At 35.0% G+C, this 72,089-nt stretch overlaps 4 protein-coding genes across 5 annotated transcripts; 3 read left to right on the forward strand and 1 right to left on the reverse strand.

Moving 5' to 3' along the window:
- The first annotated feature begins 24,127 nt into the window (after positions 1–24,127).
- On the forward strand, positions 24,128–29,694 carry LOC120073343 (beta-1,4-xylosyltransferase IRX14). The gene is made up of 3 exons (XM_039026128.2): positions 24,128–25,417; positions 25,712–26,251; positions 29,053–29,694. The coding sequence occupies exons 1-3, from the start codon at positions 24,675–24,677 to the stop codon at positions 29,288–29,290; spliced, it is 1,521 nt and encodes a 506-aa protein (XP_038882056.1). The 5' UTR covers positions 24,128–24,674; the 3' UTR covers positions 29,291–29,694.
- Positions 29,695–33,411: 3,717 nt separating this feature from the next.
- LOC120072598 (cysteine proteinase mucunain-like) lies at positions 33,412–37,257 on the forward strand. Its single transcript, XM_039024994.2, has 4 exons — positions 33,412–33,998; positions 36,176–36,411; positions 36,494–36,634; positions 36,724–37,257. The coding sequence occupies exons 1-4, from the start codon at positions 33,563–33,565 to the stop codon at positions 37,009–37,011; spliced, it is 1,101 nt and encodes a 366-aa protein (XP_038880922.1). The 5' UTR covers positions 33,412–33,562; the 3' UTR covers positions 37,012–37,257.
- An 80-nt stretch (positions 37,258–37,337) lies between these two features.
- On the forward strand, positions 37,338–39,520 carry LOC120072596 (UPF0481 protein At3g47200-like). Its single transcript, XM_039024993.2, has one exon. It carries the CDS (start codon positions 37,750–37,752, stop codon positions 39,343–39,345), a length of 1,596 nt encoding a protein of 531 aa, XP_038880921.2. The 5' UTR covers positions 37,338–37,749; the 3' UTR covers positions 39,346–39,520.
- Positions 39,521–40,474: 954 nt separating this feature from the next.
- Positions 40,475–43,150, reverse strand: LOC120072599 (protein RER1A-like). 2 transcript variants are annotated; one of them, XM_039024996.2, is made up of 4 exons: positions 42,553–43,081; positions 40,961–41,141; positions 40,796–40,861; positions 40,475–40,715 (listed from the first exon to the last, which is right to left on the reverse strand). In XM_039024996.2, exons 1-3 carry the CDS (start codon positions 42,924–42,926, stop codon positions 40,805–40,807), a joined length of 612 nt encoding a protein of 203 aa, XP_038880924.1. In that variant the 5' UTR covers positions 42,927–43,081; the 3' UTR covers positions 40,475–40,715; positions 40,796–40,804. The 2 variants fall into 2 exon arrangements, with proteins under 2 accessions (XP_038880924.1, XP_038880923.1); XM_039024995.2 differs by having other exon boundaries at positions 40,475–40,861; positions 42,553–43,150.
- Positions 43,151–72,089: the final 28,939 nt, after the last annotated feature.

The following is a 72,089-nucleotide window of genomic DNA, read 5'->3' on the forward strand; positions in this document are numbered from 1 at the left end:
TATCTCACTCCACCCTCGATGATTACCGTTACTTCGTACATCTGAATTTTTTGGAGTTGCCAGATTGGGATTCATTCCACTAGATTAGCATCACATCACAACACTGATCGACAGATGGAGACCTGAGACGCATACATTTCATGTGCCCACTGGATAGTGCACTATCACTCTATAGGACATAGAAATGTTGTTCGGGTTAGCTGTTGACGGTGAGCTGATCTCTAGAGTGATGCATGATGACTGGTTGCATATTTGTCAACTGTTCCTTGGTGTGACCCCACCTGCCGATGAAATTAAAGGATCGAGATTAAGTTTGACATGGTTAGGGACACAATTTTGTGAGCTTGTTGATAATGCGGACGAGGAAACCATCATGAGATATACATGAGCATATATATTACAGATGATATGTGGAAGTCTGTTTTCTGACAAATCAAGTCATTTTGTTCACTTGATGTTCTTGCCATTGTTAGCTAATCTCTATGATGCAGAACGGTATTCTTTGGGTGGAGCATGTTTGGCATGGTCGTATAAATAGCTATGCAAAGTAACAAAATCTGAAGTTCGTGAGATCGTTGGACCTTTAATACTTTTGCAATTATGGGCTTGGGAACGATTTCTAACAATGGCTCCACAGCTCCCACATGTAAATGACCCTCAATTAGTTGGACGAGCCTACGATTGTTATTTTAATTCAATTTAATTTAACAAATATTTTTATATGATCGCTCTAGTTAATTTTAAATCTAAATTATTAATTTAAAAATATAGGTGGAGAGATAAATTTTGTGTGACTAGGATAGCTACACATGGAGTTAGTCGGTACATATACATGTTTGATCTGCTTCAACCTGATCAAATACATTAATACTGAACCAAATTGAATTTTTATACAAATTTTTAATGTATTTGTCTCTAATATTTTTTTAAAATACAATATTTTATGTTTCAGATTATTTGGGAGTTTTACAAAGAAGTTATTGATACTTTGCCCAATTTTTGTACAAACGATCAAAACATATGTTGGAAGATAGTCCTCTCATATGTTTTCATATTGGTGAATTGTTAGGGTTGACGCCCTAAATCTCGTAGAGTCCTATAGTTTATAATTGTATTGTACAAACATCTTATTTATCTAATAAAATATGTGATGTTTTATTTGACATTTGGTTGCATTAAACCCACAAACCAATAAACTAACATCCGAGGTTATCTTGTAACATAAACAGGTATGTGAAGGAACTCTAATTACAGAGGACTTATGAGCGGAAGCGAATCGTCCAAACTCCATTGTGAAAGAACTCATACATTCGTAGTCATACTAAACAAATTATGCATTAAATCATAAATTACAGCATGCTTTGAATTAAATACAAAGGATAAAGAGACAATACCTTTGAAGAACTATTCTTTAAGATAACACCTCGATCAAACACGAACGCAACGGGCAAGAACTCGATCTCCCTCGAACACTAGCAAGTAGAAACTCGATCCTCAAACAGATCTGGACACTACCACTAGATTACCTTAGTATTCTCGGTGTGAGAATCCAAGAGTGGTAAGCCCTGGCTTATTTTGGTTTGAGGGAAGATTTAGAGTGGAGGAGGAGACGGTCGAGTAAGCGATAAAACTGTCGTGTAAAAGATAAAGTCTATCACATAGACTTGATACTTGATCGTGTAGATAAGAAAGCTATCGTATAGTCTCTGAATGCTATCGTGTAATAACTTGATTGCTAGTAAAATGAGACCTTTTAGATTTTGAAATCAAATTTCATTTTATCCCAAAATTTCCATAAAACCGTGCAACTACCCACTAAAGGTGGTTATTGAGAAAAAGAAATTTAATTATTAAAAAAATTAATAAATTATAATAAATATGATAACTAACTTATCATATTATATTTACAACCTATAGTTTTAATATTGCATCATTTACAATATATAAACCATAGTTCTTTTTCTTTTCTTTATGGCATTTAATATAAATCATATTTATATTAAATTTAATAACTATGAATTTAATTCATAGAAATTATATTTGAATCCTATTCAAATATTAGTTCCTCCAATCAAACAATAATGTATCAAATACATTATATATATTATATCATATATAATTTAATTAATTGAATTATATGATATATAATCAAATTCCCTCTTATTAATTTGAACATTTCAAATTAACTCAAAAACTGATTCTCAACTTGAATCCATTGTGCTACCAATAGGATCTTATGAACCTATAGCTTGAAACTCCAACAGTATGTGAATAACTGATTAAACTCTTTAATTACATTATCCACTATTTGTTAACTGTCGGGCACTCCACTAAAGACTGACAACTACACTCTTCGCACTATAGATATATTTCTATGTCCATTGGATATAACTAATCAACAATACAATGACCCTTCATAAATTGCTCGTGAGTATAGCTAGGCCAAATTACCATTTGCCCTTGTAGTTACATCTAACTCCTTAAGTACCACTGATTCCTTTAATGAACAATAGATCATAGTCTCACTATGACTATGACCCCTCTCGGGCTAAGAGAGGGTGTAGCGCCACATTATTCAAGACCCGAAATCAGCCCTTAAGGGTGCAATTTATCTACTTACCCCTATTTTGGGGAAGGAGTGAATTTCATCTTATGTAGCTGAGTTCCCAACTCCCCAATCATACGAATCCCCAAAATGGTAGGCTTGTTGAGTCAGCAATCTGGCCACTCTTATTGGGGTTGATACCCTAAACTCTCGCAGGGTCCTGTAATTTGTAAACACCTGTATGAACAAACGCTTGTGATATAATAATATGAGATATTTTCTTCAACGTTGTCTATGAAATATGAGATATTTTATTTGCATTTACCACAAACCAATAAACTAAGATCTCTGGTTGTCATTGTAACTTAAACATGTATGTGGAGACATACAAGTGGACCATGCCTTAAGTGATAAACTAAATGGTCTGTAGTATATGGATATAGGAAGGAAACCTTATCCTAGTGACATTACGGATACGACCCGATTTGTAGATAGTTATAAGTGTTGTGACGTGCTACAGATGGTCTGATCTTGATCATTCATGTGGAGATATGCGAGCAGGGGTGTCCTATACAAACGAGTTTGTATAAGACTGGACCACGAAGTGTTTAGTCTCATTATATAACGTCGTTCATGACAGAGACTTTCATTTCACCAGGATGACCATAGGTAACATGCCTTGATCCTGAGTGAGTTGAGAACTCCTGCCTATAAGGGCGATCCTTTGATTTACATGGCTACGAGTAGCCAGGTTTTCGACTCAAATCTACTAATTTAGGGATTCGTCTGATTAGGGAGCTGGGAACTTAGCAACACAAGATGGAATTCACTCATTTCCAGAAGCAGGTGAAGTAGATAAATTGTTCCCTTAAGGGCTGATTTCGGGGCTTGAACAATGTGGTGCCACATACCTTCTCATGGCCTGAGAGGTGTCCACTCATAGTAGGACTATGATGTATTGTTCATTAGAGGGATCAGTGGTACTCAAGGAGTTAGATGTAACTACAGAGACAAAATGGTAATTTTGCCCAACTGTACTTACGAGCGATCTGTGAAGGGTTATCTACTGTTGATTGGTTATATCCAATGGACGCAGAAATTTATCTGTAGTGAGAAGAGTGCAGCTGTCGGTCTTTAGTAGAGTGCCCGACAGTTAACGGATGGTGGATCTCGTGATTAAAGAGTTTAGTCAGCTATTCACGTATTGTTGGAGCTTCAAGCTACATGTTCATAAAGTCCTCTTGGTAACTCAATGGATTCAAGTTGAGAATCAGTTTTTGGGTCAGTTTGAAGTGTTCAAATTGACAAGAGGGAGTTTGATTATATATGATATGATTAAACTGGTTCAATTATATGTGATGTAGTTGACATGATGTATAAGATACATTAATTGGAGGAATTTAATATAAATATGATTTATAATGAATAAAGGACAAAATGACTATGGTTTAAATATTACATATGATGTGATATTGAAACTATAGGTTATAAATATAATATGATAAGTTAGTTATTAAATTTATTTATAATTAAAAACAATTATGCGATAATTGTGGGTGATTGATAACGGGCAGAAATGCACGTTATTACAGCACAAAATTATAAAAAAAATGCAGGATTGCGATGATAAAAATATACAATATTGAGTCCAAAAGCATTAAGTTCACAACATTGCGATCGTATGTGTCCATCGCATTAAAACAACTAACTTATGTATTTTTGTGAAGGAAATACATTGACGCAAGACGGAAATGCGATCCAAAAAAATTAACGTCCAAGCGCATTAAGAGATTGCGTTGACGCAAGGCTATGCAATCATTTGCGCTCGTGAATATCTGCTCAAGAAGGTTGCCGCATAGAGCCGGTGCATCTGGGTGAAAAGCTAGGAAACACAGATACTTCTAATTGTGCAGAGAATCGGTATCAGATACGGATACGTCCAGATAAGTGGCAGATATGTGTCTGATACGTGATTTGAAGTATCTGATTTTATTTTATTTTTTTTAATTTTCAGATACGCGTATCTGCTTCCAGATACGTGAAGAGGATACGTGGGTCAATTTTTTGTTTCAAATTTAAGCCCAACCATTTAAAAAGCCCAACCTACAACCCATTTTATTTTAGTGCATGTTTAGAAGTGATTTTAAAATAATCAAACATCACTTCTTTTTTTTCATTTTTAAAATCACTCGAAAACACAATTTTAATTACTCAAAATTAATTTTCAACTTTACACTTTTAAATGCAATTTTCATATCATCAAAATTAATTTTGAAGAATTAAACATGTTTCACGGTGATTTTGAAAATGACAAAAGTGATTTCAACCATTTTAAAATTACTTCCGAACATAAAAGTCCACTTAAATTGAGCAATCCAAAACAAAATAAATTAAAAATGATAAAACATAAAAAAAAATTAAAAAATCCGAAACGTAATTAAATCATCATTCTTGCATTCTCTCTCACTATTTAAATCATGATTCACACCTCATTCTTCTTCAACTTCATTATTCAATCTTCATCTTCTACTTCTTTCCTACCGTCTACTTAGTCACTCAACAATCACTCGACGTTACTGGATTTTTTTCAAGTTTTCACTCTCTTCTTGAATCTATTACAATCTAACTTAAAATATGTATTGTAGCAATTAATTAGACATTATATATATAATATGTATCTTTAACGTATCCGTATCTTAGTTTTTTAGAAATTAATGTATCGTCGTATCGTATCGAATTTGTATCATGTATCCGTATCTGTGTCTGTGCTTCTTAGGTGAAAAGCGTAATAAATCACGATGGGACAGAAAGCTGATTACAGTCGATTCTGAATTAAGGTGGCAAGCTGTTAATGACCTACTATAGCAAGTACACTCAACTTTTCGGTACAAATATTCGGCGCATCAGACAGAGAATTAATGTCATCCCATTAGTGCAATCATAAGAGAGAAGAAGCCTTTCACCCTGAAGATCTATAAATACCAAAAGTCACCTTCAGTGAAGAAGTTCGTTCAGTTAGGTAATTTTCCCTTTAGATAGAAGTAGCCTTGCTCATAGTTTTCTTTTACTTAGAAGGCAGAAGCGAACGAAGGGAGATTATACCGAGAGATCGTTCCGGTGAACTTGGAAGAGTGCCAGAAGCGTTGAAACCAGAGAGAAGGCCGACTCTTACGGAAGCAAAAATATCTTTTGGGCGGAATAGAGATAACACAGTGTAAAAGCCTTGGGAAGCAAGGAATTGCTACCAGGCTTTCTACCTTTATTTCCATTGTCATTTTGTGCACTGAACTTATTTATAGAAATGGAAATTGCATCTTTATATCTGTTCATTCTCTGTACATTAAGCATGAGTAGATAAATCTGTCGAATGAGTTGAGAAGCACTTAGTTAGCATAACCTAGGATCTTCATTCTATGTGATTATCTTGTATTATGTATGCATCATTCGTCCATTAGAGATACTCGGGAGGGTAGTCTAAGGATAGAATCTAGGTTTGGAAAAGTCAGGTTAGAGTCTAGGCTCGGGAGAGTCAGATTAGAACACATAATCAAGAGATATAAGCTTAGGAATAAGTTCAGTTTGCTATTAACGCATCACATGCACCCTAGAGATAGGTTATGATTGTATGCAGTCACCTTGTCCTTGTGTGCATCTTACATCATCGCATGGGCAAGAAGTAGAGACTTAGGAATAAGCTTTATAGACATTATCGCATTCATCGCATGCGTCCTAAAATTAGGAGTCATCGCATTTGCATTGGAAAATGAGTTGCGGTCACATGAGTGTAGCATGATCGCATTCTCGGAAAACGCTAGTTAAAGAGCTTCTCAACCCGTTCCTCCACATACTCAGTGTAGCTGTCACATAATTACTCTTTTCTCAAATTCGCCGCATACTTTTATACTGTAAACAACAAACCAACCAACTCCTTGATTTATTGGTTATCGCAAAGTGATCTAAAAATTACCACCGCATATTGTTTTCCTTAGTCCCTGAGTTCGACCCTGGGCTTACCAGGAAACTCAGTAGGGTTTATACTTGGGTCCTGCTGAGAAAACTTATTTGCACAATGCATTTTCCATCAACGCAATCCCTACCATTATTTCATCACATAAAAAAATGCATCAGTGGTTTCTCCTTTAACTGTGCGTGAAAGTGGGAGGTTATTTTTCAGTTTTCATAACTGAAGGATAAAATGAAAAATGTTTTTATTTTGTAAAGCATCGCATCATTAAGTGCATGACCAATAGTTTAGCTAACGAGAGACTGTACGACAACTATCTAAGCGAGACCCTAAACGATCGTGTATTAGCGCCTTTAACTAAACGATCGTGTAGCATTTTACAAAACGATCGCATGGCAAGCGAGATTCACTAAATGATCGTGTAAATGATCAAGCCTGTTTTTTCTAAACGATCGTGTACCTGCTGAGTTTTACTAAATGATTAAGTACACAAAGTCTATATGATAGACAGTTCATTCTCCCACTTTCTTGGTCGTATAGTTCGATCGTTGTTTCCTTCAACTTTCTACTAAATCCAACTGAGCCCACACCTCCTGGATTCTCACTTCGAGAAAAACAAGGTTGTCGAGTGGTAATGTCTAAGAGGTTATTTATTTGTGGAGAAGACTGTTCGTGATCTAAGCGACAGCGAGAGATTGACCAGACGAGTGGATAGACAATCGTAGCTGTAGCGAGAGGTTGTTGGTCCAAGTCTTCACGAGAGCGGTAGGTCTTTAGAAGAAAATTTCTTGAGAGGTATGTCTCTCGTTCCTTTTGTATTTATTTACTAAAGCATGTCGTAATTTGTTAGAAGATGCATAACAGATTTGTATGTTTGAGAATGCTTGTAATTCTGTCACAATTAATATGGATCGAGTGCTTCCGCTCAGGGTTCTCTTTGATAAGAGTTCCTTCAACTCTCACCCATGCAAATCAAAGGACCGCCCTCATAAGCAAGAATTTACAACTAGAGATGTCCAATTTTCCCACGGAGACGGGGACCTACGGAGATTCCCCGATAGACTGGGAATGGGGGAAAAATTCCCTATAAGCTAAACGGGGACAGGGATGGGGAATGCATTCCCCGTCCCCACCCGCACACCATTCCCGGTCCTTGCCCCGATTAGTTTCTGCTTATTTATTTAATATAGTTATCTAATGTTATGTTATTATTATTATTATATAAATATTACATTTAAATTTCAAAATTAATTATTTATTGAGAAAGATAATGAATATGTTTAAATTGAATATTTACGTTTAGATTATATATGTGAATAATTTGATTTATATTTATTCCTTTCTACTAAAAGAAATTAATTAGCTTTTTTAGGCCAAAATTTGAGTAATTTATCTTTAAATTCAAAATGTCATATAAAACTAACATAATAAATAATTTAGTGATAAAGTTAATTATTTAATTAAAATTTGTTTATATTAGTGATTTAAATTAATTGGTTTTTTATAAAATAAAAAATGGTAACGAGGAAAAATTCCCTGTGGGGAACCCGATCCCCGTGAATTTCTCATGGGGAATCCTTGCTCTGATCCCCATGGAGAATTTCACGGGGATGGGAATGAAATGGGGAGTGGAGACGGGGATGGAGAATGGCATGCCCGGCCCCGTCCCGCCCTGTGGACATCTCTATTCACAACTCACTCAGGATTAAGGTCATGACATCGTCCTAAGAACTAGAGACTGGTCTGAAAAAGTTGCACATTTGGTAGTACAATGCACTATCGTGCAAGGTATATTGCAATAAGAATTTCTATTGGGCAATTTGATAGGGATGCAACTCAAAATTACATCAATTGGTATAATAACATTACAAGGTGGTACATCTCGTTTGGGAGCAGTTGTAGGTCATTTGGTACATAACACTAGAAGAATTTCGGACTTTAATATTGGTTTTAAACCGACATTAAAAATAGTATTATTAAAGGCCTTTAATGTTGGTTGTCTTTAGTGTCGATTTTAAATTGACATTAAAGGGCTTTAATAACACTATTTTTAATGTTAGTTGCAACCGACATTAAAGCCCTTTAATGTCGGTTGCAACTAAAGCCAAAGAATCAAATGAAGCCCTTTAAATCGACATTGAAGCCCAATTTGTCTGTTTTATCAATTATTGTCCCTTTTTTTAATTCCGTTGTCGAATCTATTTTTTCGGTCAAAAAGTACAACATGACACATCATCATTGAACACTCTGGCTATGACATATTATTTATGTATGGATTACAAATCTATTATATTTAATCCGCAAATTCTACTATAAAATTATAATTTAAAAGGTCGTACAATAATTCAGCCCTTGAAAACACAAATTACAAGTAATACAAACATTATGAGTTTACTGTCCCTCTCCACTTGGTAAGTATGGATCCTTTCATAATTCTTCTTGAACAGACCCCTCCCCTCCCCTCCCCTCCCCCCCCCCCCCAGCTTCAGCAGTATTTGGTTGTAGGTATCTTTGTCTGACCACTGTTGTTCAAAGGATAACAAACAAAAACGATATAAGACAAAGGATTGAAAGTGAAAATGTGATCAAAATTCATATTCAACTAATCGTGTTTATTAGGAATATGTATAAATAGTACATTCAAGGAAAAATTCTTGTAACGAATGTGTTAGTTCCTCAAGAAAAAGTATAAAGAGGTTGCGATACCAAATCTTTACTCCTTTGTTACTCATGCAAAACAAGAAAACTCAATAGTTGAATAAATGAGAGAATCTTCTTTTTCAAGATCTTGAAGAAGAGAAGCTTGGTTACTTAGATATGAGATACGAAGACGGTGAAAAATTTTCGGTAGCATAACGATGAAGTTGGACTCATCAACTAAAACTTATTAAAACTGTGAGTCAAACATTCTTTTAGAGTATTTAATTAGTATAATGCACATGTTCTTAAGCCAATCAAAATACTTTTTACTCTAGGAGAATCTATAACTACCATAATATAGCAGAGACTCTAGTAAATATTTATCTGTGGAGTACAACTTCCAAAACAACTCAAAGATGCCATACCTGTAGCTATCTCCTAAAGCAACAAAAGACTATGAATATAAAATAGAATCTTTACCAAATTCACATTTAAAGGGAATGCATCCAAATCCATAGTCTTCAAAGGTTGCTTTAACAGTCAACGGTAGCCTCAAAACTGATTCATCGTTTAGTTCCTACATTTATCGCTTAGCTTCAGCAGCCCATCGTGTAGCTCAATCATTTAGTAAATGATCTTGCTCTTAACGATCTCGCGCATAGCCTATCGTTTAGCTACCGCACCCATTGTTTACCTCCATCGTTTAACGCTGACGTCTTATCGTCTAATACATCCGCTTATCACTTAACATCATCGCCTATCGTTTAGCATTCCGCCAATCGTGTAGCGCGTCTGCTCATCGTCTAGCGCTCACGCCCATTACGTAGCACCATCATGTAGTCTATCACCTAGTGCCCACGCATTGCTTTAATGCTCAACGCTATTGTCTAGTGCTATCGTATAGCACTATCGTCCAACTTCTACACTTATCGTCTAGCGCTTACATTGATCGTGCAGTACTTTGCCTATCGTATAGCCCGATCGTCTAGTGCGTCATTGATAACGGGCATAAATGCACGTTATTACAGTATTAAGTTATTAAACAATGCAGGTTTGCGTTGATAAAATATATGGGATTGCGTCCAAAAAGCATTAAGATTATAACATTGCGGTTGCATGTGTCATCGCATAAAAACAGTTAACTTGTGTATTTTTTTGCAGAATATGCGTTGACGCAAAGCGAAAAGTGCGATCACAAGAAAGCAACGATCGAGCGAAACGTTACCGCAAGGCTTTGCGGTGATTTGTGCTCACAAACATCTGCTCAAGAAAGATTGCCGCATAGAGCCGACGCAACTTGGTGGGCGCATCTGGATGAAAAGCATAATTAATCACGATGGGACAGAAATCTGATGACGGTCGAGTCCGAATTAAGTTGATAAGCCGCTAACGATAACAAGTACACTCAACTTTCGGTGACAAATATTCGTCGCATCAGTCAGAGAATTAAAGCCATCCCATCTGTGCAATCATAAGAGAGAAGCCGCCTTTCACCTTGAAGCTCTATAAGTACCGAAGGCAACCTTCAGCAAAGGAGTTCGGATAGTTCGAACACTTAGTGAATTTTCCTTTAGATAGAGTAGCCTTGTTCATAGTTTTCCTTTTTATTTAAAAGGCAGAGTGAGAGAAGGGAAGAGACGCCGGAAGATCGCTCAGGGAAACTCGAGAGAGAACCCAAAGGCGTGGAAAAGCAGAGAACGGGCCGACTCTCGCGAGAGCGAGACTATCTTTTGAACAAAGTAGAAAAGACAGTGTAAAAGCCTTGGGAAGCAAGAGATTGCTACCAGGCTCTCTATTCTCAACTTGCATTGTTATTTTATATTTCAACTCTATATCTATACAATGGAATTTCTTTATCTACATCTGTTCACTCTCTTGAAAGCACGTATGAGTAACTAAATTTACCGAATGGGTTGAGAAGAACTAAGCTAACATGACCTAGGATCTTCATCGCATGCGATTATCTTGTTTTATGCTGTGCCCAACACCCCTTTAGAGCTACTCGAGAGAGAATCTAAAGAAAAAACCTAACTCTCGAAAGAATTAGGTTAGAATCTAGACTCGAGAGAGTAAGATTAGATCTGCATAAGCAAGAGATAGGGACTTAGAGATAAGCTCTGTTTTCCAACCCGGATCACATGCACCCTAGAGATAGGTTTTGATATTATGTGGTCACCTTACTTGTGTGTGTATGTCATTTTGTCATCGCATAAATAAGAACAGAGGCTTATGTGTAGGTCTTATAGACTCATCGCATATAGCGCATGCGTTCTAGTACTAGAAGCCATAGCATCTACGTCGAGAGATGATTTGCTATTGTATGTGTGTTGCATGATCACATAACATGATGCATCCTAGGAAGGGTTAGCTAAACCTCTTCTCAACCCGATCACCGCATACTCATTGCATCTTCCGTATCATCAACTCTTTTCATGACCCCGCCGTATTTGTTTATTTATTACCGTAAACAACAACCCAAAATAACTATTTGATTTCTTGGTTACCGTAAAGTCTTCTTGAAAATTACCACCGCATACCGTTTTCCCTAGTCCTTGAGTTCGACCCTGGACTTACCAGGAAACTCAGTGGAATTTATACTTGGATTATGCTGAGAAAACTTGTTGCTCAACGCATTTCCATCACTGCATTTCATTCCATAATTTCACCTCATAAAATAACGTACAAAGTTTTTGGCGCCGTTGTCGGGGACTTCAGCAAATCAGTGTGCTAACGGTAATTTTTCTGATTTCTTTGTAACTCTCAATCTTTGGCGAATTACGACCCGCAGATTGAGAGGACGTTCTGACGACGATTAAAAGACAACCGCCAACAACAAGACAGAACCCCAAAAATGGCGGAACAACCGGAAGAAAGGGTCGCAAACGTAAACAATATAATGGCCAACCCCATCCTTCTGGTGAATGACCACAATAGACCCATTCGGGACTATGCGTCACCCAACCGCTACGATTTCTCTCTAGGAATCATGAGGCCAGTGTTAGACGGATCGAGGTTTGAAATAAAACCGATGATGCTGCAGATGATCCAGATTGCAAGACAATTCAGAGGAAGGCGTGGCGAGGACCTGCACGCTCACCTCCAGAGCTTCATAAAAATTTGCAACACTTTTGTGTTCCTGAACATCTCTACCGAAGAAGTTCGACTAACTTTGTTTCCATTTTCTCTGTGTGATCAGGCACAAAAATGGGCGTATTCTCTCGAGCCAGGAGAGATCACTTCATGGGAACAGGTCGTAGAGAAGTTTATGAAGAAATATTTCCCACCTACTGAGAATACTAGAAGAAGGAAACTAATAACCAATTTTGAACAAGACATGGACAAATCGCTCAACGATGCCTGGGTGAGGTTTAAGAGGCTAGTCAAGGACTGTTCACACAACGGATTACCAGACTGCTTATAAATGGAAATCTTTTATCATGGTTTAAATCCCGCTTCGCAGATCGTTCCCAATGCGGCAGCAGTTGGTGATCTGCTTGATAAAACATATGAGGAGGCTAAGAATATCCTCAATCGCATCTCTAAAAATCACGAAGACTGGAGAGAGAGCGATCAGAGATTGAGAATAAAAGACAATGATGCAAACAATGGGGCCATTGCATCCCTTCAGAACTAGATGACTGCGATGATGAGTTTGATATAGGGCATCACAATTAATAGCACGGGAGCGAAGAAAGGGCAGGTCAACGCAATTGCTCAAACGACCGCAATGTTATAAACTTAATGTTTTTTGGACGTAATCTCATATATTTATCAACGCAAACCTGCATTGTTTAATAACTTAGTACTGTAATAATGTGCATTTCTGCCCGTTATTAGTCACTCCTCATTGTTTAACGTCGCGCGCATATCTACACGATCGTCTAGCGCATCGCTTAGCTCCATGCATCTGCTATACGATCGTCTACCTCATCGTTTAGCTTCCCGCATTGCTACACGATCGTCCAGCACCCGCCTACACGATCGCCTACCTCGTCATGTAGCGCCACTCACTTACTAAACGAGCGTCAACCTCATCGTGTAGCGCTACTCATTTGCTACATGATCGTCTACCCAATGCCTTGCGCTCAACATTTCACTTTCACTGCTCTTGCTCACGCATACAAAACCATTAATCAAATCGTATTTCAAAGGCCATAGACATATAAAAAGGTCCAAATCTAGGAGCAGGGAGACATATTGGAGTGAAACCGCAACTGGCTTTCCTTGAAATATTTACACAAACAGTTGAGAGGCATAAACATAAGACCAAAAATTGCTGTGAGTTTAAGAGAGGAAAGAGAAGAAAAGCATACTGATTTGGACGACAGCGCGGTGGACAAAGACGAACGACGGAAAATCTGGAGACACGCAGCGAGAGAAATCGAATGACGAACGACGGCGGAACGACAGTGAGGGAAAATCGAACGGCGAATGGTGGCACACGCCACGTAGGAATATGAACTTCAGATCTGGAGACACATGATTAGCGTATCAAGTTTGGCTGCTTATTTATCAAACCAAGAGTATAAGACACAGAAAAATAACTAAAGAGGGAGCAGCAGATCCGGGTTGTGGCGCTTCGACAGAACAAGCTTCACCCACGATCAGATCCGGTTTGGCTGTGGCACTTCGACAAAATGAGTAGCAGATTCGGGTGACTAGGTGCGGCGGCGTGGGTTGCACGACGAACAGACCTGCACGAAAGCTAGATCTACACCACGACAGATTCTTCACCCACGATTGACGGATGAAGAGAGAAGTGTGAGAATGAGAAGAAAAAGAAAATAGGGGGAGAGTAAAGAGGGAAAAATGAAAAAAAAAAAAATGGGGGGAAAATAGAAAGTGAGAGGATAAATTAAACGGATCTTTAATGTTAGTTTAAAGCCGACATTTAAGGTACCCCTACAATGTCGATTTAAAACCGACATTAAAGATCCGCTTTTTAAAAAAAAAAAACAAAACCAATATTATACATCCCATTTCACTTTTTTCAACAGACATTAAAGCCCAAAATTCTTGTAGTGTAAATAAATATTATCTAATTATTTTTAATTTAAATTTATTTTAAATATTGTCTAATCATTTTATAATTCACAGAGATCGAACAATAGTAGCCTATGTGATGTAGCAAATGATCCAAACCAAGTTCTTGCTATATGCAGTAACAATGAAAGCTATATGGAGGAGATACATTATATGTATGATATACCTATTGTTTCTCCACCAGTTCCTAGACGTAGGGGACCAGTTCGAGAAGAAGAAGATGAGTTTGATGAGGTTGCCCACAATGTAGAAGAATTGCCTCCTATGATGCAAAAGTAGAGCCAAACTAATTATTTTAGCCCGAAGATGATGATGCGATCATTTGGTTCAGGATATTATGATTCATAGGCCGATTCATCGTTTTCATACCTTCCTTGACATGGGCGTGACCGTAGAGAGCATAATGAATATTTATATTATGAAGCATCTGCAGAGGTATCAGAACAACATCAAGAGGAACCAGAGCAACCTCAAAGTTCAAAGTCGACGACGACAACCAGCTTGAAATCGACGACGTCCGCCTTGTGGGACACATTGATTTTTTTTTTTAATTATTTTTAAATGAATGAGATATATTAAATAGTTGTATTAATATGAACAATTTAATTTACATTTTATTATTTTTAAATTATGAAAGAAAACGTGAATGAGAATTTATTATTTTCTATAATGTCTCTCAGAGTTAAGAGTTAAGATGTTGATTTTATTTATTATTAAGAAATACAACATCCAAACTTAAAAAAACAAGGATTTCACCCTCATTTTCTCCCTTTTTTATCCAATGCTGAATTGATGACCTACATTATGTATAAGGTAAGAAAAATTCTTTGAATTTCAAAAAAAAAAAAAAAAGAAACAACTTTCTTGACAATTGTTTGTTTGATCAGAAGAGTCTTCCAAATATTCGGGTCTTGAATTAATGATCAATGTATATATATTTTTTATTTTTCTTTGTGGAGTATGAAAAGAAAATGGTGGTCGAAAATAATGAAAATGGAAGTCTTTTTCGAGTGTTCATGCATCTCTTTTATTTATCGAGTGTTGAAGTCTCGACATACAAAAATTAAAAAAAGAATAATAACTATCATATTTCTCTAAAATATTTTTAAACTACAATATTTTTCTAATTAGTTTTAAAAACTATAATATTAATCCAAATTGGAACAACATTGAAAATAAAACAAAAATAAATACTTAGAAAAATAATGTCCGAAAAACATAATTGTCAGCTTCATCTTAATTCTTAACTTAATTAGTGAGTGTCATTGGTAAAAAACTTTAACTTATATTCTTCACCCTATATTTTGCGTGTTTTTTTCTTATGTGAATAATAAGTAGACGTAACATATAAGTTGGTTGATATATTGGAAATTTTTACGGATAAAAAAAATGTCAAATTATTTATAGAATTAATAAAAAAGCATTAGTAAGCATTGATAAACTTCTATCAGTGATATATTTGTATTAGTTTCTATCATTATAATATCAATGATAGACTTTTATCAGTTTTTATCACTGAAAGACATTGATAAACTTCTCTAAGTCTCTATCAATGATAGATTTCTATCAAATTCTATCACTGATAGACATTAATAAATTTCTATCGGCATTTATCAATGCTAGACCTATATCAGTTTCTATCACTGATAGATACCGATAAATTTCTATCGGCATTTATCAATGCTAGACCTATATCAGTTTCTATCACTGATAGATACCGATAAATTTCTATCAGCGTCTATTTGTAATACACATTGATAATAATGTCTATCACAGCTATCTAAAACAACAAAACTCAAATCTAGCATCCAACTTCATGGGTAAATCAATTTTAACACCAAAATTTAATGAGTGTTTAAGAATCAAACAAAATTTACCAAAAATGTCCAAAATCTTACCCTTGACGACAAAATTCTGGTGAACTCTAGCACTGGCGGTAATAAAACAGCGGCACAAGAGTTGGGCTACACAGATCTAAGAGTTAGAAGAAGGGAAAGAGAGATCGAATTGGGTAAAAAGAGGATAATCAGCTTACCAGGGGCGACGTATAACCAGATCTGCGATGTAGACCCAAATGGTGGTGAATTGATAGTTGGGTATAAGTGCGGAGACTGTTGGACATTAGAGTGTGTGGGTTAGAGAGAGAGACCGAGATCATAACGAAGAAGGAGAAGATGAAAAAGACAAAGAAGAAGGAAGATGATTAAATCTTGCTATTTATATAAATAGTTTCCCTTATTTTTCATAAAATCTCGATCATAACAGAATTTTGTTGGATTATACATGCTATGCATCAAGATAGATACATCCAAAGAAACATCCAAATTTTTCTTTAAAAATATGAGAGGCATGTCTTTACCAAAATTTATTAATTAAAAATCTATCAATAATCACGTAACTTTGTCTATTTATCTCCACATGGTTTTAATTTTCTTCTTATTTTTCTTAATCTTATTCCTTTTTCTTTTCTTCATAAAAACAAAGTTAGTTTTTAAACTCATCAACAAAATATAATCCATAGCATAAAACTAAAAAAATCAAATAATTTGTTGGGATGAAAGGTAAACGTGGTAGAAATGCAACGAAAATTATACGTTAGTTAGATAAGAGGTGGATGCATCTTATATAAATGATGATAACCCTCTCCAAATGGTATGAAATTTGTAGGAGTTAAATTAAAATGTAAAGTCATGATAAATTATATCTAAAGGAGATAATATCATATTCATATGAAGACATTTAGAAAGTAGTTTTTCTCACGAAATAGACTAAGAAAAATTGTACGTACATTATAAATAAATAAATAATTGTTTAACACATGTTCGCATATAAATTAATAAATATATTATACGTAGGGTATCAAATTAACTCGAGTCAAATTTGGAACAAGAAACTACACTACTTAGGTGGACCATCTGATAGTGTTTGTAACATAAAAAGCGGTAAAAAGTCGACAAAATATTAAATTCACTTCTAAGAATTGGCTATTTTATTTAAAATAATTTATGTATCATTTTGTTTTCTCTCTGTACAAATAATTAGCGAAGGGCCTAAAAATAGCACACCGATATTATATTAAATTATCATTGACAAATTGTAATTTTTAACTTTTGACATTGACGTAAAAAGAAATAGATACTTCTATTATTTCGTTAAAAAATTGTGAAACATTAACAACGAGTAACAAACATCATTAAAGTGAGTATTATGTAAATAATAAACCTTTTAAGGTGTTTAAAAAATTATTCACTAGTTTTAACTTTTTAAATATTTTTCTCATGAATGTTCATGACATTTTGAAAGGTAGTTTTTATAATAATTTGATATATAATAATAAGTTTACTTTTTATATGCAAAATATGTGTGGAGTTGTTACAAATTTGTTACTGTTGCAAGAATTTTCACTGATTTGTTGTGGAATTTTATTTGACTCAAGGAAAGAATTTATTTGGTGGAAGGTTTTAGTGTGGTAGATATGTCTAATTATGAACTTTGTACCTCCTTACCAAATACCCAACCATGCAACTTCAATTGAGACTTTTCTAGTTCAAATTTCTACCTTTGGGTAAATTTCTAACTCCAAGGACAACTTTGTTTTGATTTATTTTTTATTTTGAATTCAACACTAGTAGTAAGTTTAGAGAATTTTTTGAAAAAATAATTGATTTCTGGATACTCATTCTCCTTTTAATAGTTTAAATCTAAAATTCTGTTTTATTCTTCTAAAATTATTGATAAGAATTTCTTTTTCATTATCTCTTCTTTTTTTTTTTCCCTCTCTTTCTTTTCTATGACTATCAAGCATTCTGTTATTTTTTTCGTTTTCGTTACAAGTTGTGTCGTATGATGTAATTTTCATACTAGCATCCATGCCATAAAATTTTAATTACTTTGAGACGGTAAAAACACCATTGCTATTAAATAGTTGTTTCAAGAACTTTTCAATTGTAATTCTAAAAACAGTTTCTAGTGATTAAAAGATGATTTCTCTCGAAACAATCACCAAACAGTTGTCAATCTTTCCAACTGTGTCCGAGAAGATCCTATAATGGGCTAGAACTATGTTAGCCTGGACTTAGCCCTTCAATTATGGGTTGCACCGACCCGAGAGGCCCATATCAGTTGGCAATCCAAAATTCTGAATTAGAAGTATTTATGGATTGGGTTAGGTTGAATTAAAAGACTTTTTAGAACCAATCCAATTATTTGAGTTATAATTTTTTTTCAACTCAAAGAATCCTTATTAAAAAGTGAAACCAACCATGAAATATTTGAGTAGAGTTGGGTTGGGTTAGTTCGGATTAATCGGGTCATTTATTTAAAATTTTGTTCTAAAAAGAAGCAAAATGTAAATATGTAAAAATCTAATTTAATTGTTTTTATATATTGAATTAAGATTAACAACTCAAATTCAATTTATATAGTGAAATTTTTCTTTCTAAAGTACAAAGAAACTACTTTTATGAGTTGTCGAAGAATAAATTATTCAAAAAATATTGAAATTAAATAAAATTAAAATCAATATATGTATAAATAATTGTGTTATAAGTAATCAAAAAATATATTTTAAAGTTAATAATAAATTTAGATTGGTTTGAGTTATATAAAGTGAACTCATGAACTAACTCAACCCAACCCAAACCGCACTGGTTGGGTTGGATTGATCGATTTTTTTGGGTCATTGGATTTTTTAAACACCCCTACTGAATATCGAGCTTGACCCGCGTTCGGACTTATTAGGGGTGTTTGTTTCAAGGTTTGAAATTGGGTGGATTAGGCACCCTAAGCCCAACCCTTGTTTGGGACATGGATTTAGAAAGCCTATCCTTTTCCCATGAGTTTGAATAGTAAATACTATTCAAATCCATAGGTTACTCCATTTTTTTTTCCTTCTAATTTAATCTAGAAAGTACGTCGGCCAACCTCTGGACATCACTTTCGGTGACACCGTGATCATGTTTGGAATAGATTCCATTTTGAGAGATATTTATTTTTTTAAGTCATTCCAAACGTGTCAATAGACTAGAGTTGTATAGTTATATTTATTTAGGTTATATGTGTAGAACTATATATGTTTGAAAGCTCTAATTTAATTTAATAACATTTTTTTTTTTTAGTTAATTTAATAGCTCAAAACTTAAAATCATTTTCTAAACGTATAGATTTAAAATATTTAAAAACAACTTAGTGACCAAATACAAATAAAACTTAAAATTTATGATTTTTTATTCCTCAAATGTAATTTTTAAGGAAAAAAAATATAGTTTTTCAATCATTGAATTTAATATTAAAATACTAGTTTATTTCAATTTTAAGTCAGCTAATTATGGTTAAAAAAAATGGATCATTTTCAGATTAGTTAAAGTGACAAAAGTCTATGAAATTTTATTTCAAATTCTAGTAAGATTAAAATATCAAATTATTAAAACAATAGATTAAATAAAGTTATAATTTTTGTCAAAATCTCTATTTCAATTTTTTTTTTTTTAAAATATTCATCTAAATTTTTAGTTTATGAAATAATAAGACGACAAATTTAAACAAATCTAAAATTTGACGGGTGATTAAATACAAGAAAATATTCCACAAACTAAATATCAGATCATTCCCAGACCACTTAAGCCTAAACTCCAAACACAATCTTAAACCTAGACTTCCAAAACATGCACTCCAATACACGGTTTTCTTAAACCCAAGCTACCTAAAGATCTGCGATTTTCTCTGGAAAACTTGCGGGATCTGATTTCTAGGAGGGAATTTTTATCCATTTGATTTTTTTAATAAAAAAAATCAACTAATTCAAACCATTACAATTGAAATGTTTTAATTAAATAGTTAACTTTCACACTAATTCTTATCTGATTAGTTCCACATGGACAACTAAACATCATATTATCTAATATAAATTCAACCCCATGAAACTTAAATGAATATTAAGTAAAAATAAATAAATAAATAATCCAAAAGCACTGGACTGAAAAGAAGCACCATCTTATAAAGAAACATGTTGAGGAATCTCATAGTTTTTAAAACATAAATGAGTTACTTCATATATTACCAATTTGGTTTTGAGATGAATCTTCATATTTATCTAATAAAATATTTAACTATTAAACTATACTGATATAGGCGAAGATATATAATTTATATGACAATGAATTTGAAAATGGAAGATATCAAGAACATCAAAGAAGGTAATATAAATGTTATAATCTCACATGAAAAATTAGTAATCAATCTGGCTAAGAAATTGTTGTGCACACCATGAGAAGAAAAAAGTTCCTCACCATTTGGCTAGGAAACAATGATTGTTTGGCTTGATTTATTTCTTCTTTTTGTTCTTTTTTAACTCTAAAAAACATGAGAAAGAGAGGTAAAAGGTTATAAATGCATAATAAATTGCATGGACATTGGTTGCCTCACTTCAAAGGAAACAAAAGGCAATTTCAGAACTGATGTAATGGTTTCACCAAAACATTTCTTTTATTTTGGGAACTTTTTAGTATAGGTATGTTTGTGATTTTGGGACTTTCACATTGATCAAAATTCCCCAAGTCTCCTCATTTTTAAGAAATTGCTTCAAATATCAGCAACATGATCTATGGTTGTTTGCTTGTAATTTTTGCAAATTCCCTTTTTTGGTTGTTTTTTTTTAAATAATCATTATAATCCTTGTGGGTCCACAACATCATTCCACATTTACCTCTCCAATTTATCCTCAATTGGCATAATGTTCATACTATCAACCTCATGCTTGAGTTCGATTTGCCCACCCCACACTTTAATTACAATACCTCTTAAAAAAAAAACAAAAAAACAAAAAAACCTCAAATGACTATGATACCCTCTTCTAGATTTGGTGGTTAATTAACACTTCTTTTATTAGCTTTCACCATTTCCTCGCTTTTGGATGATTGTTCATGAGATTCAATATATTTATAACTCCCACAATTTTACGGTGACTCTTCACAATCACAAAGAGAGCATATTTAAATTTTAGACCGTCAACAATAATCGTGACTAAATTCTCATAACGTAAAAGAATACTCATTAAACTTTATATATCCAAGAACTCTAGTAATCAACTCTCAATTTAATTATAACAAAACTCCATTTTCAAAGCAATCTTTGCTAGTTTTCATTTTTTAAAATAATTGTTCTTTTTTTTTCTTTCTTTTTTAGTAGATTACATAATCTTGGCAGATTTTATCAACAGATCTAAATATTGCAATGCATTAAGAATTTGTTTGAATGCGGGATTTTTGTAGATTTGATGCCAAAGTATTTTTGATAAAATGCGCATGAAAGTTGTAGTTACTTGAAACACTATGGTTTCTGGTTATGCTTATAATATTTATGTTAGTCGATTTTTGCTTGTCGTGGTGTTATCTGTTTGTGTTTGTGTTATTTGGGAAAGCAATGTTTGCTATTTTTTTTATTCATTTTCTTTTCAGTTGATTGCGTAATCTTCATGGATTCGATCAACTAATCTAATTTGAATATTGTGATATTTTTGGATTTGATTTTTTTAAGATTAATTTTTGATATTTTTATTTAAATATTTGATATTCATAAGTAGTTATATTACAAAATCTCTAGATTTTTATACTGTTCGTTTCTTTTTATTTTTTTAATACTAATAATCTTAAGGTTTCTATTTTGTATTTCATTGCAAATATATGTTAGTCCTCAGGTGTATGTCATCCTAAAATTTTCGCTCTAATGCCTCAAAAAGTACATATACATAAAAAAAAAAATCATTAATGTTTAACAAATTATTCAATAGAAACTAGCACGTTCAATCAATTGATTAACATATTGTTTTCCATATGTTGAATTAGTGTGAAGAGAGACGAGATTTAAAAAGACAATTAATTAGTATTTGAGAAGATAAGTGAACAAAGAGATATACATATAGTTGAAAAAATTAGGGACATAATTGGTATAAATGGATTTAATCTTCTTAGTTTTAATTTCAATCTTAATTTTAAAAGTAAACTAATTATTCATCTTCCACATTTTCTTGGAATTTCGTTATTAAGACTATTATGTAAAATGAGCTCTTTCTTTTTTCTTTAAACTTTCAAAATAGAATATAACTAATAGTTTTATTAACTTCTAGGTATATTGTGTTAATGAGATTTATAACTTATATTGAAAATTGTTATTGTCCTCTCAAGTCATATAAAATAATAATAAAAAAAACACTTTAAAGAGCAAACAAACATTTTTTTTAATAAGATAAGAAAAAATATTCATCATTTAAAAAAATAAAATATAGTTTTTTCGAACAACAAATATTTTACATAAATGTCAAAATTAGAATTTCGTAAATGAAAAAAAAATGGTTTGATGTTTTACTTTACAAAAGATATAGTTTATGGGAATCAAAATGAAATTATATAATATTTATTTGTCCCATGCTAAAACCTACTATTTTTTACCATGTTTAATTAAAACTACAAGATTCACGTGTATTGCATGTGTTTCTTGACTAATATTTCTAAAAGTGACAATATTATCCTTGAACTTTCATAAACATTTCAAAAATATCCTTGGAGTAGAAATTCGTTAGAATTTGAACGAAATTGAGATGTGAAATGGTGTAATAGGTGACATACAACGAAAATTTGAATCACCACATTGTTTTAGGTCATCTCCACACAGTTTTAAGTCCCAATTGAAATTCTAAAGAATTTATAAAGGATAGTTTTGAAATATTTATGAAAGTTGAGAGATAATATTACAACTTTCGAAAGTATATGGGTAATTCTAAAACGATAAGAAAAGTTTTGGAATATTTATTGTAACAACCTTTTTTATTACTATTTTCTCCATATTTATTTAGTTCGACCTTATTATTTACTCCTATAGCTCTCAACTCCTTATAATAGAATTCCATAAATATTATGTGTATGGTTTGATAGCAAAGTTTTCAATAGCGTATTTTTATTGTTTTAACTTGAACAGTAATCAAATTGTCATAGAGCGAAATAAATTAGTTTGACTGGTTAACTTCTAAATCATACAAACCAAACTTATCAATAATTTAGTTATTTAGAAACTAAATTTGAAAAATAATTCATTTCTTTAGAAACAAAGAACAATTATTTGAAGTAAAAAATATGGTACTTTTTTCGTGAAATTATCTACTCAACTTATAATTCATTTAAAGATAAATACATAGGTTTTACGATAAATAGAATTATCTCAACAATAACACATCCGTCACACAACAAAATATTTTATAAAATTTAAACTTTTATATTAATGATATACTTTTTGCTATAAACAATAGAAGAAGTAGTTATTTCTTGTATTCTTAAAAAAAAAGGTATTTTTTTTTTCATATAACAAAATCTGAAACATGGTAACTTTTTTTGCCACTTATTATGATTTCATATATAAGGTTGGTCAAAACTAATTATCCAAATAGTTCATTAAAATTAAATAGCTCAAAATACATTTATTTACTTTTATTTTTCAAACCATATGTTTAGTATAATCTCTACTATCAAGCTGTCGATACAGAAATAGAATAATGAGGGCAGATCATTCCTTGTGTATTTTTTAGTTAATAAGATAAGATATAAAGTTATAAAGTTAAATTTTTTAGTTGTGCAGTTTATATTCGCTCCTTAATGCGTAATTATTAATTAGTAACAGAATGAAAGGAGAAGAATTGTAAGGTTAGTAAAAGAATTTGAAAAGAAGAAAACGGTAGGATTTACATGGAGGATTTGTGCATGGTTAGGCAATCATTTGATGGGTGGAAATTTGTTGAAGGTAGGAAGAAGGAAAAGGTCAGAGTTCAATTGTTGAGTCTCACCAATTTGATTGCTTAGAAGGTAAAAAGAGAATTTATATTTGTTGTATCAAATTGAATGATGATCATATATGAGGAAAAGAGGTCTGAATCTGTCAACCACTGGTTGTGGTTGGAAGCTAAGCGTTGAATTCTACTTTCTTCTTCTACTGTTGTTGTTTATCCAGCGTCAACCAAACCAACTGCGGCCAATGCCATGGATGCTTTTGGCTTGCGTTTGAAGCTGCCCCCTTCAAATCCCAACTGTTTCTCTATTTAATTTCATCTCATTTTCTAACTGATCTATTCTATTCCTTTTTTCCTCTATTACTGTCTCTTTCAGGCATTTCGTCGAGCATCTGGGGCCCTTCCCTTTCATTTTGGCTTAATATCGCCTTCTTCACAGCGTGTGTGTGCGTGCGCCAAACCAAGACTCAGACAAAGACATTACCCGACCTTTTCATTCTTAAACTCAAAGCAATTCTTCTCTAATCAACCCCTTAAGCTCCTTCTTCCATTCCCATTCTCTTGCTATCTTTACAAGCCAAATCCAATCTCAGCTTTAAAGCAACTTCTGAAATATCCCCTTTTCGGCGATTTGTCCAATTCTTCTGACCCAACCCATCATCCCCTTCTGCTGGACTGAAGGCCAGGGTTAGTGGGGGCAAACCCAGAATATGAAGCTTTCTGCATTGCAGCAGACTTATGCTGCCCGTCGGGCTAATAGCTTCAGAGGATCGCCGTTGGATTCGTCGGCGGATAGTCCAATCAAGTCGCCGGCGGGGATTTTCTGGCTGATTCTTCATGGACTTTGTTGCCTTATCAGTCTTGTACTTGGATTTCGCTTCTCTCGTCTTGTGTTTTTCCTTTTCTTCTCTACTTCCACCACCACTAACCTTTACTTGACTCCTTTTCGATCCGCCACTGACCTGAACATTCACTCTACTTCGCTGTCAAATCCGACTGTAAATCTTGAAATTCCGGTGAATAAGACGGCGTCTACGACCATTTCCACTTCGAGTAGCCGTGTGGTTGTGGGGAGGCATGGGATCCGAATCCGGCCGTGGCCGCATCCAAACCCTACTGAAGTCATGAAGGCTCACCAGATTATTGAGACGGTACAGAGAGAACAGAGGCGTCAATTCGGGGTCAAGAATCCTCGAAAGATAATTGCTATAACGCCAACTTATGTGCGGACTTTCCAGGCGCTCCACATGACTGGTGTTATGCACTCGCTGATGTTGGTGCCTTACGAGCTTGTTTGGATCGTGGTTGAAGCCGGTGGAATCACCAACGAGACTGCTTCAGTTCTTGCCAAGTCTGGGCTGGAGACTATCCACGTTGGGTTCAATCAGCGGATGCCAACTTCTTGGGAGGGTAGGCATCGAATGGAGGCTCAGATGAGGCTCCATGGCTTGAGGTTATTTCTCCATGCCTGTCCTTTGTCCGTTATTTGCTTCTTTTTTGAAGAATTTAGAAGTTAGTTAGACAATCCTGTTTCTTTCTAAACAAAGCTGAGTGCTCGAGTACAATTTGACTGTATATGATTTAGTTAGTAAGCTATTAATTGCAGGGCCAAAAAGGTGAAAAGATCAAAAGATTGTGTATGATGATGATATTATAATCCTTAGCCCCCATTTTCTCTTAATATGACTGAACATTTTAGGTTACTTTTAGAATATGAATTTGATTCTGTAGGTATGAAATGATGCAGAATTGTGAGCAAAATGATGCTGGATGGAATCGTGATATTCATGGATGACAGTAATATGCACAGTATGGAGTTCTTTGATGAGATCCAGAATGTGAAGTGGTTTGGTGCTCTGTCTGTCGGAATTATTGTTCAGTCCGATAAACAAGATGAATCATCAGAGGAGTTGGAGAACCCACCAATTCCTGCTCAGGGTCCTGCTTGCAATTCTTCCAATAAGTTGGTTGGTTGGCACACCTTCAATGCGCTTCCATACGCCGGAAAGAGTGCTAAATTCATTGGTGACAAGACATCAGTTCTTCCGAGGAAGCTTGAGTGGTGTGGGTTTGTATTGAATTCCAAGTTACTATGGAAAGATGCAGAAGATAAGCCAGAATGGGTCAATGAGTTTGATACATTGGAGGTTGGGGATGATGCTTTAGAGAGTCCACTATTTCTTTTGAAGGATACATCGATGGTTGAGCCGCTTGGAAGTTGTGGCCGCCAAGTTTTGCTCTGGTGGCTCAGAGTTGAAGCTCGTTTTGATAGCAAATTTCCTCATGGGTTAGTAACTTCTTTTATTTGATGCCTTCCTCACTATTACAAATTTACATATATGAAATTCATCAATCCGTTAGATATACCACTAAACCTGAAATTAAACAAAATGCGATTTTTGGGTCAATTTGTTTCGATTGTGTATTGAAATCTGAATAACATTACAAACACCTATTTTAATGTAGAGGTTGGTAATGTCCGATCTGATGATCCTTTAATTTAATGTCTCTAGCTTCCAAGGATGTCCTGTTCACCTGTACTTGATCATGATTTAACATCTCAAGTGGTTTTCACATTTTGATTGGTCAAGACATGGTTCATGTTTTTCAAATGCACTTTTATCTAGCTTTGATGTCTTGTCTATGCTGTATCTCTACTTTAGCTTCTGCATGTTGCTATGAAAATTACTATTGTTGGGGTGCTTGCGATACATAAATGGCCAACTTACATGAATATTTAATGATCCTTAGAAGGCCACTTCACTTGAATATTGGAGCCAATAGGAGGTGGTAGGCGGTTGATCTGTGCTTTTTGTTTGATGCAATTGTTAATGATACTATATGCTATATTTCTTGCCTGATCATCTTAGCTGATCACTTCCATCTGCATCCAAACACATATTGGTCTTATTATAGGCAGAAAAGTTCCGCCATTTTTGCATTTCATTTTCTTATACTAATTTCCAAAATTAAATTTACATAAATTACTTTTGACAATTTTGTATACCATTTATTTAACAAATTTAACGGGATATATATTTTTCATATGTTCATATTATTATAGGTAATTATTTTTTAAATGGTAAAACTGTTGGAAATATTTTCAAATATAGCAAGATAGACAGTGACATTTTACTATATTTGTAAATTAGATGACTCATTTTCTTATATTTGAAAACATCACTATTATTATGTGAATTTTTGTCAAATATAAGATTCTTTTTATTTAAAATAGTATACAATTTTACCTGTTCATAATTTTATGTAATTCTGTTACAGAATATAAGATTATTTAGTCACCATATTTACGTTCAGTAGATTTATTTTGATCTTTATATTATTTAGTAAACTTTTGCACATACCATTTTTCAATTGAAATTATTCTTGTTGTGGATAAAATTTCTTTGTCAATCTATTATTTCCGTGTTTCTCTTAGGCATAGGTACGGCTATCCTCATTTCTAAGTTATCATTACCTCCAGGTCCGAGATGACCCTAAGTGTTGGTGGAAACCATGGATAATCTTTTAGATTTTTTATCGTTCTATTGAAGACAAGAACTACTACAGGCTCCTCTTGTAAATCTATGATAGATTGAGTTCATATTCATACATGTTTGTCCATTTAACATATTACGCTCAAATGTTGGTAAGATTAGAATCACCATCACTCACCTAGAAATTCTTCTTGCCTAGTAAATATTTTCTTCCTATTATGCCCATTCTCTTTCCACTTTTGAGTTTTGACGACCGTTCTGAACACCTATAAGAATCCAGGACAAAAACCATAACCGCTTTCTTAATCTTGTCTTTATCTTTTCCAAGAAGGGTTGCTCATCTTGATGGCCAGATTCTGGTGACCTGATTGCATTTTCTCCCATTTGTTTTTGCACATTTTCTCTTTCGCCATTTATGCGTCTTTTTCTATACACCTCCTCTTAGAACAATCTATAACCGACCCACCTCTCTAATTCCGGAGAGGCTTTGCCTCAACCCACAAATTCTCGATTGGCTTTTCCCCCCAACAGATAGAATAGTTTCTTATCATTGACTCATAGCTCCAAGACTTCCTCCCTTTAAATGGCAAACGGTAAAGGTGATGTATGTGAAACAATGTAAGATCTAAAATTTAAGTTTTTCACCAAATGCTTGATTCGACTGGGGAAGGTATCTCCAAACATCTCAAATCTGATAAAACATTTCCTTGGACATGTTTCTTCACTTGTGTCATTCATTTTCCTTTAGAAATTTGATCCCTAATTATCCAGAATACAATTAAATTTTCCATAAATATGTTTTTTACTCAATCCGAGTCATGGTAGGGCGTCACTATCACCAAAACAAGATAGTTTTACAATATTTTCGGCTTCTGTGGTCTTTTAGTAATTTAGCAAGTCCCTTCATATTTTTGCTCATCTTTCTGTCAAATTTCATTTACAAAATTATAGTACAAGAATCCTCTTATTTCTAGGAGACTCCAGAGCTCATATGGATCCCAATTCACAATCTAGTTGAGCAGTCTTTAATCTCGAGGAAGCAAGGGTCACAGGGATTTGACGTTCGGTTTGCAATTCAAAATTTTCATTAGCCATTCTTGGACTACGTCCCTGTGAGATATTCAGACTTGCTTCCGAGCTTCCCCTGATGTTCTGATAACTTGGATGCTCACCCTGCTACCTAAATGACCTATGGATAGTTTCTTCGCTCTGTTCCTACAAAAAGGTGTCAGCATAAAGTGATCGTTCTGTCTGTATGCGCTTTGACTTTGAAATGTGGTGATCCCTTGCTGTTTGGTAGACTAATCCGCATTGATCTACCTTGTTTCATCTTCATTTTCACTATAACCTGAAAGAGACATCCATCTTCACTATAATATTTCCCCTTTGTTTCTTTGTTTCTTTGTCTGCATTTGCAGATTTGACTATGATATCTTCTTCACATGGATTTTCTTTTTACTTGGATTCTTGAGTTAACAGCGTTGTTGGCCATTTCACTGGGATGTTGGATCCTCCGTAGACAACCTTCATTTACCCTCAATATTGGATGTTAGCTTTTATATTCACTTAATGCTTCCAATTCTATTTCATACAGGTGGTTAATTGACCCTCCTTTGGAGATTACTGTACCTGCAAAACGAACACCATGGCCAGATGTTCCTCCCGAATTATCTACTAATGAAAAAGCTCAGACAGGCAACCATGAGGAAACATCTAAGCTTCCTGCAAAGACTCATTCATCGAGATCAAGAAGAAGTTCTCGAAGCAAGAGAAAGCGGCACGAACCGAAAGTGGTCGATGCTCAAACCTCAGCAAGACATTCAGACAACTGAAAAGAATCAGCCCGTAACACGTCCATGATCTTTCTTGTGTTTAAAGATTAGATGATAAGAATTCAGGGAAGAAATGCTTTTTTTGGCAGATAGAAAGCTCATGGTTTCAAGGGAAATATCAATCAGGACAGGCAGGTTTCATATATAACAAGCCCATGTATACAAAGAATTCAGTTTTGATTTTCAGACTCGGTTACAATTTTCTTCTTTTAAAATTTTTATTATTTTTTTCTTCTCTCTTTATGGGGTGATTGATGTTCTTATGTCATGAGAAGAGAATTTCAACCTGCTACTGCAGGAAAGCTTGTATTCAATATCTTTGAAAATTTTATACGTGATGCTCTCAATAGGAGTTGTGAGTTCTTTTGCCTACATAATCATAAACAAAGAAAAGTTGCTGATAACTCTTCCAATCTTAATTTGACATTAGGCTTAACATACCTCTCCCACTTTGGAACTTAATTCTTATGGAAAGTTGAAATTCGCATACTTGTTGGTCAATATTTATCGATTTTTATTAGGAAAATATCTAATATATTATGGTTACCTTCTTGCGCTGGTTGTTGTGAAAAAAAAAAAAAAAAAAACATTTTTTTATGACATGTGGAGTGTGAAATCAAACCTCTAATATTAGGTTTAATAGTGCAAGCTTTCAGTTATACCATAAGAAATCATTATAGGGCAGAGAATTGTGTGAGACCAATTAATTAAAAATAAAAAATCATATAAATAATATGTCAAAATGCTGAAAGAAAGTAGTATGTACAATTGTTATTTGATCATTAATCAAACAAAACAGAGATATTTAATGAGGACTTAAACATATTTCCATTTCAATCTCTTAATCCAAACTTTATAGTTATACCTTACCACAGACAACTTCTTTGGGGAAAGCGAACATTCCCTATTAATATGCATGGATTGTTATTTAATTGAGTGATATTTAAGAAAAGCAGTCATTGTCTCCATTGTTTTCAATTTCTTGAATATGACCATAATAGTCCATAAGTTCATTATAGACCAACACAGACACTTTAATACAATAAATCAATAGATATAGCTCATTAATGAATGTAACCGGATAACCTTCTATATTCATCAAACTTCAACTTGAAATATAAAATTTAAAAAAAATATATATTGTAATAATTGACGAGTGCACATTAAATATTTACTGGGAATATCATCATATAACTAAAGAAAAAAAAAAGATTTTAAGAGAGAGAATGAATAATATTGAAGAGAGAAGAGAAGATGATCCAGAAGAAGGCTGAAATTTGTGTTTCCCAAGACAAGACGCCGATTTATACTTTATTTAGTGTTTATTTTTCCTTTGGTTCAAAGAATGGTGGGTTCCCTGCCCCTTCCTTTCTCAGCTTCTTGGGAATAGGAGCCCCCAAAATCCTCCCTTTCATTTCCTTTTTTTCCCCCATTGTTTTTCAAAATATCGAACTTTTAAAGTCCTAGCCCTCATCCTTTAAGTTTGAATTTTAAATTGTTTACTTTTATTCCAAGTTTTACTTTTTCATCTATTTTCATTTTTCTCGTCTTTCCCTTCGAACTTAGCATATATTAATTTTTTTTCAACTATGATTGTGAGTGTGGAATCAATTTTTTGTCCTCAAATAATGTAACTGGTGCATTATATGGTGAGACGAATAATTTTTTGGATTAAAAAATATTTTATTGTTGTATTAAAATAATAATAGTAAAACGGTGGAAGGAAGAGATTTAGAAGTAGATAATAAAAAAAAAGGGAAGTAGAGGAGGGGAGCAGTGATGTGAGCTCCTCGTGTATGGGAAATGACAGTAATATGAGTGACTGTTGGCACATTCTTCCACACTCTCTCCCTCAATCGCTTTGGTTGCATTATTTATTATTTCTTATTTCTTTAACTACCAAAATCTACATCAACTTGGAGTTTGGAATCTCTTTTCATTTTGGGAAATTCTATGAAAAATCTCAAATTTTTTTTTTTTAACTTTCAAAATAAATCTCTTATTTTTAATTATATATTGATAAATATCAATTTAAATTATGAACTAACAATTAGATCCATTTAAATCATGAATTTTAATAATTATATCAATTTAAACTCAAACTAATAATTGTATCATCTTAAATCTTGAACATTTATAAGTATAACTATTAAAATCCAAAAGCTTCATAAATGTGTCATATTATGTTTTATTTGGATATACTTATGAAAGTTTAAGATTTAAATTGATATACTTATGAAAGTGTAGAGTTTAAATTGATATACTTATAAAAGTTTAGGATTTAAATTGATACTACCAAGATATTCAGTGTTTAAATTGAGACAACTTTTAATTTAAGGTTTAAATTAATACCATCCACAAAGTTTAAGGGTATAAATTGATATTTACTAAAAAAACTAATTAATAACTTCCTCTTTCTTTAATAATAATAAAAATAGGTTTATAAACTCTACTCAATCTCTATAGTTTCTATATTTTGTAACCTAGTTTAAAAAGTCTGAACTTTAAAAATGTTTAATAAATTTTTGAAGTTTTAATTTTATATTAAATAGGTCCCTTATAATATTAAAAAATTTTCAAAATTAAATATAATATAAAATTGAAATTTATATCAAATAAGATGTTTTAACTTTCAAGAAGTAGTTATTAAACCCAAAATCACAATGTTAAGAATGTTTAGAAACTTTATAAGCTAATTAACCAAACATAAAAAGAAAATAAAAAGGAGAAAAAGATAGTAGTGGAAAGGATAAAAAGAAATGCATGAATAATTGGAACTTGGGCATTAAGAATATGAAGAAGGGAAGGGGGTGACATTGACAATGCCCTATAAGTTAAACTTCCACTTGAAGTTCCATTATTAATGGAAGTTGTCACTTTGTTAGGCATGGACTTACACAAACCCTTTCAGCCCTGACTCATCACCCCATTACTCCCACTTGCCTTCCTCACTTCTGCATTTTCATAATGTTTTCTCATGTGATCTCCCATTTTCACCGAACCTTTTTTTTTCAAATATATTTATTATTTACAATATTTGGGATAGGGAGGAGTTTGCTAATTTTGTAAATCTTACTAATCTAATTTTGAAACTTTATGATTAGTGAATTTGTAGAGTTGCTATATATGTATAGTAAATTAGTATACTAATTAGGTTTTACCTTTTTTTTTTTTTTGGTAAGTACGGATTACGTTAAAAATTGACTAATGAAAAAACAAAAATTAAAAAGTTACCATTATATTAAAATGAGTTTAGCTTAATTGTAACTGCCACACAATTCCTCTTTTGAGAATAGAGGTTGAATCTTCATCTAAGATTATTTATATCAAAATATTGACAATATAAACCTTTTATTTATTTATTTTTTTGTATAAATTTGTATAACTTTACCATTACTTTCTAATTTATATTTTCATATATTTCCTCCAATGATGTCCTTATAAGAGATTCCATGCCATTAGAAACACAAAGAATATAATTATTTTTCCTTAGTTATTTTCAATCACTTTCTGTTTTTAACTATTCCATAGTCTGATTCTATAAAACTAAAAATATTCCCACTTCATCTCTCGAAACAAACAGACAGTCACCGGCAAGTGCCAATGATTTTTCTAATTTCCTTTTTTTTTTCTTTAATAAAAAACGGTGTTTGTAGGAATATGTTAAAGTCTTATTTTGACAGGAAATTGTGGGTAAATAATGAATTAAAAGTTAAAGCTACAACCTTCCTTGTTAATTCCCACCCCATATTGGTTTGAAAACTTGAACTGTTAACAAGAATCGAAAATTATTCAAAGTAGTCATTGAAAAAAATTAAAATATTTGAGAGACAAGATATGATAATATAAAAGTAATACTTGAATATTGAATTTATCACAGAGAAAAAAAATGAAAATTTTGTCCCATTACAATTTGTAATTGATACTGAGTAGATGCATCAGAATATTTTAATAATAATAATAATATAATTTACTTTCAACAAAAATATAATTTACGGATTTCTGTAAAATCAAAACATCATTTTCACACAACAGGAAAAAAAAAAAAAAAAAGTAACTTTTGGTGAAGAATTAAATAATTTATTTTTCTGACACATCATTAAGCTCAATTACCCTTATTATTATAATTAATTAAACTAAACCCATATCAGTGGGAAAAATTTTTCCCTCACTTTTGAGCTCCTTCAGGCTATAAATACCCATAGCCACTTCCTCACTTTCTTCATAACTCGGAATCGAACAATCTTCCCTGTTCTTGAAGCAACCTTCCCCATGGCCTCAGCCACCACTTTGCTCGCCCTCCTCTCATTCTTCTTCCTTTCCATTTCCTCCTCCGCCCTCAGCCCCCGGAGCGACCGTGAGGTTAGAGAAATTTACGACCTGTGGCTGGCGAAGCACGGCAAGGCCTACAACGGAATCGAGGAACGGGAGAAGAGGTTTCAGATCTTCAAAGAGAATCTGAAATTTATCGATGATCATAACTCCGAGAATCGGACGTATAAGGTTGGATTGAATATGTTCGCCGATTTGACCAACGACGAGTATCGGGCTCTGTATTTGGGGACCAGGTCTCCCCCTGCTCGACGAGTCATGAAGGCCAAGACCGCCAGCCGCCGATATGCCGTCAACAACCGCGATCGGTTGCCGGAATCTTTCGATTGGAGGGCCAGAGGCGCCGTTGCTCCAGTCAAAAATCAAGGAAGTTGCGGTGAGTTTTTTAAATACCAACTGCTCTTGAGAATTTTTGGACGTTTAGGAATGGAGTTGGTTACTATAGTCATTGTAATAGTTTGTATCTTGGGTATAGATTATTTTTATTTGAGTTATAATAATATGAATTTGAAGTGTAGATTTGGTTCGAGAAGAAAATAGTAGATACTATATTAAATAATAATAAAAAAATATGAAATTAAACTAGCAAAAACAATAACAAATAATAAATACGATAGTAAATGATTATTTTGATATAATGTTAACTGTAATTATAAGAAGTGGTTATTATAGTTTTAGAATAGTTATAGTTCCAAATACACATCTAGAGTTTTTCTTTTATACATATGCTCACCCACCAACTTCAATATAGCCATAACGGATTGAGGTATTAAAATTTATAACTTGAAACAAGATTTTGACTTCACATCTTCAAGTATTTTTATTTCAAAATATATCGAATATAAGCATCTAGAAGTTTTGTTGATGAGATTTTATAATTTAGTAAAAATAATTTAGAAGTGAGTACTTTTCTAAGAATTCATATATTTACTTTCTTACATCACTATTATTACTTTTCTTCTACGATTTTGTTGATTTTCTTTCAAAATGTTTTTCAGTTTAAATTTCAAATTAAATCTATAATAATGTAATGATAATAAATCAAGAAAAAATTGATAACATAACAATAGTATCATAACTTAAACAATAACAATAATATAATAACTTAAATGACCCAACAAAAGTTTAAAATCTTTACTTAAGATCTATAACTTATTTTAAAAATTAATAAAATAAGTATAAAATAAAAAACTGAAACAAAAAAATAAGAATGATATGAAACATGAAAACCAAATGCATATAAATAAAACAACAAACTTAAAAAGAAGAAAAATAAATTAAAAACTTAGCTTCCAAACTAGAGAAGAAATTGAAGAAGAAATTAAAAAAACTGTAGATTTATTGGAGTTGAAGTTTTATTGGAAAAAAAACAAAAAAAAAAGTAATTTAAAGAAGTTGACTCTAGATTATTTCCTTCTTTATTTGCAATTACTTCATTCTTTATTTACAACTGTATTTTGGCATGGATTAGTGTGTAATTATTGTTCTTTTCCAAAAATAGAAGGTTTTGTTAAAGGAAGAAAAGTTTGAAAAATAAATAAAAGGAATAGAATTCAAATTTGGGTCTAAGGGGCTAGACACGTTTACCATTGGATTAATAAAGTCATTGATATTTGAAAAATAAATCAAAGGAATAGAATTCAAACTTGGGTCTGGTAAACGTGTTTTCTAGCTATACAGAGCATAAAGTTGAGGGGGCTTGAGTCCATACTATTCGTGCATATGAGTACACATATTGAAGATTCAATCATCTGATCAATTCTTTTGATTAAATATAGGACTTAACAAACATAATTAAATTGTCTTAAAATGTGAACTATATGAATATAGCTCAATCGATACAAAGTTTATACTATCCATTTTGAAGTGTTCTCAAAGTTCAATATAATCTTTATGTCCTTTATTTGTATAGGCACAGCCTATTCCATGCTCCTTCATTATATATAGTAAACAAGAAAAATTATTTTCTTAAAAATAATACTCAACGATCAAGAAAAGGAGGAAGGATGGTTTTGGATTTCTGATGCAAAGTAGTGAGCTTTCTTGTTTGATAAAAATCCAATTAAAAAAAGGTTAATTATTTAAAAGTGGAAAAGATAAATCTCCTCTTAGAAAAACTCAAATTAATTACTTAAGTTAAATAGTAAGCTAATTTATAATAAGATGTCTTTTAAAAATATATGTACTATTATTGGTAATTGATTTTGAGAAAAAATTTCATATTTATCTTCTATAGTATAAGAGCACGTCGGATTATTTAGTTAAAAAATGGAATTAAATCTAAGAATGTTGGATCAAACAAATTAACAATACCCGGGCAACTTCCTTATTTGTTTTTCTTTAACAAATCAAACCAATCTATACAACCGACAGTGGACGTACACAAGAATTTGTTGCACTAAAAATGTAAGAACATAAATTAAATTGGACGATTATAAAAAAAATTAGGTGGGGGAGATTTTAGCATGTGTTAAATGTTGTGCGACAGCGCATTATTGTTGGAAACAAGTGAACCCAACTAATGTGAAATGTTTGTGTTGTTGGGGGAAACAGGGAGCTGCTGGGCATTCTCAACCATAGCAGCTGTGGAAGGCATAAATCAGATCGTCACCGGAGAACTCATCTCTCTCTCTGAACAAGAACTTGTTAGCTGTGACAAAAAGTACAATTCAGGCTGCAATGGAGGCCTTATGGACTATGCCTTCCAGTTCATCATTGACAACGGCGGCTTGGACACTGAAGAAGATTACCCTTATGAGGGCTTCGATGGTCAATGCGATCCCACCAGGGTCAGATTATTTCTGCTTCCGTTTTCCACTCATCTCTTTTATTTATTTGGCCAGATTTTGATTCCCAGCATCTCTCTCTCAGAAAAATGCCAAGGTCGTTAGCATTGACGGGTACGAGGATGTCCCTGCCAATGATGAGGAAGCATTGAAGAAGGCCGTTGCTCATCAGCCAGTCAGCGTGGCCATTGAAGCTAGTGGCTTGGCTTTGCAACTCTACCAGTCGGTGAGCAAACTTCCCCTGCTCACACCCTTTTCAAACTGTCCACTTCAATCCATACATTGTTATTGATTATATGTGATTCAACTTTTCAGGGTGTATTCACTGGTAAATGTGGCTCAGCTCTCGACCACGGCGTCGTCGCCGTTGGATACGGCACAGAGAACGGAGTTGATTATTGGCTTGTAAGGAACTCATGGGGCACAGGATGGGGTGAGGATGGCTACTTCAAGCTAGAGCGCAATGTAAAGCATACTACCAATGGTAAGTGTGGGATCGCAATGCAGGCATCTTATCCTGTTAAGAATGACAAGAAGCCAACAAAATCATACTACTTAAGTTTGGAAACTGCTGGGGAGAAGAACAAGATCAACATTGCTTGAACGGAGAGATTGTGAGACATGTGTTACCTCTAGTTTCATGGGAGTTGATTATGTCTTGGATGTTTCAATTCCTGTTGGTCTGAAGTTTAGCCTATTGTTATACTTAGAAATTGTGCTTCTTGTAAATGATTCGGTTCAATATTAATGTTCCTCAACAGTTTAATGATATTTGTGGCATTTAAGATGGGAGTTGTCTTTTTGTGTTATCACAAAAATAATTATGATAATGAAGCAAGTTTCCTCTCATGATTTAGCCCATTGCTTCTACCTGATGCCATCATTGGGGTCAACTGTGGAGTGGCAAGATGGCGCAATATTTAATAATTGAATTCCAGGAAAATTTCATCTTCTCCATATGAATGATATTATAATACAATTTACAAAGGTAAGAGGAGAGAGAGGGAAGGAGAATCGTGCACTTCTGTTAAAAATCCACAAGGGAAAACAGAATTGGAATTAAAGAATAGAAATTTGATTTTTCAATGAAATCACATTCACACCAAACATCCAAGATAAACCTTCCATGTAAATGGGTCCATTTGGTTTTTGATGATCTACACTACACCTTTGCTTCACGTCTATTGGAAACTTAAAGCATCAATGATTTGGATATTTCCCTCCTCTCATTAATTATTACGTCCTAGTTGTCTTTGTTTGAAGTACAGTGTTTTCGTTTCTGGGGGATAAGAGTTCTTCAAAAGCAAGTCAAAGTCTAACAATTTCAGTCTGTGCACAAAAATGGTGGCTGTGTTCAATAAAGAGTTATTAAGCTGGTACCTGATCACCCTTAAGCTCAGAGAAACGGTAGAATCTGGACTTCCCAGAAACTCACTTTCAGCTAACTCTGTTGATTCTCTTGGAAAATCAGAACCCCAGCTCCAGGAACTAAAACAGATTCAATCAGAATCCCATCATGTTATAATAGAAGATGAAGATCAAAAGCTTGAAGAAGACCCTGAATCACCCGAGTCAGAATGGGTTATCACCATCAAGGAAAAGCTTAACCAAGCTCATCAAGATGAAGTAGAGAGTTCATGGGCAAAGCTCTGCATTTACAAGGTCCCTCACTACCTGAAAGATGGAGAAGACAAAGCTGTTGTTCCTCAGATTGTCTCTTTAGGACCTTACCACCATGGAAAGCGTCGGCTCCGGCAAATGGAACGCCATAAATGGCGGTCACTTTACCACATCCTTGAGAGAACGAAGCAGGACATAAAGCTTTATCTGGACGCCATGAAAGAACTTGAAGAAAGAGCCCGTAATTGTTATGAAGGACCATTCAGTTTTAGCAGCAATGAATTTGTGGAAATGATGGTGTTGGATGGTTGCTTTGTGCTTGAACTCTTCAGAGGAGCTGCAGAAGGATTCAAACAACTTGGGTATCCTCGAAATGATCCAATCTTCGCAATGCGCGGTTCAATGCATTCGATCCAGAGGGATATGATAATGCTTGAAAATCAGCTCCCTCTGTTTGTATTGGATCGGCTGCTAGGGCTTCAGCTGGGTGACCACTACCAGAAGGGACTCGTAGCCGAATTGGCACTCAGATTCTTCGATCCATTAACCCCAAACGATGAACCCTTAACCAAAAGTAGCTTAAACAAATTAGAATCCTCTCTCGGAAACGCAACGGCCTTTGACCCGCTAGGTTATCAAGACGGACTTCATTGCCTCGACGTTTTCCGGCGAAGTCTCCTTCGGTCAGGCCCGAAATTAGCTCCGAAAGTGTGGATGAAACGGCGATCTCATGCGAATCGGGTTGCCGATAAACGAAGGCAGCAACTGATTCATTGTGTGAAAGAGCTGAAAGAAGCAGGGATTAGATTCCGGAAGAAGAAAACAGATCGATTTTGGGACATAAATTTCAACAATGGGGTTATGGAAATTCCACGGCTATTGATTCACGATGGAACTAGGTCATTGTTTCTGAATCTAATAGCGTTTGAACAATGTCATCTTGATTGCAGCAACGATATAACCTCTTATGTGGTTTTCATGGATAATCTAATCGATTCTCATGAAGATGTTGCTTACCTCCATTATTGCGGAATAATAGAGCATTGGCTTGGTAGTGATGAGGAAGTTACAGAGCTCTTCAATCGTCTTTGTCAAGAGGTAGTTTATGATATCAATAATAGCTATCTTTCCCAATTATCTGAGGATGTCAATCGCTACTACAACCATAGATGGAATGCTTGGAGAGCAACTTTGAAACACAATTATTTCAGCAATCCATGGGCCATTATCTCTTTGGTTGCAGCAGTAGTTCTTCTGTTGCTTACTTTTGCACAAGCCTTCTATGGAGTTTATGCTTATTACAAGCCCCCAAATTGACTCACCACTCAGAACCTACCCTCTCTCTATCTCATAAAAAGCTTCTGTTTTACGATTGTTTCTTCTTCTCTCTATTCTTTTTGGGATCAGTTTTCCAGTTTCTTGAAAAGTTCAAATTGTTGATGGAACTGTGTTATTGGATTTGTAATACGAAAGTTTTCATTTTGATTATGTTGATCATGGAGTTGCCTTCAAATTTTCAGTGGCACAATCCCCAGATGAGATGACTTTTCTGGTGTCTTTCTTATGGTCAAACCTAATTAAACTAATGGCATAAATTCTAGATTCACTTTCTTAGGCGGCTATTCTATATTTGCCATCATATTTTCAGTTCTTTGTGTAAGCTTGTTTATAAATTTTTGTATTGTATTGAGGATATTATCCAAAGCCGTTGACTTTGGTACAGTCAAAATAACAGTGGTGAAAATCAATGAGATAAGCTTCGTCGTTGAAAGAGAAACAACTTCTAAAGCCCCCAAGTAATAAAGGAGCAAGGATTGCAGAGACTACCATGAGATTTGCCTAGAAGCAACCACCATTGAAAGAGTGCATAATTACTTACTGATCAGGCACTTGTGCGCCAAAGATCAACTGAGCTAATCGATCTACTGAAGCTGTGAGATACATAAGTGTATCAGTAAGAGGGCATTCTGCTTTAAAGCGAAACACCCGTTATTGTAGTCATAAAATTCTAAGCAAAGATCAAAGCTTATGGAAATAAGAAGCCTAGAGGGTTGCAACACTAAAGTTCGGTATTGAGCCACTAAACACGTTCAATTATCAATTGGTTCCAACGACATTAACAATGTGAAGTACTAATGAATAGTGCCTAATTATGATATAATTACTCTTATTCTATAGTTACTATCATAATTTATTGAACTTAAAAAGGAGAGAGATGTAGCAAGCTCTTGCAAAAATTATTGTCAAAGTGCAATTGCCATGTATTACCTTATTTGAAATTAAGGTTCAAATTCCCATACCCCCATTTGATGTACTAAAAAGAAATGCAAAAAATCTTTATGATAAATCTGAAATTAATTATTTGTCAACAAAACCTGCCTTGATCATTTTCCCTTTTTCTTTCTTCTTCAGAGACAGCTTTTCGCGTGCAACAAGCTCAAAAGGATTTTGGATGGTTTTAAATTAGCTTTTCCTACAGATGATTATAGCAATTTTCCATCTTTACAACTGAAAAATATCTGTCATGGAGAGAAGGGGACAATTCAGACCCATACTATCTTCCTGAAACTTCCGTAGGAACATCCAAAGAAGTACAAAGATCAGGGAAATGAAGAACCAACAGATGATCAGCCTAACTTATCTCCATTACAATTATCTCTTACCGCCTTCTCCTCATGTCGAACTAACTGTGAACAAGAATACAGCAGCATAAATAGAGTTTACCAGTTCTCCTACTTGACAGGAATGATTACTATTATTAATCTACCCGAAGAGTTCAATCCTTCAGAAGGCTCTTGGTGTCACTTGGAGCAGCAACCTTTCCATCATATCGCTATCAGAAGTAGAGAAAATTGTTAGTTTGTTGCATGGACATGATGGGTGGAAGACTAAGAAAACTGAGCAAACACAAAGACTCTGAATAGAAATTTACCTGTTTACCAAAGGAGAACGGAACATATTTATATTTGATCATGTGCGATATCTGCCTCCGCATGGTGAGAGTGAACAGCACCACCCAGTAAAATAAAAGGATAGGCCAAAATACAGGTACATCAAATGCATTGAAGAATGTCATCAGAAAAGCAATACAGAAGGCTTTTGTGATGGAGTACCTTCAAAGAGGAAAGGAAGGAAACATTACCAAATGTTAGCATTTTTTTCTCAATGGCTATTTTGATCTACAAGCTTAAACAAGAAAAATTATTGGACAAGGCAACTACACTGTGGTCCCTGATAACCATTAGATACATATTAAAAAAATCCCATGCACCATTATAACAAAGGGACCTGAAAACAGTTTCATATTAAGGATAAAGTCCAATCAAGTCTATGGAATCTTCTATCCATTTCATTAAATTTGATGGTGTATATCCTTTTTTATGAAGAACGTTGAGTAGATTAGGCATTTAGTTGTATTAGAAGTAGAACCAAGGCTTACTAAATACATGCCATCAGTATGCAAATAAACAGATGATTTGCTGATATTGCATTATGGGAAACTTTCTTCCGTGTATCTTTGTTTTGGGGGATAAAATTCAAGGTTTAACAGCTTAAAGAACGATCCTATCAAATAGCTGCAATGCTACTGGAAATTGTATAAATGTGGAAGATGAAGGCTAAGAACAAAGTTAAGAAAACTGCAAACAATTAGAAACATTGTGAAAAGAAACAACAAAATCCCGAGGTTCTATCATGAAGCTAAGATACTCAATAATTAAAATAATATATTTTATATGAAACATCATACATCTTCATAGGTCAGAACTTTTTAGGTGCTTACCATGAGTATCAACCAGCTCGGTTGAAGTTACAAGGAATATAACCAATGTTTTTTTCTTTATTTTTGGTTTTTTTCCAAATTGTAGATGGCAGAGAAATTACTCAATATGGTTCTCAACCTTACAACTGGGATACAAATATTTATAATTTTCCTCTTAAATCCAATGACGTACAAGTGACAGCCATATTGATCGAATAACTTCTTGGGCGAAGGGTTGAGGGAGCAGCAAAAGGTTCTCTTAATGGACAATGGCACAGGTAAAAAAACTAGCTAGGAGTCTAGCACCCGAAGCGGAAAGCGCAACCCTTTAACATATACCAAGTTCATATAAAATTATAAATATACGAATATCCACCGACTTCTGACTAAGCCCCTGTAACTTTAATCTCGTTCAACAAGTCAGATTCTGAAAAAAAGGTCAGGCTCAAAACTAAATGAGATCAAACTTAGCAAACATATGAAATACTAAACGCGAAATTCATCTAGAGATCCGAGCACCAAACCTAATCAAATCCACATCCTATGGGTAAAAAGTCAAAAGAATTCCTACCCCAATTATTAACATACAAGCTTGTGACTCCAATCCAACAATTACCCATATCCTACAGCTTAAGCAAACCCCGACAGTTCATAATTACACAACCAATTCCTGATCGTATGGTTCACATATATATCAGAAAGTATTCAATCCAAAGACATCGCGATGGCTGAAATTGAAAATGGGAAGGGAAACCTGGACGCACCAGAATTTGAACTCCGGAAGCCTACGAACGAAAGGGCGGAACTCGTCGGATTCCCTGACAGGAAGCGCAGGGCCTTCATTGAGATCCAGGATTTCAGGATCCACTTGAGGGGAGAGAAAGCCGATGAGAAGATTGAGGATGTAAATACCGAGACCGTAAGAGACGATGTAGAATCCTTCGATGAGGTAAACCCGAAGGACATAGATAGAGGCGATGAAAAAGCAGGCGATCCAACGGTAGAAGATGTATGGGGTACACCTATCAAGAAGGTGCTGATACCGGCGGGAAACGGCATGGCTCAACCGAGAAAAGAGAGTGGTAGAAGAAACATCTTCTGCGGCGCCGAGACCAACGCCAGCCGCTACACCTTCCATTAGGACCCACAAGTATCGGCAAAGCGTCGTCGCGCAATTTATATACTTAAGATTTCCTTTGAATTTTCCCCTTCCTATGTCTATGTTTGACCATCTGTAATTATCTACCTTCTCCCATTTGCCAATGTAGGATTGGCGAACTAGCCATTCTTCTCGCCCTCATTGGCTCATTCCCCTCGACCTTCTTCTCTTTTATCTTTTTCTTTTTATTTCCTTTCCTTTTTTTTTTTTTTTTTTCTTTTTTTCCCCTCTTGTAGTCTCTCTCGATTATACTCTCGGTTCAATCAAACCGATCCTTGACACCGGCTTTGCAACTTGCACATCAAAATTTTGGAAAATTTGAACGGATGACCCATTTTTTAGCCTAAAATGTCAAATGACCATTTTTTAAATTAATGTCAATTGACCCTCTGCTGACATCATCGTCATACCAGATTATGTAAATTCCCCTACAAGTGCTTCACATTATAAGTCTCGCTTTTGTCTGATCAAACACTCTCGCTCTTGCTTTAAATTTCCTGGTTTGATGTGATTTCTCGTCAGTATACGAATGATTTGACAATTTTCAAGACTGAAGCCTCAAATCAATAATATCTAAACATTATACAATGGTAATTTCTTTAAACTCTAAACTCCATTTCAACGATGATTGCTTCCCTGGTTTTCGACGGTATTTTGTTGAATGAAGATTTTTCGAACGGGGATTTCCAAGACAAGACTTTTCTAGAACGGTGTTTCATTATTTAGGTGTCTGTTTCATTATTTTTGTTGTGTTATTTCTGGAAAGGTAGGAATTAAGAATTACGAAATTTTGTATTGGGGGGGAGAGAGTAAGAGATAGAACGAGAGTGAGAGAGAGCAAGAGTAAGAGAGAGAGCGAGATTAAGAGAGAAGCCAGATTAACAGAGAGAGCGAGATTAAGAGAGAAAATGAGAGTAGGGGAGAGCGAGAATACAATTCAATTGCTTGTACAACTTAACGACAAATGTTCTCTTGCTTTGTAGGATGATAGAAAAGTGTCTACTTATTCGATATGGAGGTGATTGAGATGAGAATAAAGGTTCGTATATTGAGGGTGAGCTGACAAGAATCATTGTGTCTGTTACATTGAAGTATGAAGAACGAAATCACACATTTACAGGGTTACAAATGTCAGTTCTTTAGAGTTTGATCTTATAATGAAAGTTAAATATAAGTTTGAATACGAAGTCCCTCCATAATACATAAGGAACGATGATGATGTTCGCTTCTTTTGTTTCTGGGAAGAGCTTAATAATAGACTTCAGTTATCTGTAATGCTAAAATCGAATCAGGACGAAAATTTTAGAATGGGGTTTGAAAATGTGAGTTATAATGATACGACTGTGGACAGACAATATAAGGAATCATATGAGCTTCGTCGAGAAGAGGATGATATTCCATTGTCTACCAATACAGTACCATCAACATTATCATTAGACAACTGATGGAACACGAGACATACACAATGGAATAAGGATTTAATTACACTCTAATTGCTTCTAACTCCAAGGAAAATAGCATGCAAATTTAGGGAAAAACTGTAAATTAAAAGAGATATAATATAACTTTTATAGCTCCCGTAACGCTTCTATCTTCGCCCGAACACGAACCCGACAACCACTAGAGTTGACCTACTATACTCTGGACTCAGAACCGGGTTGTGGGACCTGATGGATGAAGAAATCGAGAGAGAGAAAGAGATGGAAATAGGAGATGGATTGATTTTGGGTTGGGTTTTTTTTTTCAGCCCAATTTTGAAAATTAAATTTGGCAAAAATAGAAAAAGTTTTTTTTTATCCAAATTGAAAGCCCAAATTTATAAAAAAAAAAACCATGCAAAATTGCATGAAACAAATTCATAAAAACCCAACACCTCAAAATCCATTATTTAAGTGGGTTTGATGTCTCTACTATAAGCTAACACCTAGCTCACTATCTTGTTAGTGGAATTATCCAACAAAAGTTTAAATTTTCCCACTAACTTTAGTCAAAGGGCAAAATGGTCATTTTGTCAAAGTCAAATTATGACCGAAAGTCAACATTTTGACTTTTTATGATTTTTTCCGTGTTGACTAATTGTGACCTCCCGAGCATGAATCCGTATTCATTTTCTCGAAATTCAAATCACATTTGAATATAAGGCCGGTCAAAATTTAACTTTTCAAAGTCAAAAGTCAATTCTTTGACTTTTTACATCTTTGACCATTTCCATTATTTTCGAGTTTCCGAATATGAATGTATTCATATTCTTGATATTTAAATCACATTTAATCATTAAAGCTGTATCTCTAAACTGAAAACCGACCATTATATCATATATACTTGTCGGTTTCTCTCTCTTTACCTAATTCGAACAATTCGAATCATTCTATCATACTGTTCTAAGTTTATTCTATATGAGCTAGTAGGAAAACCTAATGGACCTATAGACATGGGCCCCAATGATCCGAGATTAGCTGGCTAAAACTCTTTTAGACGGAGCTAATCAATATTCGTTAACTAACAGGTCATTCCACTATAGTCCCGTAGTTGTACTCCCCTCACTATAGATATATTTGTGGCCATATGATATAACCATGACTAGTAAGCTAATCCTTCACAGGTTGTTCATAATCTTGGCTGGGTCATAAAAATCGTTTTACCCCCAAGACTACATCTTGTTCTTTAAGTTCCATTGATCCTCTAATAACAATTGGTTTAAGGTCCAACCTATAAACCGAATCCCTATCGGGCCAAGGAGAGGGTGGGGTCCCTTGTTCAAGACTTGGATTCAGTACTAAAGGGAACAACCTATCTACTATTCCTATAACAGGTAGGAGTGAATTCCGTCTTGCACCCTATGTTCCTAGCTATCCACCTGATCTTACCCCTGAAATGGAAGGCTTATTGGGCCAGCGATAATGAGCTGCCCTCACCTATGCAGATCTAAGGATAATTTCGAGTGAACAGGAGTTCATAGTTAGCTCAAGATTAAGATTAAGTTACCTAAGTCATCAATTAACGAAATAGTCAGTTTTATACATAAAACGGCGTTTAGAACATAAAAAGTGATTATTTCATAGTTCAATCTTATGTAAACTCTTTACATAGGATGCCTCCACTTTCATGTCTCCACATGAACAGTTTAGGATTATATCATTTGTACTAACTACAAAATGGGTCGCATCCATAGTGTCCCCAAAATAAGGCGCCCAACCTTATTCATATACTATAGACCATTTTGGCTATATATTTGAACTTGATTAACATTTATGGCACTACATAAAGTTCAAACTTAAACTTAATAGCCTCGGATCCTTAGTTTATTGGATTCATGAATATAGAATTTAATTTTACTAAAGATTTTCAATAACAACTTTATTGAACAAGAATATGATATTACAAACTACGAGTTTTAGGACATAAAATCCAACAAACTTCCACTTGGACTAAAACTTCTAATAGGATCAAACGATGCTGAATTTAACTGTGAGAAATTAATATTACATATGAGTACAATAAACATATGAATACAATAAACTAGGGCATTCACGCTTAACATAATCTCCCACTTATCCTAGTTTAGAAATACTGTAGACCTAAACTCTGTAGGTGACCCTAAAAAACTTTAACCGTGAGGGTTTTTGTAGAAGGATCAGCAATGTTTTGCTCAGAAGGTATCTGGGTCACTACAACGTCACCATGGTGTACGATTTACCGGTAGGTGGTACTTGCGTTTGATGTGCTTTTCCCGCTTATGGCTTCAAGGTTCTTTTGAATTTGCAACTGCACCGCTGTTGTCACAATACAAGGTGATGGGTAGATGCATATTTGGAACAACTTCCAAATCTTTCAAGAATTTCCTTAACCATACTGCTTCCTTTGCTGCTTCACATGCAGTTGTGTATTCAGCTTCCATTGTGGAGTCTGCGATACAATTTTGCTTCACACTCCTCCACACTACTGCTCCTCCATTTAGAATGAGCACTGATCCCAATGTAGATTTTCTTGCATCTCTATCGGTTTGAAAATCAGAGTCAGTGTATACAGTAAGGATCAAATCCTTAGTACTATACACAAGCATGTAGTTCCTCGTTTTCCTAAGATACTTGAGGATATTTTTAACGGCAGTCCAATGATCATATCCAGGATTGGACTGATACCTACTGACTATCCCTACCGTGTAGCATATGTCAGGTCTAGTACATAATATTGCATACATCAGGCTCCCTACTGCGGAAGCATAAGGAATTCGTCTCATATCCTCAACCTCTTGAGATGTCTTAGGACATTGATCCTTTGACAAATGAATTCTATATTGTAAGGTAACAAACCTCTTTTGGAATTCTGCATCTTATACCTAGACAACATTTTGTCTATAAAAGTTGCTTGAGACATGGTTAGTGTTCTGTTCTTACAGTTCCGAATAATCTGAATCCCGAGAACATACTGCGTATTTCCTAAATCTTTCATTTGGAACTTCATTGCTAGCCATTTCTTGATGTCAGTTAGGTAACCTATTTCATTCCCAATGAGTAGAATATCGTCAACATATAAAACTAAAAACGCTATAGTAAAATTGACGATCTTCTTGTAAACACAAGGCTCGTCAACATTCTATTCAAAGCCATAAGATTTGATCGTAGTATCAAATCTTATATTCCAAGATCTAGAAGCTTGTTTCAACCCATAAATGGATTTTTGAAGCTTACAAACCTTTTGTTCTTGACCCTGTGCAATAAACCCCTCTGATTGAGCCATATAGATACTCTCCTCAAGATTGCCATTTAGAAATGCTGTCTTGACATCCATTTACCAAATTTCATAGTCATAAAAGGTGAAAATGGATAAGAGTATTCTAATCGACTTAAGCATGTCAACGGGATAGAAAATTTCTTCATAGTCCACTCTCTCTCCTTGGGTATAACCCTTTTCCACAAGTCGAGCCTTAAAATTCTGTTCTTTACCGGCTTGGTCTCGTTTCTTGTAGATCCACTTACAACCAATTGGTTTTACATCATTTGGTTGATTTACAAGTTCCCAGATAGAATTGAAGTACATAGACTCCATTTCGAGGTCCATGGCTTTGACCCACTGATCACGATCCACATCTTTTATCGCCTGTTTTTAGGTCGATGGATCCTCTATGCCGTCATCAGGTATGACGACTTGTGTTTCTGTTAAAACCAAGTAACGGTCAGGCTGATAAACAACCCTCCCACTACGTCGAGGCATTCTCAACTCTTGAGAAGGATGTGACCGACCAGATGTACTAGTTTTATCTACTACTTTAGTAGATGAACTAGTTCTATCTGTAGCATCTTTGGAAATTTCATTCAATACTAGTCTACTGCGAGGTTGATGACTTCTTATGTGATCTTCTTCTAAGAATGTGGCATTTGTCGATACAAATACCTTATTCTCTTGAGGATCGTAAAATAGACCATCTTTTGTTTCTTTTAGATAACTTACAAATAGGCATAGTTTTGAACGACATTCTAATTTTTTAGAATTTTGAACCAACACGTATGCCGGGCATCCCCAAATCCTAAAATGACGTAAACTGCCTTTACGCCCTTTCCATAGCTCATAAGATGTTGCTGAAACACTTTTAGAGGGAACATTATTCAAAATATAGACAGCAGTTTCTAATGCATGTCCCCAAAAGGAATCAGGTAACTTAGCAAAGCTCATCATTGAGCGAACCATGTCCAACAAGGTTCTATTTCTTCTTTCAGATACACCGTTCTGCTGAGGCATATTAGGTGCAGAGAGTTATGACTTAATTCCATGTTCTATCTTATAGTCCTGGAATCTTAAGTCCATATACTCCCCACCTCGATCTGATCGTAGTGTCTCAATTGTTTTACCTAACTGGTTCTCAATCTCAGCCTTATATTCTTTGAACTTTTCAAAAGAATCAGACTTGTGATGCATGAAGTAAATATGACCATAGCATGAATAATCATCAATAAAAATGATGAAATGTTCATACCCACCTCGAGCTTTAACAATCATCAGTCCACAGAGGTCCGAATGTACGAGTTCTAAGGGTATTATGGCTCTGAGACCTTTTCCAGTAAAAAATCTCTTAGTTATTTTTCCTTCAAGACAAGACTCACATGGAGGTAAAGAATTGTCTTCTAACTGATTTAGGAGTCCATTCTTAACCAATCTCTCAATCCTTTTGAGATTTATGTGGCCAAGTCTTAAGTGTCATAGATAGGCATTAGAAGAAACTTTTTTGTCTTTTATTATGAGTTTCGGCTGTTCTAAACATCTCAGTATTTAAGACAAATTTTGCTTTAGTTGGTCTTAACTTATATAAGTTGTTTTCAAGTATAGCAGAATAAATTTGAATACCTTTTCTGAAAATGAACGCTTCATTAACTTCAAAATATATTTTATACATTTGTTCCAATATACATGTGATAGATATTAAATTCCGTCTCATTTTAGGAGCATACAAAACATGTTTAAGTATGATATATCTATCGTTGAAAAACAACTTCAAGTCTTCCACTACTTCGGCCGAGACAACCTCTCCTATTCCAACCTTGAGGGTGGTCTCACCTTCTTCAAGCTTTTTTCAGGAACTAGTTTCTTGAAAAAAGAAGTAAATATGATTAGTGGTTCATGAATCCAATATCCAGGTTGAGGTATCATATTCCACTAAATATGTTTCAGCAACTAGTAAATCATATTTACCTTATGCTTCTTTCGAGGCAGGGGCCTATGGACATTTCTCGGTTAAGACAAATCTCAGGTCATCTATTACTAGTGTTGAATTTAGATTGTTTTTCTATGTTGAGTAGTTGTCGCCGTTCAATTTTTCAGAAGCTAATAGTTGAACTAAAGAGCTAGTCACGCTGAAAAGAAAAATATATCCTTTTTAGTAAAAAAAACATTAATCTTTTAAATCCAATCAAGTTTAGCAAAAAATAATGTACCCATCATTATTATATTTGCAACGATATTTCAACGGTTTAGAATAACCTTCACCGAGGGGTGATCGACTATTCCTCCGTTGAACCAAGACTATCTTAACTAGATACTATCACCAGAATAACTTTTATTCCTATAGTAACTTAGTTATCGCTACTTTGGTCAAGAATTTACTAGTACTTAGTAATTCTCGTAAGTGTGACCCTCTATTTCAGACCTCAAAGATCGAAATCATTATGCTCCCGAAGTTGGAAAGACAAGAATGAAAACGGACTTGAGAGACCCTATCAATTTCTAGAGTTTGCGGAGTTCCAAATCCTATAATACATCCCTCCGATTGGTAAGGTAGCTCCAGGGCAAACATGTAGGCGCATTATAGGAATCTCACGGTGTGACCTAATGGAAGAGACCGTAGGATGTGTTGACACACTTCCTTCTCCTACTTACTATGAACAACTTTTCCTATTCATCTTGGTATTGACTCATGCAAACACTCTCCGAATGGAGTCCGCTCCCAGGGCGACCCAAAGCCAAGCATGAATCTTACGGTGTGAACTATTAGGGACGCTAGAGCTAAAAGTACATTACTTCTCTCCAGCTGAAGTGTTCTAGACAGTTAGGGTGTAAAATACTTGGGGATACATTTCAGACTTAAACATATCCTAATTCTAGGTAATTCATCCAAGTATAACTTTTATACTGGATTTTTAACCTACGATGTCTAGGTGATAAACAAATTTTATTACCTCACACCGCTCACGCATGCTTATAAAACTGGTTTTACCTAACTCAGACGCTGGCTCGATCTCCAGGTAGTAGGTGTTCCATGAACCGTCAACTTAAAAACCTTAGACCTTTTTCATCTTATTTGACTTTTTGCCAAGATCTTGCCGGGTGAGTTTTCTTATAACTTCAGTTTTACAAGATATCGACCTATTTTCTATGAAAATTGGGATTGCTTGATGGTGGTTAACCCTAAGTGAGCATGCATCTTATCTGTATTATAGATTTTAGAAGTCTAGGTTGTTTTATAACAATTATAACCCTAGAGCATTCATCTATAACATGCTTCCTCTAAACAAACATGCCTTAATATAACATTTATATTAAAACTAAGCATGCATAGTTTATATTTTATAACACTTATAACATACAATAAATGCATGTCACATGCTTTTCTTATGGTGGTATTTTAAAACTATATGGCATACTATATGCACACATAATCAAACAACATTATACATCACATGCATAATAGGTAAACAACACTAAAGTGGATCGATTTTGGTATTAAAAATAAACAAATAACTAATTTATTACAGAAATCAGCAATCAGCTTCTCAGAACCGGCTTCAAACACTCTGAACCATCTGGAACCGCTCAGAAACCACTCGAACCGGCCTAAAAACACCAAAAACCAAGTTAAACCGGTCAAACCGGCTCAACTAGGTCAAATAGACCGGTCCAGACCATTTGGACCGGCTGGTCAACGCGCGCGGTACGATCAAAGGAAGTGCGGACGGGTAGTGGTCGAACGAAAAACACGGGTGGCAAACTGGGTCGGCACACAAAGCTGCTTCGAAGCGGGTTGGAACTCAGGCTAGCGGGTCGGGTCGTCAAGTCTGGTGGCTGAAACGAGTCTGGAATAAAAATTCCTTCAATTTTGATGTTGTCCTCTCTTCCGGAATCAAGTAATTACAACCTAATTTCAACTCTAATGACTCTAACAAATTTACATACCCTTTTTCACACATTAATGCTGATAAACATGTGAGCAATTACAAATTTCCACAAGAAATGTAAAGAAAAACAATGCCAATCATAATAAATCCACTTTAGTGCATATTTCATTCAACATTTGAATAGAAAAGAAAAAACTACCCACCAAAAGCAATTTCGCGTAATTAAAGCATGCTCTGATATCATATGATGAAACACGAGACATACGCAGCGGAATAGGGATCTAATTATACTCTAATTGCTTCTAACTCCAAGGAAAATAGCATGCAAATTTAGGGAAAAACTGTAAACTAAAAGGGATATAATACAACCTTTGTAGCACCCGAAATTCTTCTATCTCCGCCCGAATACGAATCGGACAACCACTAGAGTTGACCTACTATCCTCTGGACTCAGAACCGGGTAGTGGGACCTGATGGATGAAGAAACCGAGAGAGAGAAAAAGATGGAAATAGGAGACGGACTGGTTTTGGGTTGGATTTTTTTTCAGCCCAATTTTGAAAACTAAATTTGGCAAAAATAGCAAAAGTTTTTTTTATCCAAATTGAAAACCCAAATTTATAGAAAAAAAGCCATGCAAAATTGCATGAAACAAATTCATAAAAACCCAACACCTCAAAATCCACTATCTAAGTCGGCTTGATGTCTCCACTGTAAGCCAACACCTAGCCCATTATCTTGTTAGTGGAATTATCCAACAAAAGTTTGAATTTTCCCACTAACTTTAGTCAAAGGGCAAAATGGTCATTTTGTCAAATTCAAATTTTGACCAAGAATTCAACATTTTGACTTTTTATGATTTTATTCGTGTTGACTAATTTTAATCTCCCGAACATGAATTCGTATTCATTTTCTCGAAATTCAAATCACATTTGAATATAAGGTCGGTCAAAGTTTGACTTTTCAAAGTCAAAAGTCAATTCTTTGAATTTTTACATCTTTGACCATTTCCATTATTTCCGAGCTTCTGAATATGAACGTATTCATATTCTTGATATTTAAATCACATTTAATCATTAAAGCTGTATCTCTAAACTGAATTTCGTCTTGCACTCTATGTTCCCAGCTATCCACCTAATCTTACCCCTGAAATGGGAGGCTTATTGGGCCAGCGATAATGAGTTGCCCTCACCTATGCAGATCTAAGGATAATTCCAAGTGAACAGGAGTTCATAGTTAACTCAGGATTAAGATTAAGTTACCTAGGTCATCAATTAACGAAATAGTCAGTTTTATACATAAAACGGCGTTTAGAACGTAAAAAGTGACTATTTAATGGTCCAGTCTTATGTAAACTCTTTACATAGGATGCCCCCACTTTCATGTCTCCACATGAATGGTTTAGGATCACATCGTTTGTACTAACTACAAAATGGGCCGCATCCATAGTGTCCCCAAAATAAGGCGCCCAACCTTATTCATATACTATAGACCATTTTGGCTATATATTTGAACTTGATCCACATTTATGTCACTACATAAAGTTCAAACTTAAACTTAATAGCCTCAGATCCTTAGTTTATTGGATTCATGAATATAGAATTTGATTTTACTAAAGATTTTCAATAATAGCTTTATTGAACAAGAATATGATATTACAAACTACGAGTTTTAGGACATAAAATCCAACAACAACGACCACACTAATCCATCAGGATTGAATTCAATGAATTATGGTGATATAGAATTTGGCAGGACTTCAGTTGTTGGTAATGAGAGATCATCTAGACTAGATTATATGGATTGTGGTCATCCAGAGCAACATTGTGGTTCTTCAGTGGATGATAATGTGCAACCAGCAGGATTGAATGAAATGGATCGTGATCATAAAAATGTGTGTTGTTCTACAACAGCTTCAGTGGTTCCACCATCTTTGTCTTCAAGTCATAAGGGAGAGTTGATTATGCATGGTACCTCTTCATCTGGGACAGACGTTGAAGTTGGTCAACTATTTTTTTAGTAAAAAGGACTTGAAAGTGTGATTATCTATTTTGTCCATCAACAAAAATTTTGAATTTAGGGTCAGGAAGTCAACCAAATCTTTATTTAGTGTCAAATGTATTGGGGAGACTTGTAAGTGGAGCCTTCATGCACTGAAAATGAAAGGGTGTGATATATTCAAGATCACAAAGTATTCACATTGGCACACATGTTCCATCGGAATTCTAAATCACGACCATAGACAAGCAACTGTTATGGTTGCTGGTCAGTTGATTAAATATAAGTTTACAGGCATAGGATGTATTTATAAACCTCGTCATATCATTGAGGATATGAGGAGAGATTATTGCGTGAACATAAGTTACGATAAAGCGTGACGTGCAAGGGAAGTCGCATATGATCTCACTAGAGGTACTCCAGAATACTCATATGCCATACTACATGATTATGGGGAAGCATTAAAAATAGAGAATCCGGGTATAGTGTTTGGGATCGAACTTGAAGATGATGTGCATTTCAAGTATATGTTTATGGCATTAGGGCCTTATATTAGAGGTTTCGCAAGCTGTCAGCCTGTGATAATTGCTGATGGGTCACACTTGAAAGGAAAGTACAAAAGGACCATGTTGGTTGCAGTTTCTATGGACGAAAACAATCAATTATACCCACTAGCATATGCAATAGTGAACAATGAAACCGATCGATCATGGAAATGATTTATCTCGAATTTGAAATGCACTATCGGAGAACCCAATAATCTGGTATTTGTGTCCGATCCAATGGTATCTATCAGCAATGTTATTCGTGGATTCTCCCCATGGTATTTCATGGACTGTACACGTGGCACATAGAACAAAATCTTATTACAAACTTTAAGAACAGTACGGTCGTTGGGATGTTTAAAGATGTAGCAAGGGCATTTCGCATGACAGGGTTCCAGATAAAATGGGACGAACTTCATAGTTTTCGGGATCTTACTGTTACAAAATATCTGGAAGACATCGGTCTTCAATGGTGGGCACGAGTTTACCAAATAGAACGAAAATATGACAACATGACGTCCAACAGTATGAAGTGTTTCAATTTGTAAACTAAAGAGTACCGGCTATTGCCCATAGTATGCTTGATTGAACGTGTTAGAGAAATGCTCCAATTGTGGTTCTAAGAACGGAGGAATTACTAGGCATCTCGAATGAAATTGCACTCTGACTATTGTGAAACCCGACTGGCAAGGGAGGCCGATAAGGTTAGACCATATCTGGTTAAACCTATTGATTGTTATCAGGAACACGTGCGAGATAAACGATTGGACAGTATTGTGAATCATCACACGAAGGAATGCATGTGTAAGGAATTTGACTCATTTGATATCCCATGTTTGCATGCAATCGTGGCTGCCAGGGAACGAAACATACCCATCCAGAGTCTTTGCAATTGATTTTATATAGTGGACTCTTTAATGACTGCCTATGCGGAGCCTATAAATCCACTTGGGCACATATTTGAATAGAAGAGAACTTCTGAATATTTAGAAAAGACTATCCTTCCTCCAAAGTTTGTGGCATAAGTCGGGCTATGGAGAGTGAGAAAAATACCATCCAGAGGAGAATTTCGCAAACAAATAAAATGTGGTAGGTGTGAAAATTATGGGTATAACGGACAAAACTGTAGTGAACCGCTCACAACTGTGCGATGTGCTGAAAATGGCACTAACTCAAATGTTGGTCGAGGTTGATGGTCTAAATATAGACCTAATTAGCACTTTAATTATCTCAATGTACTCACTCTGTATGTCTCGATCTCTTAGAATGTCACTCATGCTCTTGTTATGTATACTCTTACAATGTCACTCATGCATAGACTCATTTTTTATGTATAGACTCTTAGAATGTCACTTATGCTTATGTACAGAATCTTATGAATACCATAAAAATGTGAATACCATAAGAATGCAAGTCTCGCTCTCTCTCAAAATCTTGCTCTCTCAATGTATCACTCTCTCCATAAATGTTGCTCTCCCTGAAAGTCTCGCTCTCTCTCGAAATATCGTTCTCTCAATGTATTGCTCTCTCTGTAAGTGTTACTCTCCCTAAAAGTCTCGCTCTCTCTCAAAGTCTTGCACTTTAAACATATATAGTCAGAATAAGTAACAAATTCTAATGAAGTTTTATATATAAAAAAAATACATGTTTTACATACATAAAAAATTCATGTTTTATACACATAAAGAATACGGATTGTTCGCCCACAACTGACACGCTAACTACATCCTATCTTTACTCATTCTCTCCTGAGTGATTACGGAAGGATCAGCACCAGTTATCAAATGTTCAAGTAATTTTACTACAAAGCCACAATCAAGCGACCCATGTGGTATGTTGGCATTGATAGGTCGGGTGATTTTCCAACGGGATGTGGATAGGTCCGGCTTTGAACGGTTCACGTCACAATAGTGAAGTAGAGATGGTACTGTGATAGTCAATGGCTCTAGCCAAGTCCCCAGCTTTATCATTGGTGTGTATGACGGAAGTGAATCGAACATAAATATATGGCCTCTGTTAATGTCCATTACAAGGACCATTCAGTGCTCATTGATGTTCATTGACGTATAGACAAAATCCACATTTGCCCATTTGACATCGAATTTACCAGTGACGTAGTCCTTGTATGTGTCTTCATCCTCCCATACTAAGGCAACCTCCAGTCTCTGCTTATTCTTTTGTTAGGATATACTAGCATGTGACGAAAGCAAATAGAATCAATAAGCACTCTAATTACATTTAATTTGAGTTCTAAAAACATACTTAAACAGAAACTTTAGAAGAAGGTTTCTAAACTACATGCCTTTGATGAATTCTCCCAATTCTAAGCTGCTCTTCACGTGATTCTAACTCCAATTTAATAGTGAACCACCAAGAGATCTTCTCTACTATTCTCAACCTTGAATTTAGGGTTTAGGGTTTAGGGTTTAGGGTTTAGTAGAACTCCATATTGGAGTGAATTTGTGAAGGGAAAAAATGGGTTTTTAGATGAAGATGAAAGTTGCAACAGAAACCATTTCCAGCAACCTTAACTTCTCTTCAGCAAAAATGGAGAGCTTTTTATCAACTCCCTACTAGAGATGTCTAGCCCTGCAGGGCCCTGCCCTAAATAGGGTGGGGATTCCCCGATTAGGCGGGGAATGGGGGAGGGAGTGGGGGAAAAAAATTCCCCATGAGCTAAATAGATTCCTCGTCCCCGCCCTCGACCCCGGTCCCGTCCCGTTCCCCGTTCCCGCCTCGATTAGCTTTTACATATTTATTTAGTATAGTTATTTAATGTTATGTTATTATTATTATTATATAAATATTACATTTAAATTTTAAATTTGTTTATTTATTGGGAAACATAATGAATATGTTTAAATTGAATGTTTAATTTAGATTATATATGTGAATAATTTGATTTATATTTATTTCTTTCTACTAAAAAAATTAATTAGCTTTTTTAGGCCAAAATTTGAGTAATTTATCTTTAAATTCAAATTGTCATATAAAACTAACCATAATAAACAATTTAGTGATAAAGTTAATTATTTAATTAAAATTTGCTCACATTAGTGATTTAAATTAATTGATTTTTTACAAAAAAAAAAAGTAAGGGGAAAAAAATTCCCCGTGGGAAATCCCCGCCCCGATCCTCGTGGGGAATTTCACAGGGATAGGGAATAAAATGGGAAGCAAGGACGGGATGGTGAATGGCATCCCCAGCCCCGCCCCGCATTGTGGACATCTCTACTCCCTACCTGCAAGCATTGATGGACCATTTGAATGCCAAAACTGAAGTTGATTGTTCAAGAGGATAGGTGGTGTGATTAGGAGGAAATAGCTTCTCCAAAGTGATTCTGTGGGAAACTCCCACTAGACCATAAATTTCCAATTTTGTTTTTCAAAATCAAAATTTAATTAATTCCAAAATTAAATTAAATTAATTCATAATTAATTAAATTTAAAATCTCAAAATTCAATTTCTCAAATTGGAAATTGGAAATTAGTTTGATTTTTTAATTAATTAAACATATTTAATTAATTAAATAACAATTTAATATCAAATATTAAATTAATCACACACCTAATTTTAAACATGAATCCTACTCATGTGATTAATATATAAATCAATATTTAAATATTATAAACTCTCCAATTTCGTTTAATTTCAATAAATTAAACATTAATTAATTATATCGAATATAATTGTACAAACCCTAATTTGAATTTGAACTATTTAAAATCAAACCCTAATTTTAATTTAAACATTTCAAATTGAAATTCAACTTGAACAATTCAAATTGATATCATTCCAAATTCACTCAATTTAATAATTTAAGGTGTTCATGTTTTACGGGCTAGTAGAGGGACCTTATGGACCTACAGATCATGAGCTCCAACAATTTAAGATTATTGGCTAAAACTCTTTAGACCAAATTAATCAGTATTCGTTAACTATCAAGTCACACCACTATAACTTGATAGTTGCACTCTCCTCACTGTAGATATATTTGTGTCCACTTGATTTAACCATAATCAGTAAGTCGACCCTTCACAGGTTGTTCGTAATACCGACTGGGTCAATATGTTGTTTTACTCCCGATATTACATCTTGCTCCTTAAGTTCCACTGATCCTCTAATGAACAATTGGTTTGTGATCCAATCACTAAACCGGACCCCTCTCGAGCTAATGAGAGGGTGGGGCCCCTTGTTCAAGATGTGGATTCAGTACTTAAGAGAACAACCTTTTTTGTATCCTTAAATCGGGTAGGCGTGAATTCCTTATTACACCCTATGTCTCCAGCTATCTACCCGGTCTTACCCCTAAAATGAGAGGCTTATTGAGCCGGCGCTGTTGAGCCAACTCTCATCTATGAAAATCTAAGGATAATCCCAAATAAATAGGAGTTCATAGTTAGCTCAGAATTAAGATCGAGTTACCTAGGTCATCTAAGCAAAATAGTCAGTCTTAGACAGTAAATAACGTTATAAAGTACGAGTGACTTATTTCTTTGTCCGATCTTACGCAAATTCATTGCATAAGACACCCCACTCTTCATGTCAATACATGAACGAATCAAGATCACTTCGTTTGTAACACCTTTACAACAACTTGTAACAACTACATAGTGGGCCACATCCAATAGTGTTACCAGAATAAGGTACCCAACCTTATTCGTATACTATAGATCATTTTAACTATTTACTCGAACCTGATCCACTTTTATGTCTCCACATAAAGTTCAAGTATTCATATAATAATGATGGATCTCAGTTTATTGGATTTAGACTTTATAAATGCAATTTATAGACTCAATAACAACTTTATTGAAGTAATGTCAAATAACATCTTTATTGATAACAAAATATGCTTAACTTTACAAACTACAAGTTTTAGAACATACAACCCAACATATTTATCCATTTAAATACCCCACTATGAGCATTAAGGTGACTCTAAAAGAAATAAAATGAGAAGTTAAGTAACGAAATATATCATAGTAAAATGACTTTGCACAACAAAATATATTAAAGTTTACCGTTACTCCAATTGGCAAGATGGTGCATGCACATGTCAGGTCGATTATAAAACTTTTTTTTTTCATAAAATGAAATAAAGTATTTATGATCTGCACAAAAAATTACTATGTCAGTCAAAGTACAAGATATCCAATTGAAAAGGAGTCAAGACTAGGAAGTTACATTACACTTAACCCACTTACTCGGTTCAATCAATTCCTTGAAAAATTGCTTTGATAGTGGCTTAAAGGAATTCTCTTGAACCTCGTTATCTATATTCTCATCAGTGATCCAACCCATCATTTCTATAAAGATAGTAAGTGGAATGTCATGTGCTACGTTGTACCCGACACATGCTCTGAATAGTGACGTAGGCACACCCGGGAGAGGATACTTAACCTTTTGACTTTCAGACGGAAGGTGTACCCTAGTTTCATTATCTTTCATTATTTTCTTCTTTAGTTGAGTTGAAGGTGTATATTTATCAACACCTTTCCTTTTACAACTAGTTCTTTGAGATTCCTACATAAACAGATAACATAAAATTACTCATCAAGAAATATTAAAAAAATATAATTTCAAATCACAAAATATAAACAAAGATTACCGATCAATAAATTACTCACCAATGTAACTCTTAGTGTGGCCGTAACAATATTAGAATTGTCGGTCTTTGGGATGTCATACGTGTCGGCCTCTGTATGTGGCATGGTAAGTACATTAGACGTGTCAGCCTTTGGATGTGTGATGTCAGTGGGTTAGGTAGACACGTCAGGCTGTGTATGTTAGATGTCTGCCTCTATAGGTTAGACGTCAATGGGTAATGCTGTGGTATCAGGCTCTAGAGGAGGGATAGGAGTAGGTGTAGTGGTGGTATTTGGAGGCTCTAAAAGAGGGATGAGAATATGAGAGGCAGCCCATCGGTGGTATTGGGATCAATAGGTGGGATGAGCGACATCGTGGCATCGTCACTTATATGTGGGATGCGTGACCTTGTCGTCTCCTCGACCTAAATTTCTTCTATCGCTTGAATAGTTACAACACTAAGATCCTTCAATTGCACCCTTTATTACTCTAAATTCATTCTCATGCAATTTCGAATAACAATCTAAATTATTGAGTCCATCGAATTAAACTCTTTCTCGAGACATCTAATTAACTTAGGTCCATTCAATTAATGGCCAGTTAATCAAAAGTATTAAATACAAATAACTTAGAAATCCATGCAAAATCAATCAACTATAATTTCAATATTCAAAGTAACATTCCCTAGAATCCACAAACACCCTAGAATAATAGAGTTTAACCACACATGATTCCGATAACAATATTCCACAAATAAGCAATCGTTAAAGCAAAAAGTAAATTAAATGTAGAAAAACGATCTCCCCTCAATAGGTCTGAATCTCAATCACGATCTCCTTGACTCTCGCCACAAATCTCGCATTGTTCTTCAACAAAGCAGCACAATCACGATCAATCTTCCCACCACGATCAGCCCAAAGACGATCTTGGATCAACTTTTAATCGAAATCTCGAGTCTTCCACCAAAAACGATAAGAACTGCTCTAATTTGGCTCTTGTATGGACTAAAATCGTTCAAAATTGGCTCTGCCTCTTTCTCCCCCTTGACCTGGCGGCACAACGTTCTATCTATAATACGCTCGCAGCGTTGCAACATTACAAACCAATGTTGCAACGCTGGCATCATGCTAGCCGCACATATAGTTCGTAGCATCGCAACACTACAAGCAGCATTGCGATGCTGCCCTGTTTCTAATTGGTCTCGGGTCTGCAGTGTCAAGGAGTAGCGTTGCAATGGTCGGCCAATGCTGGCTCCTCCGAATTTCTTTCCAAATTTGCCTCTTTTCTTAATCTTGGGTCCTTGATTTCTTCCTAATTCAATAGTCAACCCGTAATTGTTCAAAATTGGAGTTTTCCCTCGGGTTTTTGATAATTTTTGCACAAACTACTCCTGATGCTTGGTTTCCTGAAATCACTCAATAAACCACATCCCCAAACTAAAACTAGCAATAATAGCTCTAAATTTGAAGGTAATAAAAGCACTTTTTTGATGCTTTTCACAACCCTAAACATAAAATTTTGCTAGTCCCGAGCAAAGAAAAGAAAGAAACAGAAAGTAGAAGAAATTATGAATACTGAAATGAAAAGGTTCTAGGCATGCATTCTTTTATTCCGGCTTCATCAACTTCTCAACATATATAACACTCATCCATAGAAAAAATTCATACGCATCCTGATCATTGAGAGTTTCTAAAGCCAAAACTTTTTATCCTCTGTGTGTGTGTGACTCCAACTTTTATTCAAAACTCAACAACTGACTTAAGGTTTAATTAAGCTTCATCAGTTTTCCTCCTAACCTAGCTCAAGCACCAATACTCATTTTAACAGGATCCCAACTTGTATCATTTTACCTAGGGGCACTAGCTTTCACACATTCACTGCAGGGAACCATACCTAGTCAATTCCCAATGTCCTGACTGATCAAAGCAAAGGTAGCTCTTTTTACCCCCATCCATGCATACACATTACAAGTTTAATTAAGAGTAAGATATTTATTTCAAGCACATGAGTGTACACTCTACTTATTTTTTTTTATTTTTTTATTTTTTTTAGGGCAATAGGAATATTCTTTTCTTTCATCTTAGTCTAACATTACAAACCATCATGCAAGACACTTTCTAACCAGTGGGGCCTTTTGAGGTGACAACCAAATTAACTTAAATTAAAGCTTTGTTCAGTTAGAGGTTCTAAATTAAAGTGGTTCGTGCTCAAGATACAGAGGATATAAAGAGGGATTCGAAACAAAGAACACTTAAGAAAGGATTATGTTATCCAATTTCTACTTCAAAGTATGGCATACATCATGAGTGACTCATAAACCATCATAGTAAAAGAAAGAAACCAAAGAGCATACTTCATTCAGTCTCAGCATTCTTCCTAACCAAAAATCAACTCTTTTTAAAAAAAATTCAATTTTTCCTCAAATTTTCTCCAATAACATGCATAAAACATTCTATTCAAAGCATCATGCATAATAGCACAAGATTCAAGCACAAAGTACGCACCCCCACCCCAAACTTAAAAGGATACATTGTCCCCAATGCATAACATCTAGAACAATCACACAACAGATGAGTGATACAAGCCTGGGTAATGAGTAAGGATCCACGAATCTAGATGGTGAACTGGTGCTTGAAAACACTTGAGCATCATCTCCAACCTAAAGATAAAAAAAAAAAAAACAATCATGAGGTGGCTCTCCATCTTAAAAACAAACAGACTAATCAGATAAAAACTGAAATAAAACTAGAATACTTGGGTTGCCTCCCAAAAAGCGCTTAGTTTAACGTCTTTAGCTAGACTAGGTCTCCAATTCAGACAATTTTCAGGCCAGTTTCTTCATTTTGTGCACAGCAACACCTAAAATATATAGCTTTTTCCCACGCTTACATTCATATAAAAAAATAGTTGAAGAACAGTTATCAGAAAAAGCATAATCTTATCAGAAAAAGCATAATCTTACGAATATAATCCAGAAAATTTACTATACCTTTCTCAAGAGTTTGTTCAGGACAACTTACCTTTTCCTTACCTTTTTCTTTACCACGAGATTGTTTGGGATTTTTACCATCTACGTCTTTGATCTCTTGGGACAAACTTGCAGGTTCATTGCGCTCGAAAGAATGAAAAATGTTGAACTTTACCTCTTCATCGTTGACCCAAAGTGTAAGCTTGCCATCATAAACATCAATCAATGCTCTACTAGTGGCTAGGAATGGTCGTCCAAGGATAATGGGAATTTCAGCATCTTCTTCCATGTCTAAGACCACGAAATCCACTATGAATATGAAATCATCGACCTTAACCAGAACATCCTTTACTACACCACGAGGGTAAGTGAGGGAACGATCTACCAACTACAATGAGATCGTCATCAGCTATACCTCTCCTATGTCTAGTTTCCTGTACAAAGATAAATGCATCAGATTAATTGAGGCTCCTAAGTCACATAAGGCTTTATTTACCATTAGATTCCTTATAGTGCAAGGAATCGTGAAACTCCTAGGATCTTTAAATTTTTGCGGTAGCTTCTTCTATAATATAGCACTACATTCCTCGTTCAAGCTCATCGTCTCATACTTTTCCAATTTTTTCGTTGAAGACAATATCTCCTTCATGAACTTCACATAGTTTGACATTTGTTCCAACGCATTTGCAAAGGGAATGTTAATGTGAAGTTTCTTAAAGATATCCAAAAACTTAACAAACTGACATTTACTTTCTTTTTCTGAAAAATGTTGGGGATAAGGAATTTTATTCAATACAGCAGGGGAAGGTCCAGAATTACTCCCTGAATTGGATGCTACAGAAACATCACTCGTTTTCCCTTGAATTGCCTTATCAGCTGGTGGACTCAATACTACCTGTTCCTCTATCTGGTCTGTCAGAGGATGCACAACATTTTTCCCACTTCTCAACGTTATTGATTTCACTCTTCCGTTGGGTTTTTCTCTGTATAACTAGGGAAATCTCCTTTGTTCATCATATTCAATGTAGCAACTAACTGGCTAACCTGAACCTCAAGGTTTTGGATAGCCTTCCCATGACTCGTTACCGTGCTCTCCAGGAAGTTGGTTCTACTCCTGGATTCTTTTATGAAATCCCCAAGGAAAGCCTCCACAAATGGTTTCTTTTCAGAAAAACCTAGAGGTGCCTGCAAAACATTCTTATTGTTAGCGTAAGAAAAAATTGTGTGATTTCACAAACCTGGGTGATAATGAGTGGGTAGGTTTATCTGATAGGTATTTTGATAGGCTCCTTGAAAGTGATTAGCTTAGCGCATATAATTTTCCTACTCAGAGTTAGGTACCTCCCATGAAGTGAGTGCATTACAAGCCGCCATCGATGCAATCGACGGTTGGGTACCTGTAAACAAGAGATTAATGCCGTTAGTTAAAGTTGCCATTTGTGCCCTTAAAGCGTTTACCTCATCAAGTTCATAGACACCAGCCGCTCTAGATAGAGACCATTATGAGAGCCAATTATAACTCATGGCAGCCATATTTTCCAATAATGCCCTAGTAGCATCAATAGTTTTTTGCAAAGATTGAGCCGCCTGCAGCAGCATCCAAGATGGATTTTATTGTACTGGTCAACCCATTGTAGAACAACTGGATTTGTAACCAGTCAGGATACCCATGTTGGGGACACTTCTGCAACAATTCCTTATAGCGTTCCCATGATTCGAATAACTGTTCGTCCTCTCTCTATCTGAATGTGCCAATTTATGTTCTCAATCTGCTCGTCTTTGCAGGAGGGAAAAAATTATTCAGAAAAACTTGGGCCAACTCATCTCATGTGGTTATGCTTCCAGTTGCAAGTGACTCTAGCCAGTCTTTTCGCCTTGTCCTACACAGAAAAAGGAAAAAATCTCAGTCTAATGGCATTAGAAGAGACTCCATTTATTTTTACTGTCTCGCTAATTTCCAGGAAAGAGTGGATATGCTTATGTGGATCTTCATGTGGAGTTCCTCTGAATGCGAGGTCCCGTGCCATCTGAATTAGACCAGGTTTTAGCTCAAAATTATTGGCATTGATTGGGGCCTCAACAATGCCTGTCTGGGTTGTGGGAACAAGTGGTTAAAAATAGTCTCTGATGGTTCTCATAGCTCCCCCTAGATCTCCCATGGCGTCGAAATCAACTCTCTTGTTTCTTCTTGCCTTTCTCAAGGTCCATTCAAGTTCAGGATCACACGGAACAAGTTCAGCCCATTGACTTCTTCGCATATAAGGATTCTTAAACCACTACAAAAAAGAAACAAAAAACAAAAAGAAACGAAAACTTCCAATTAAGATTAACTTAGTCTTAGTAATATTAAGTTTGGGAAAAAATTTTCTTGCCAGTCCTCGGCAACGGCGCCAAAAACTTGATGCGATGCGCAAGCGTACGCCATCGAAGTAATAAATCACAAATAAGGTATTGTCCTCAGGGACTGGGGTGAGCAAAATTTTCCTAAACTTAGCTATCACAATTCTTTATCAATTTTATTTAGGCAACCCAAAAGATGAATTTTATCTATAACTATGACTAACGAACACTCAATCACACACAAGAACAAATTCAGAGCAAAACGATTCCAGAGTGTTGTTTCATTTCGGGAATATAGTGAATATGACATGCAATTGTTTGAAATCGATAGATTGAGGCTAGAAGTTCTAAAATCAGGAAATCTTCTCTCAAGCTCAAACCCTCCTAATAACTACTCATCGACCAGAATCTCTTCTATCTCATGAATAGTTACAACATTAAGATCCTTCAATTGCACCCCTTATTATTCTAAATTCATTCTCATGCAATTTTGAATAACAATCTAAATATTGGGTCCAACGAATTAAGCTCTCTCAAGACATCTAATTAACTTAGGCCCATTCAATTAATGATCAGTTAATCAAAAGCACTAAACACAAATAATTTAGAAATCCATGCAAAATCAATCGACTGTAATTTCAATATTCAAAGTAACATTCCCTAGAATCCACAAACACCCTAGAATAATAGAGTTTAGCCACACATGATTTTGATAACAATATTCCACAAATAATCAATCATTAAAGCAAAAAGTAAATTAAACGTAGAAAAACGATCTCCCCTGAATAAGTCTGAATCCCAACCACGATCTTTTTGACTCTCGCCATGAATCTCGTGTTGTTCTTCAACAAAACAGTACAATCACAATCAATCTTCCCGCCACGATCAACCCAGAGACGATCTTGGATCAACTCTTAATTGAAATCTCTAGTCTTCCACCAAAAACAATAAAAACTGCTCTAATTCAACTCTTATATGGACTAAAATCGCTCAAAATCAGCTCTGCCTCTTTCTCCCCCTTGACCTGGTGGCGCAACGTTCTATCTATAATACGCTCGCAGCATTGCAACGCTGGCATCATGCCAACCGCACATATAGTTCATAACGTTGCAACGCTACAAGCAGCATTGTGATGTTGTCCTATTTCCAATTGGTCTCGGGTCTACAACGTCAAGGAGCAGTGTTGTAACACTCGGCCAATGCTGGCTCTTCCGAATTGATTTCCAAATTTTCCTCTTTTCTTTATCTCGGGTCCTTGATTTCTTACTAATTCTATAGTCAATCTGTAATTGCTTAAAATTGGAGTTTTATGCTGGGTTTTTTATCATTTACACACAAACTGCTCATGATGCTTGATTTCCTGAAATAACTTAATAAACCACATCAAATCAAACTAAAACTAGCAATAGTAGCTCTAAATTTGAAGGTAATAAAAGCACTTTTTTTATGCTTTTCAGGAATCCGCAAGATGGACATCAGGTGGGTTCAACTCATCCTCATCGTGTACATCCCCCACCACATCATGGAACATATAATCACTAGGTGTGTATCTTTCTCCTTCCACCCTTCCACATTCAGTATCATCATGCTCGGCATGCTCGTGTTCATCATTGTTACCTCCACGATGATCATCATTGTTGCTTTCAGAACTACCTCCACTACTGGACCTACTGTTGTTTTCAGCACTATCATCATTGGCACCTAGATCGAATATAGGTGTCTGTCCATTGGGGTATCCCAAAACTCCCTATCAGCACCGATCATGACAAGACCCTCTTTAACCTTAGTCTACATTAACATCCTAGTAAAATGGTTAGTGTCACTTTAACAACCAAATAAACATATTATGCATAGAGTACACTTACATTGTTAGACTCAAATATATCTCTCTCGAGTACTTTGAAGGACACTGAGTGGGAGCATGACCATCATAGTATACGAGGCAAAGCCACCTTGCTCCTTCGCTCAGCAATGTTTCCAACTATCGAAGTTGCTAGAATCTCATATATCCATATCCAAATAAGATTTAACATATATTAAGAATAATAGTAATGTTAAATCAAATAACACAATTATTATGTTAAGCAAATTTACCTGAAACACTTGAGAAAATCCACGCAAAGAGTACTTCACGACATAATTTTTATTTCCTTTCACCTTTATCTTGTATAAACTAATCTTATCATTCAACGCAATCTTTAGAGCATCGAGTCATCTCCTAAATAATGCTACCCCAGTTTAGATTGTTGTGATACTCTATGCTCTAGATGTCCTTAAATCGTTTAAGTTCCATTGCACTTTTCTGGTTGTTCTTTCCCATCATTGCAACCTCCGTGTAGTATACTAAGGTGATCTATACAGCATCCTCATCATCTTTGAACTCCAACTTCTTGTATCTTTCTTCTAGTAGAATGATATGTAAAGTGTCATTCATCACTCCATTACCAAAATACTTGATTGCAAGTTTATGTGAGGACTTCTAATTTTGATCAACTCACGTAGGGGATCGCCACAAACCAATCATCAACAAAAAAGCATCCTTCGAAAACATGATGACTTTTTCGTCGACAATGACTCTCATTGAGTCAGCTCTTGTGCTTTTCACTTCTCTCAACGACATATGGTGGATAATAGGGTTGTTGACACCATATCCATATCTACAAATCACCCAAAAACTATTCTCTTGAACATCTCTAATTGTCATGGGGTAAGATTCTCCTTCACAGTCTTGTTCGCATTAGCAATGTGGGCCAAGCTTGTTACTTGATCAGGAAATCGATCGACTATAGGTATTCTGAAATATGTTGACATCTTAAATCAGTTTTGCATGAAATAAAGATTCAATTAGTAATTCCTTCAGGAAAAAAAATTGTAAACAAAACATTCTATTTAAGTCTCGCTAGAACCATTATCGCTAGACATTGTCTCGTTAGTGTCACTCGCTCTGGTGTTGCTTTCTTTGGTATCGCTCTCTCTAGTGTTGCTCTCTCTGTTATCGCTCTCTGGTGTCACTCTCTCTTGTATCGTTCTCTGGTGTTTCTCTCTGGTGTCGCTCTCTCTGGTATCTCTCTCTCTGGTATCGCTATCTGGTGTCGCTCTTTCTTGTATCGCTCTCTGTGGCATCGTTTTCTCTGGTATCGCTCTCTCTAGTATCATTCTCGCCGATTTCATTCTCACTTATCTTGCTCACATTCTCTCTTTTTACTCATTTTCAACCTCAGAATACATCGAAAACCAAAAAAACTATATATTCACAGTATTTCTAAACCCCAGAACGACCTACCCTTTCCAGTGTCGCTCTTTCTAGTATCGCTCTCGCTGATTTCACTCTCACTTATCTCACTCACATTCTCTCTTTTTATTCGTCTTCAACCTCGTAACACATCGAAAACCAAAAAAACAAAAAAAAGAAATCATAGGTTCACAGTATTTCTAAACCCCAGAACGACCCACCCTTTCTCTATTACCAATCAGTTTAAGACATAATCAGCATAGATGAAATCTCTTACCAATTAGATTCAATTTTTCAGTGGTAATGGAAGATTTTACATGCTCAAATGATGGATTTCAAACGCAACGAGACCGTCTAGAACTCATGAGTGATATGAAATCGTTACCTTTGAAGAGTTTTTAGTTTTGGTTGGTTTTCAGTGAAAGGGTAAGAAGACAAAGCGGTGAGGGCAATTTACGTAATTTGGTATGGTGATGATGTCAGTAGAGGGTCAATTGACATTATTTTTTTTTTAAAAAAAGGGGTCATTTGACATTTTGAGCCCAAAAAATGGGTCATCCGTACAAAGTTCCCCAAAATTTTGGCATATTGCAAAAATAAATTTCCATTAATTGTTCATTTAAGATTAAATCAAAATAGTTTTATTTATGTACTAAAAAAAGCTTTATTTAATTAATTACAAATTTTAGAAGTGTTTTGGGGCATTAAATTGAGTTTAGTTTAGTTTAGTTTGATTAAACTCAACTTAGTTTTTGGTCCACCAACTTCATAAACCGATGTTAAATAACTCAACTCCACCAATTTCCAGAGTGGTCACTATTAAAGATTGCACATTTATCGAGTAATTCATCTTCCCTTCTTTCTCTTTCCCTTCCTTCAATGTTTTTAGTGATTCCACCTATCGGCTACCATCGACAAGCGTCTCTGTAACCAACTCTGGCAACAACCACTATCGCCGACTATCACCGCCTCACTAGGGTTGGCAAAAATCCTCGTGGGGTCGGGTCTCCGCGAGTCCCTTCCCCGATCGGGGCAGGGAATCCTCAGTTTGACCGGGGATGGGGGGTCAAACCGGGGATAAAAAACGGGTCCCCGACTGGGGACGGTATCCCCGCCCTATCCCCGTCCCCGACCCCGCCCCAATTTTTTAAAATAATTTTTAATAATATATATATATATATATATATATAACAGTAGCTAAGCTACTGTTTTATTCTTTTAACTTTTTGTTTTAATTTTGTTTTAATTTATTTCATAATATAATTATTAAACTTTTTATGAAATCTAAAATGTTTTTAATTATTAATTTAAATAAATAAAATAATAATAATACTATTTTGTTATATTAAGTATTTAAAATTTGAATATAAATACTAAAATTTAATTGATTTTAAATAAATAATTAATTAAAAATATAAATATAAATGAGAAATTTTTCTCTGCGGGGACCTGATCCTCAAACAGGGATTCCCCGACTCCCCAAAATGGGGAATGGGGCAGGGACGGGGATTATACTCCACAGGGACAGGGACGGGGATTATAAATCCCCACGGGGACGGGGATGGGGAGTGCATCCTCGGTCCCGCCCTACCTTATTGCTAACCTTACATCTCACTCCCATGACATGCTCCTGTTGGGGTTGATGCCCTAAATTTTGTAGGGTCTAATAGTTTGTAAACACCTGTATATACAAACATATTGTGATGTAATAATATGAGATATTTTACTCATTATAATCTTTGAAATATGAGATATTTTAGTTGCATTAACCACAAACCAATAGACTAAGATTTTTTGTCATCATTGTAACTTAAGCATGTATGTGATGACATACAAGTGGATCGTGCTTTATGTGATAAGGGAGGGAAACCTTATCCTAATGATGTTACGAGTGTGGCCCACTTTGTAGATATTACAAATGTTGTAAAGTGCTACAAATGATCTGATACTGACCATTCATGTATTAGACATATGAACAGGGATGCTCTATACAAAAGAGTTTATATAAGACCGGACCACGAAATGTTTAGTTTCATTATATAACGCTGCTCATGACAGAGACTTTCATTTCACTAGGATGACCATAGGTAACATGACCTTAATCTTGAGTGAGTTGGGAACTCCTGCCTATGAGAATGGTCCTTTGATTTGTATGGGTACGAGTGGCCAGATCGCCGAATAAAACCTATCATTTTGGGGATTTGTCTAATTAGGGAGTTGGGAACTCAGCTACACAAGACGAAATTCACTCCTTCCCCGATTTAGGGGCAAGTAGATAAATTGCTTCCTTAAAGGCTGATTCTGGGACTTGAACAATGTGGCGCCACACTTTCTCTTGGCCAGAGAAGGATTTACTCATAGTAGGACTATGATGTATTGTTCATCAGAGGAATCGGTGGTACTTAAAGAGTTAGATGTAATTACAGAGGCAAAACGATAAATTGGCCCGACCGTACTTACGAGCGATTTGTGAAGGGTCATCGTACTGATGATTGGTTATATCCAATAGACACAGAAATATATCTGTAACGCGAGGAGTGCAGCTGTTGGTCTTTAGTGGAATGTCCGACAGTTAACGGATGATGGATATTGTGATTAAAGAGTTTAGTCAGTTATTCACGTACCGTTGCAGCTTCAAGCTACAGGTCCATAAGGCCCCTTGGTAGCTCAATAGATTCATGTTGAGAACCAGTTTTGGGTTAGTTTGAAGTGTTCAAATTAACTAGAGAAAATTTGATTATATATGATATAATTAAGTTGCATCAATTATATGAGATATAATTGACCTAATGTATTAGATACATTAATTGGAAGAATTATTATTAAATGCTATAAAGGAGAAAAATAACTATGATTTATATGTTGCATGAGATGTGATATTAAAATTATAGGTTATGAATATATTATTTATTTGTAATTAAATCAGTTATGGGATAATTAGTTTCGGTTTTTTCTCCCAATAACCAACTTAGTGGGAAGTTGTGATCAGTTATGGTAACTGATGGATAAAATGAAAATCGTTTTTATTTAAAAGCGATTAATAATCGGATACACAAAAGAATTAGCTATACGAGCTTGAGAGCATAGGCAATCGTTTAACGATACTATAGGCACTTGTTTTCTAAACGATCAAGTACTCAGTCTATACGATAGACTCTAGTCATCTCCCACTTACTCGATTGTCTATATGATTTGTCAATTCCTCCTACCCTCTACCAAATCCATACAGAGCCCACAACTCCTGAATTCTCACACCGAGAATACCAACGTAGCCTTCTGGTGGTGTCTACTTACTGTTTGAGGGATAAGTGTTATTTATTCTTGTTCGAGGAGATTGCTGAGGCGTGACATTCATGCTGGTGAACGATCTTGCTGTTAGATCGAGGGAACGAGAAGAAAAATTCTTCAAGGGTAAGTTTTCTTGATCCTTAGTATTTTCCTTTTGAAGCATACTGTAATTTAGACTTTATGCATAACTGATGCGTGTTGTTATGCAATGAATTAATGGTAAAGAATGCGATGGTGGAAAATGTGTTGTGCATGCAAGTTTTCTCAGCAAGATCCAAGTAAAAATCCTACAGAGTTGCCTAGTAAGCCTAGGGTTGAACACAGGGACTAAGGAAAAGTATGAGATGGTAGATTTTGATTATTTTGCGGTAACGAATAAATCAATGCGTTGGTTGGTATGTGTTTTGATAACTTGTAGAAATACAAGTTATTTATGCTGTTTTATTTAGATATTGCGGCAAAAAGAGAGAAAAGTTGCGTCAATAGTATAAAAATTGGCTAAGAAATACGAAAATTATGAATTGTCGTAAAACACCCACTAACACCATTGCGATGGCAAAATAGAATGTTTCAGTCT

Source organism: Benincasa hispida, chromosome 3 (assembly GCF_027475165.1).
Source record: "Benincasa hispida cultivar pf3 chromosome 3, pf3_genome.v1.1, whole genome shotgun sequence".
NCBI classification, from domain to species: Eukaryota; Viridiplantae; Streptophyta; class Magnoliopsida; order Cucurbitales; family Cucurbitaceae; genus Benincasa; species Benincasa hispida.

What these genes read in the sequence shown, in the direction of transcription:
- LOC120072599 (XM_039024995.2), bottom strand. Translation starts at nt 42,926, where the DNA reads ATGGAAGGTGTAGCGGCTGGCGTTGGTCTCGGCGCCGCAGAAGATGTT. An exon ending in CTTCCGGAGTTCAAATTCTG is followed by an intron (nt 41,142 to 42,552) that starts GTGCGTCCAGGT and finishes TCCTCTTTGAAG; the next exon opens with GTACTCCATCACAAAAGCCT. An exon ending in CGTTCTCCTTTGGTAAACAG is followed by an intron (nt 40,862 to 40,960) that starts GTAAATTTCTAT and finishes TACTTCTGATAG; the next exon opens with CGATATGATGGAAAGGTTGC.
- LOC120072596 (XM_039024993.2), top strand. Translation starts at nt 37,750, where the DNA reads ATGGTGGCTGTGTTCAATAAAGAGTTATTAAGCTGGTACCTGATCACC.
- LOC120072598 (XM_039024994.2), top strand. Translation starts at nt 33,563, where the DNA reads ATGGCCTCAGCCACCACTTTGCTCGCCCTCCTCTCATTCTTCTTCCTT. An exon ending in GTCAATGCGATCCCACCAGG is followed by an intron (nt 36,412 to 36,493) that starts GTCAGATTATTT and finishes TCTCTCTCTCAG; the next exon opens with AAAAATGCCAAGGTCGTTAG. An exon ending in CTTTGCAACTCTACCAGTCG is followed by an intron (nt 36,635 to 36,723) that starts GTGAGCAAACTT and finishes TCAACTTTTCAG; the next exon opens with GGTGTATTCACTGGTAAATG.
- LOC120073343 (XM_039026128.2), top strand. Translation starts at nt 24,675, where the DNA reads ATGAAGCTTTCTGCATTGCAGCAGACTTATGCTGCCCGTCGGGCTAAT. An exon ending in ATGAGGCTCCATGGCTTGAG is followed by an intron (nt 25,418 to 25,711) that starts GTTATTTCTCCA and finishes GAAATGATGCAG; the next exon opens with AATTGTGAGCAAAATGATGC. An exon ending in GATAGCAAATTTCCTCATGG is followed by an intron (nt 26,252 to 29,052) that starts GTTAGTAACTTC and finishes TATTTCATACAG; the next exon opens with GTGGTTAATTGACCCTCCTT.